The following is a 60948-nucleotide window of genomic DNA, read 5'->3' on the forward strand; positions in this document are numbered from 1 at the left end:
TCTTGAGCTTTTGATTACCTGCAATTTTCAATTTTCTACGATATAGGGTTTTTGGATAATTTCATGATTTAGCAATCCGCGCATTTTCCATAACCCTCTTTACGGAAGGTAAGCAATTTACCCTGCTTTAGATTTAAAAAAATTCTTTACCAAAGAAATTTATAATCTGGTGATTTTCTAGGGATCCAAGGATTGAAAAAATTATGGGTTCTTAGAGGATTGGAGTGAGTGAAAGCGATTAATCAATCAATCAAAGAAAGAAGTGAAATTTTCTTGGAAAGTCAAGATCTTTTGTTTGATTTCTCATTGCGGTGCAAATTCTCCTTTCTCAATTGATTCAAAGCATAGGATTAGAAAAAATATGTAATTATTGGGGGGTTTTTGTTTTTGGTGGATTTAGAGTTTTGTTTAAGTTTTATTATATTATAGTTGAATTTGGTTGCTCCTTGGCTGTGGGGAGAGAGGTCTAGGTGCGTCAATTGGTGAAGCAGGGGTTGGGGAAAGAGACATGGGGTGTAAGGAGTGTAGGTGCAGATAAGCGTTTGAGGTAGAGATTTTGGGTTTTCCATTTGGCCATCTGATTGTTGTAATCAGTTAGTCTCTCGATCCTGATGAGAGATTGAATTGGATTTGGAGTTCTGATTTGTCGAGAGAGTTAGGGACTATACATGGAGAGATGAAGGTCTGTCGTTTGCAGAAATGGATATTAGGGGGAGAGAGAAACGGGAGAGCAGGGGTGGAAGAGAAAAATGGCTGGGGTCTTTTGTACTAATTTTTTATTTTTATTTTTGCCCTTCTCAAAGGGAACGTACCCTTTGACTCCCATAGAAATAATGCGTAAATTGAATCCTTTATGCATAAGCAGAAAGGTGATTTATGTATTTCATATTGTATGAAAAACATTGATATGAGTTGTACCTAGAACGATACAAGACGATATCAGTGCAAGCCCAGGATCAGAACCGTGGCAACTGTCAAGTGAGTCCTTAAGTATTTAAGAAATACTTAAGGATAGATTCCTCAAAGAATGAGGAAGAATTAGAGTAACGTAATGGAAGCGTAAATGTATTAGATTATGAATCTGATCCATCATTGGATGTTTCTTCATTATGAATGAAGAGATAAACAAATATCTCTTTATTATGACTAAAGAGATATTTGGATGGAAACATTAAAGTAATGACTTTAGTGTGTTCCATTATGAATGCAAGATATATTGCCATATAGAAGTTTACAACAATGTTGTTTGGATGGGAAAGTTCATTTATGAACTCTCTATTCGATTCCAACCAGAAAGTGTATGACATGAGGATGCTTCGTTGGATGTGTGGGCACACGAGAAAGGATAAGATTAGGAATGAGGATATCCGGGGTAAAGTAGGAGTAGCCGAAATTGAAGGAAAGATGAGAGAAAATCGGTTACGGTGGTTTGGACATGTGCAAAGAAGGCCTACTGACGCTCCGATTAGAAGATGCGACTATGGGACAGAGGTTCAGGGCCGAAGGGGTAGAGGAAGACCTAGGAAAACTTTGGAAGAGACTCTAAGAAAAGACTTAGAGTACTTGGATCTAACGAAGGACATGACACATGATCGAGCACAATGGCGTTCTAAGATTCATATAGCCGATCCCACTCAGTAACTTGGATTTTCCAAGTCTCCAACCGAGAAGTTTTCCTCACTCGGAAAATTAAGGGAACACTACCCCAACCTACATGCTCCACTCAGAAAGCTTCAACATACAAGCTTCAACAAAAGAAAATTCAAAGAACTTAGCGAAGAAGGCTTTGGTGTATCTAACACAATACGTTGAAATGAAGGAAAGCTCATTTATTGATATCCCCGATAAGCTACAAATATGTACATATACATGAGTCAAAATAAACACACAAGAGGGAGCCTTCACAAAGGTTGCTTAGGAGAAGTCTCAGCAGTCGGTAGAGCCCCAGAAAGAGAAGGCACCGGAGGGGGATCATTTGGAGCCTCAGTACTGGACAGAACCCTAGAAGGAGGAGGCATCAGAGGTTGATCATTTGGAGCTTCATTACGCGGTACAGCCCCAGAAGACGAAGGCAATAAATGCCTTTGGAACAAACCCACAAATCTCTGATGATCAAGTAAAACCTGACCATCAGTTTCCTTCATCTGGTCAAGCTTCCTCTTCATGTTTGTAGCATAGTCATGTGCGAGCCGGTGCAACTGTTTATTCTAATGCTTGAGCCCTCTAATCTCCTGTTTGAGACTCATCACTTCAGCCGCCAATGATTCAACTTGGCGGGTTCGAGCAAATAGGCGTTGGGCCATATTAGACACAGAACCTGCACACTGAACACTGAGAGCCAGCGAATCCTTAACAGCTAACTCATCAGACCGTTTGGAAAGTAGTCTGTTATCTTTGGGAGTGAGAAGGTTCCTGGCCACCACCGCAGCGGTCATATCATTCTTCATCACGGAATCCCCAACGGTAAGAGGACCAGTAGGGGAGACGAATGATGGGCGCCATATGTTGTCTGGAGAAGGCGGGGCTGCCTCTTCAACAAGGTTCAAGTCAAAACGACGGTCGGAGGGGCCAGACATTTTCAAAGGTGTTGAAAAGAGAAGAGGTCGGACAAATCAAGATCTTAGAAGTGCAAGAATGAAGCTTCTACTGGTGGAGATTCAAGTGTGCTTTGGAACTTAATGCCAGCCCCTATAAAAAAATCTGCACTCGACGGAGCTTCAGAAATCGAAGAGGCGCCTGCTCAGAAATCGAAGAGGCGTTTGCTTTCTCAAAAGCTGGGCTGCTTAGAGATCACGAGGGTTGATCTCAGAAATCGAAGAGGCGTTTGCTTTCTCAAAAGTTGGGTTGCTCAAAGACCTCGAAGCCTGATCTCAGAAATCGAAGAGGCGCTCGCTTTCTCAAAAGCTGGGCTCCCCAGAGACCACGAGGGCCGATCTCAGAAATCGAAGAGGCACCTACTTTTCCAGCCTTGTCAGCACCTGTCACACGCACACTCAGCTTTGCGAAAATTATGGGCATTCTGTTGAAGACTTCTGGGGAAGTAGAAAACACATGAATCTTACTGTTCAATCACCCACTTCCCACACGCAACAATAGCTCATGGGTACCACAGATAACTTTGCCAAAGTTCTCTGCCAAAGTTGAGCACGTGAAGCTTGTAGCTCCTACTACATCGCTCTGACCAAGAAGGGTAAAAGAATAGCAAAGAAACAGCACTAACAAAGTTTAGACCCATAAATTTTGAAGGTCTAGCTACCTTATTATTACCCACAAGGGTAAAGGAACAGTACCACTGCTGGATAATTGGAAAGTCCTTGTGTGTCAACCTCTGTGCTTCGTGGCAAGGTAGACTAGCAAACATGCCCAACCTTTACTCACATTCGAGAAAACACTCCCAATAAGATTGCTTGCTCCAAAATCGAAGAGGCACCGTCCTCCGAATCTCGAGAGCCAGACTCTCAACATGACTATTTTCTTAAAAATCGAAGAGAGGGTAAAGGAACAGTACCATTGCTGGATAATTGGAAAGTCCCTGTGTGTCAACCTCTGTGCTTCATGGCAAGGTAGACTAGCAAACATGCCCAACCTTTACTCACATTCGAGAAAACACTCCCAACAAGATTGCTTGCTCCAAAATCGAAGAGGCACCGCCCTCCGAATCTCGAGAGCCAGACTCCCAACATGATTACTTTCTCAAAAATCGAAGAGACACTGCTCCCCGAATCTTCGAGAGCCAGACCCCCAGCATGATTGCTTTCTCAAAAATCGATGAGGCATCGTTCTCCGAATCAATCGAAGAGGCGCTCGCTTTCTCAAAAGCTGGGCTGCTCAGAGACCACGAGGGCCGATCTCAGAAATCGAAGAGGCACCTACTTTTCTAGCCTTGTCAGCACCTGTCACACGCACACTCAGCTTTGCAGAAATTATGGGCATTCTGTCGAAGACTTCTGGTGAAGTAGAAAGCACATGAATCTTACTGTTCAATCACCCACTTCCCACACGCAACAATAGCTCATGGGTACCACAGATAACTTTGCCAAAGTTCTCTGCCAAAGTTGAGCACGTGAAGCTTGCAGCTCCCACTACATCGCTCTGACCAATAAAGGTAAAAGAATAGCAAAGAAACAGCACTAACAAAGTTTAGACCCATAAATTTTGAAGTTCTAGCTACCATATTATTACCCACAAGGGTAAAGGAACAATACCACTGCTGGATAATTGGAAAGTCCCTGTTTGTCAACCTCTGTGCTTCGTGGCAAGGTAGACTAGCAAACATGCCCAACCTTTACTCACATTCGAGAAAACACTCCCAACAAGATTGCTTGCTTCAAAATCGAAGAGACACCGTCCTCCGAACCTCGAGAGCCAGACTCCCAACATGACTACTTTCTCAAAATCGAAGAGAGGGTAAAGGAACAGTACCATTGCTGGATAATTGGAAAGTCCCTGTGTGTCAACCTTTGTGCTTCGTGGCAAGGTAGACTAACAAACATGCCCAACCTTTACTCACATTCGAGACAACACTCCCAACAAGATTGCTTGCTCCAAAATCGAAGAGGCACCGCCCTCCGAATCTCGAGAGCCAGACTCCCAACATGATTACTTTCTCAAAAATCGAAGAGACATTGCTCTCCGAATCTCGAGAGCCAGACCCCCAGCATGATTGCTTTCTCAAAAATCGAAGAGGCATCGTTCTCCGAATCTCGAGAGCCAGATACCACAGACCACTTTTTCAAAGTGCTCTGACAGAGTTAAAACATGTGAAACTGGCAGCTCCCACTACCGTGCTATGACCAAGCAGGGTAAAGGAATAGCATTACTACTTGTTAGGGAGACTCCTATATATGTCGACCTCCATCCCCAACAGACAGGCAGACCTGCAAAAATGCTCAACCCTTCCTCATATCTGAGAGGGCACTCCCAACGAAGCCTTTCGAAATATTCAGCTTTCTTTCCCCCCGATAATACCTCTGCAAACAAGCTATACTAGAGCAAGAATATCTCATATCATCAGGGTTAAAAGCAAGAGTATCCCATATCATGCTTTTTCCCTGTCTTTTCCTTTGGCCTTGTTTTTACCTGCAAGACAAGGAGAAAGAGAGCAATCAGTCAGCACTTGGAATCAAGCTTCCAGCCAGGAACTGACTGCCTGGAACCCCTTACCTGATTACTTACCTGGCATTGCTCTCGAGTACTCATCTTCAACATCTTATGTTTCCAGGGAAGATTCCGCATCTGCTTGAGGAACAGATAAGGCAAGTGCGAAGGATACAAGGAAGCATGTGGAGACAAGCGTAACAGCACACGTGCCGATACATCCATTACTCTGTCAAAAGCAAAAGTATCCCATATCAGCAGGGTGGAACGTACTCTAGATTTGATGGACTTGTTTTGACCCTCAAATTCTTCAGTCGGCCTTATACTCTGGGGGAAACCAGAAAACCCTCCAGCTCAGTTCAAGAATAAGCCTGTGGAAAGTTACTTCTTCAAAAGCAAAAGTATCTCATATCATCTCTTCTCATTTTTCTTCTCTTTATCCTTCATGCTGCTGCAAGATGGGGAGAAGGTGAACAATCAGTCGGAGCTCTGATTGCTTACCTTTTCTGTCACCTCTTTCAGCAGACCCCCTAGCTCGGCGACTTGGGGGACTCTTACTACATGGTTTGTATCGCGCTTGACCAAGCCTGAAACTACAAGTAAGCTTCAAGTGAAATTGATACATTACCTTGTGCATCTCCACCAGTTAAAGATACCACCCCTGGATGGAGGAAGAGTACTTCCAGAGAAGATGCCACATCTACCTATGAGACAGATAAGGCAAGTCAAGACGACACCACACTCCGATACTTAGAAGTTTCGTGATTACGAGATCATTCTCCCACAATATTTCCTAATGTCATTTGTACTAAATCATTCACTTGTACTCACTAAAGGAGAGCTTGAACCTATGTACTTGTGTAAACCCTTCACAATTAATGAGAACTCTTCTATTCCGTGGACGTAGCCAATCTGGGTGAACCACGTACATCTTGTGTTTGCTTTCCTATCTCTATCCATTTATATACTTATCCACACTAATGACCGGAGCAATCTAGCGAAGATCACAAAAAGCGACCGTTTTCGCTACCTAGGATCTATCTTGCAAGAGAACGGAGAATTAGATGGAAATATCAACCATAGAATACGAGCTGGATGGATGAAGTGTAAGAATGCATCCGGCGTGTTGTGTGACCGTCGTAGGCCACTGAAGCTCAAGGGAAAATTTTATAAGACGGCAATAAGGCCAGCGATGTTGTATGACACAGAATGTTGGGCGGTGAAGCATCAACACGTACACAAAATGGGTGTAGCGGAGATGAGGATGCTTCGTGGGATGTGTGGGCACACGAGAAAGGATAAGATTGGGAATGAGGATATCCGAGGTAAAGTAGGAGTAGCCGAAATTGTAGGAAAGATGAGAGAAAATCGGCTCCGGTGATTTGGACATGTGCAAAGAAGGCCGAATGACGCTCCGGTTCGAAGATGTGACTACGGGACAGAGGTTCAGGGCCGAAGGGGTAGAGGAAGACCTAGGAAAACTTTGGAAGAGACTCTAAGAAAAGACTTAGAGTACTTGGATCTAACGGAGGACATGACACAAAACCGAGCGCAATGGCGTTCTAGGATTCATATAGCCGACCCCACTTAGTGGGAAAAGGCTTTGTTGTTGTTGTATTTATTTGAGGTTTTGTGATAAGGGAGGCTGCTCTACTGCAGCAACAGAAAAATTAAAAATTGTTTCAAAGAGGAGTGAAATGACTCCAATTTTAGGAAGTTTGTGCTTTTGGTTTGTATGAGAAAAGAGAGAACACGAAGTGGGAGATGAAGATACTTAATTGTAATTTAATTTTTTTTTATACTGTTAGTGGAGGAACCCATCTATAGGGTGAAGTGGTAGGTCTAAAAATGGATATCATCCAGTGGAAGGACCCAAATGAGGTGGTTTATTTTTAGACAAGATGAGAAGATGTAAACAGTTGGAGGTAGGTCCATACCATTTTCCAAGTTCTTTATTAATGTGAATGTTTATGTTAACCTGATTAGGAACTTAAGTGAATAAATCGTTTTCGAATTTGTAAACAAATAACTGCTTACAAAATAATGAACTCTGTTAAACAAAAATAATTGCTTACATTAGAGAATAAACATTATTGAAGTATATTTTAAAATATTTTTAATTTATATAAATAGATAGGTTGCTATTGCATTCTGTGCCTAAATCAAATCACTAACTTGAATCATGCTCTTTATTTGGGAACTGTTGTGTATTTCTTATTTGAATTAGTAGGGTTTGCATGTTTCTTTTTCAAATTTGATTTTGTGTGATTTCATTTTGATAGATATTTCAGAATTTCAGAAAGCAGGTGCGGTTTGATCAATTAAGGCCAACCTGATTTACAGAGGTCTGATTAGAGAGGTACACTACTAATTACCTCACTTTTCTCCCAAGAGTATGCTGCTTTTTCCAAAAGGAAAAGATTAGCTTGGTTTGATCTCTTATTTGAATTGTGTATATTTGGTTTGATCTCTTAATTTGTGTTGTGCTAATTTTGTATGAATTAATTTGGGTTGGACAGAGGAAGCAAATAATTTTTTTAATTAATAAATTTAGTTTGGTTTGATCTCTTATATGCTGATGAATATTATATACCGAACCATGAACATGTCAAGAAGCTGTTCGTTACAAACTATTCATTACAACTTTGCACCAACTGTTTTTGTTATGCCTAACAATTTTAAAACCTGCAGCATCGCGCGGGCTCCTTTGCTAGTATATCTCTATTTTTAAATGGAAAATTTTAGATTCAAAGCACATAAAATGTGAGACAAAATATTTATTATAGACTATTGCTAGGCTTAACCAAACCCTTCAGCCTTTACTGTAGTCGTACTGAAATAAAAACATAATTATTTGGCAATTTGATATTAAGTATCAAGCAGATCTTGCCAAACGAAACCAAAGCAGATGACCCAAGTCTATAAAAAACAGCAAGTAGTCATCTACCACAGTGGTGAAAATGTGTTGTCATGGATTCGAACTTCGTATGTGGTTAATTTAACATCTAATCTTATAAAATCTTTTGTTGACAAATATAAAAGTCTATAAAAAAAAACACAAGATTCTTGCTGCAAGTTGCATTTGAAATTAAACTAGCTAGACTATTTTAAAAATCTAACAAAAATGAAAGTATCCCAAGAAATAAAGCACTTGGCAAGACCATTAAAAATACAAATTGCATTTGAGCTGGTTGTCACAAAAAGGTTCAAAGAATAAGGTTTACTGTAGACAGCCGGTAAATACAATTTTGTAGAACAAAATGTTAACTTTTAATTGCCACTTAGTACTACGTACGGTCTAGTGATATTTCTTTTCACTTATAAGTGAGAGGTATTAGATTTGATTCTCGTCAAAAATGAATTTTAATCACATTATTGCTAGTCATTGTGAGGCTAAAGTCCACTTCTCTTATTGTAGATAATAACATTTGCTCAAAAAAAAAAAAAAAAATTTCAGTATTAATTAAGAAATTTAATAACAAAAATTACTAAATTCTTTCTAAAAGCATGCAAAGATTAATACCAAATTGGAATTTTTAACTTTTTTCCTCAAATTTGAATTGAGTTAAATTTTTAAATATTGTACGTTTAACATTAAAAATGGGTACACTTCATTATAAAAAATGAGTACATTATAAATAAATAAAAAGTGAATAGATTTAACATTAAGAAAATGTGTACATTTCACATAAAAAAATGGGTACATTTAATATGCATACAACAAAATGGTACATTTTTTTATAATAAAAATAGGTTCATTATAGATAATTTATGGGTACAAATAAAAGATTAAAAAGAATTATGGGTACAAAAAAAGTTTTAAAATACAGGCAAAAAAAATTAGGTTTTTTATATTAGCACCCTACAAAATATTGAATGCACCCACATTAAAGTTTAATATTAAATAACTCATTTACCCCACCATGCAATGACAATTTTGACCTTATTAGGTTTAAAAAAAATTATAAATACATCCCAAATCACTTTTAACTTATTATTTATCATCTTCAACTATCAAAACTCTTCCCACCCCAAATCATTTTTAATGGTGATTTTCAACTAGGCAATGATTGCAGTGACTACAGTGTAGCCATGTCTTTCTGGGAGATTATGAACTAATTGCAAAGTGAGGGCAAAAGCTATAGCCCCCAAAGTCCTGCTCAATCTCATAATTCAAGACTTAGCACTTATGAATCTCATAATTCAAAAGTCATGGCCTACGAACTGATTGCAGAGCGAGTTAATGGCATTCATAAGGTGCTTTCTTGCACTATATATACTAAGATGCTTTCTTGCAAGTGACTTGGTTCGACCAAAATATGCACAAAAAAATGAAAACAACATAGTAGCTTTGAAATCGTTATTATTATTATTATTGAAAAACGTTCAAATGAATATAAATATTTTTCAAATCATTCAATTTGAAATCATTCGACAAGCTAAACGTTCAAATGTTTAGATTCAGTCCTTAAAAATGAAAAATGAGTGTTATAAGATTTGAGAAATGTGTGGTGTACGTAGAAGATATAAGGTGTATATTGAGAATGTGGGGTGAGGGTATTATAGCGAAGTATGTGGGGTGTATTAAGATAATTTTTAATTGAAAAAGCAAATGTGATGTGTATTAAGTGTGTGGGGTTTAGTCAACAATTTGTGGAGTGTTTGTCACGTCCCAGTCCCATTCCGCCGTAGCACGATATTATCTGCTTTGGGCTTATCATTCCTTCACGGTTTTGTTTCTGAGAACTCAGATGAGAATTTCTCAGTGGGTCACCCATCCTAGGAATGTTCTCGCCTGAACTCGCTTAACTTTGGAGTTCCAATAGAATTCGAAGCTAGTGAGTCCCCAAAAAGCCTCATGCCATAGCGAGGGGAGCATATACATATAAGACACATCACCCATTCTTCGTTGGTCGATGTGGGATCTTCCAATCCACTCCACTTAAGGTAAACTCGGCGTCTTCGTCGGCATATCCGTACCGAACGGCAAAGTGGCTCTGATACCATTCTATCATGTCCTAGTCCTAGCTCTGCTATAACACGATATTGTCTGTTTTTACCTTACCATTCCCTCACGGTTTTGTTTCTGGGAACTCACACGAGAACTTCCCAGTGGGTCACCCATCTTATGAATGTTATCGTCCGAACTCGCTTAACTTCAGAGTTCCAATTGAATCCGAAGAAGTGGATCACCCATTCTAGGAATGCTCTCGCCCAAACTCGCTTAACTTCGGAGTTCTAATGAAATCTGAAGTCAATGAATCCCCAAAAGGCCTCGTGCTATAGGGAGGGGAGCATGTACATATAAGGCACATCACCCCCTCTTCGTTGGTCGATGTGGGATCTTACAGTGTTAATATAATAATATATGGGTACAAATTAAAACTAAAAAGAAAATTGCTACATATTAGAAAAATTGTTGCAAACTAAAAATAGAAATATATGATACAAACTTTAGCCATAAATATAAATATACCAAATATAATGTTTTTAACACTAAATGAATCTATATGAAAACGGTTAAATAACTTATAATTATACAACTAAAATATTATTGAAATAAAGACGTGGACTAAAACTAAAGGACCTTATCAAAAATTAAAAAAGAATAAAGTTTTAGCCTTTGAAGTAGAAAAATGAGGAATACAATCCAATTTCTAGAAAACTTTGGTTCTAGTCCCTAATTGTTTAAAATCTTAGATTGAAACTTTATTAATTTGAATACTTTGATTGAAGGACAAAATGTTAAATTTCAGTATTATTTAATTAAAAATTAATAACAAAATTATTAAACCCTTCCTAAAATCATGCAAAGATTAATATCGAGTAGGAGTTTTTTTTTTCCCTCAAATTTGAATCAAATGTAACGTTTCTAACACTAAATAGATCTTTTTGAAAATGGTTAAATATTTTTTAATTATAAAATTTAAATATGCTAACATGTAAATAAATTTATTACTGAGATAATGACGTAGATAAAAACCAAAAGACCTTGATCAAAAATTAAAAAGGGACACTTTGGATGGTCCCTAACTATCAATATTCTTTAATTGAAACCTAAAATGTTTTTAGTTTTTTATCGAAGTCCCTAACATTAATGTAATAATGTAAGTTATTATAGTTTTTAAATTAAAAATTAAAAATTGAAATTTGTATTTGTTAATAATAATGAGATTTTAAATAAAACCCATAATTTGTGAGATTAAAAATAATAAAATATAAATTATACTCTCTATTATATTTTGTGTGTGTGTGTGTAGGTACATTCATCAAAATTAACAAAAAAGTTGTACCAAAACATGGGTACATTCTTCAAAATCACAGGAAAAAGCTTAATAATATTAGTAAATTTCTTCGATTAAACTTGACATAGGCAAGTTTAAAAATAATGTACCCATATAAGTTTAAAAATAGATTAAAAATTTTTGAAATGGATTTTATATTGAAAAATTGGGTACATTTTATATTAAAAATGACACACCCCGACCTGGAATGTCCACTAGAATTCTGAATCAAGCTGTGCTGGCCAACACCGGGAAGGTGACGAAAACATAAAGTGTAGTTGTGTGGAAAATGTGAATAAATTTAAACCTAAAAGTGTCTAAATATAAGAGTGCGCTGGTGAGCGAGATTGAACTCATCTCACACGTGACGTCAGAGTATAAGTAAAGTATAGTATAATAGGGTGAGAATAATACCATCGAAGGTATTCGTCTACACCAAGATTTGCCAATATTCCTCTTCGACACAAAAGCTCTGCTACTAGAACCTAGAGGGGTGAAAAATAGAAGGGTGAGTGGGCAAAAACGAAGCTTTAGAAAACACATTTCTTTTTTCTGAAAGTACTAACCCCTCATAGTAAAATCTGTATAGTTTCCAGAAAATACAACTACGTAGGTATGAAAATCCAATGCCTAAGAGCAGTGAAAACTAAAGTTTGCCATGTCATAATATCTCAGCAATAATAAATGTAAGCCAAGTGTGAAACCAATATAAAATAGTATGCCAGTCGGAGTCACTTAATATGACATGTACGACTGAACCTGTAGCTCATCAATCTAGGTTAGCACACGAGTCGAAGTCACCTAGTGTGACATGTACGATAGGTTGGGTATAAATATGTACGCTCAAGTGCTACGATCATGTGAAGGCTGTGCGATAATTCATGAGTCACTTAACAGTCAGAACGACCTATTGTGGTCTGTATGACAGGCTGTCATCAGACTTGGATCCAAGGTAAGCATGCGGTGCAGGAGGTGAACAATCACGTGAAGGCTGGCCCTAGCCCCGAGCGGGAGCACTAATATCGAGGTGAAGCCATGATGAGCTCTAAATACATGTGTGCATACCAATGCAATACAACCCATTCAATCACATAATACTCACCTGAAGCTTACCTGAGTCTCCGCAGCATCACACAATACAATTCTAAGTGTAACAATGCAATATTTAAAATGTAATAAACATATAGGAAGAAGATGATGAACGGTTTATCGGTATTTACCTTGAATATGAGATACTCAATAAATTGACTATGAGTAAGAATTTTGTGCCATTATTCTTCATAATGAAAATAATGAATTAAAATTAATGATGTGGATATGTTTTGAAAACAAGTTTATTAAACTTTGAAATGAAGACTTACAATTTGCCTACTGGCAATTACAGTTGATGAAAATGGGGATGGAGCTCACAGGCATCCTTGACATGATAATTTATAGTGTTTAAGTGTTTACAAATTTGAACTGAGATGATGAGTGATGAACGTTGTCTTCTGTTTGTTGTATAAGAATACGCAGAAGTTTCAGCCTACTGTGAATGGGTTTTGAATTGTGATGATATAGGCTAAAGATGGTTGGATGAATAATTGAAACTGAAGCGGGAATCCCGACTGTCTCTGCTATGAGCTGTAAAAGCTGGAAGAATAATTTCCTTTTAATGTGGAATCACGCGGTTGCTTCTGAAATGATGGATGAATAGTAAAAGTGGTTTTACTATTCATGAATAAGGACTTGTCTGAATGATTGCTGTTATTGTAGATGCTGTTTTCTGAAAGTGTCACATGGCTGACACTGTAGAATTTACATGTGTAAAAATTTGAGATGATTACAAATTATTGCAATGCCATTTTCTGCTGGATTGGTTGTGCTGGAATGGCTTAAACTTGAGCTTGAATGACGAGAAATTCAGAGATGACCATGTTGATGATCTTTTAGTGATTGAACTTGTCGCACCATTCGACTGCTCTTTGTCGATAGATTTCGCCAGTTTCAACTTCATAATTCCACTTCATTATCCATGGGATTTTGTATTTGGCCATGAACAAAGGGAGAAAGGTGATATAGTGGTTGAATCTGCTTCTGTCAAATTTCTTTTGGAAATTTTACGATAAAACGTTCATGAGATCCTCAGGAAGAAGGCTGACTGTTGGTGTATGAGACGACCACCATTTGGGAAACCATGCTGGGAAATTTAATTTGAAACTTTTATCAAACGTAACAAACCATGAATGAATAAAGTCTTCTGTTTGATGGAGGACAATGTTAGACCAAGTGTCGATATAATCAAAATAATTGTAGTTGTTATTGGGAATAAGAACATGCTGAGAATGAAGAGGTTTGGATTGGTAAATGGGAAGTCCCAATTCTGTTTCTGTTAAGAATTTTCTGATGTAAAGGGAATGGTAAAGAATTTTGTTGGCATGGGTTGTACTAAAAATTGGCTTAATATCAATAGATTCAGTCTCACTAAGAATAGCTTGGTAATATTTGAGGGTTTTATGTGGTGCATTGGGTAAATAATGGAAATTGGCCGGGAATACCATTTTGGCTATTTTGGCTGATGTTTGTTCTTGGGAGATATTGGGGGGTATGCTGAAAAGGTATTCTTTTGGGGTTTTCAGGATGTAAGGAGATGTTTTAGCATAGCTGGCTGATTGGGATGATGATGGATAGGGCATGGATGAATATGGATCATACTGACTGACTAATGTCGTTTGGTAGTTTGGTCGAAAATTTCCTATTGTGGATCCCAAATGAGTAAAACGGTTGGTAATGGCTATGGCTGATGAGGAATCGGGAATATATTTCTATTTTGGTGGTGGTAAAGTGGCTGGAAGTCTTCTTTGATTAGGCTGTCTTGACATTCTTCCCTTGCAAAAATTCTCTTGTTAGGAAATCGGGGATGCTATTGCGGCTGCCTTTAATGTATTCAATATCAAAATAAAAAATGCTTAATATGGCTTGCCACCATGCAAAAATTTGTTTTGATGCAATATTTTGAACATTTTTTTGTAAAACATGTTTTGCAGATTTGCAATCGACACAGACTAAAAAAATTTTTATTTAATAAATCATCTTGAAATTTGCTAATGGATAATACAATAGATAATATTTTTTTCTTAATAGTACTATAATTACTTTGTGCTGGATTCCATACTCCTGAATGGAAACGAACAATTTGTTCAAGAGATCCAGAAGAAGTTGATTGCTTGAGGATACCTCCATAACCGATATCAGATGCATCAGTTTCAACTATTTTAAATGAGTTGGGAGTTGGAATGCCAAGACAGGGCAGTCTTAACATGTGATTTGATCTGTTTAACAATGGAAGTATGAATGGGAGACCATGATGGAGGATTATCTTTGAGACGATCAAATAAAAGTTTACATTGTTGTCTGAGATGAGGATAGAATTCTGAAACATAGTTTAATGATCCAAGGAATCTCTGTAACTGGGTTTTCTCAGTAATCTGATCCGGGAATTTATCGGCAAATTGAATAACTTTATCAATAGGTTGAATGGTAGACCGATAAATATTGTATCCTAAGAATCTAATCTTAGTCTGAAATAACTTAATCATTGATGCAGAAACAACTAATCCATTAGACTTGATTATTTTGAATAAATAAGGACATAATCAATGTAAACAATTGAAAAATGGCTATACTGATTAAAGATCTCATTCATAATATTTTGAAATTCACTCGGGGCATTCTTGAGGCCGAAAGACATTACATTCCATTCATAATGACCAAAAGGTGTTACAAAATCTATTTTGTATTTAATAGATTCATGAATTTGATTTTGCCAAAAACCTGATTTCATGTCAAATTTTGAGAAGATAACTGTTTGAGAAAGTCTTTTTATCAAATCTCTTTTGTTGGGAATTGGATACCAAATCCATTCCAAGACTTCGTTCAAAAGTTTATAGTTAATAACTAATCTGGGAGTGCCTCTTTCTAATTCTGCGTTTTTCTGAACATAAAATGCAGGGCATGACCATGGTGATTTACTTTTTTTTAATTATTCATTTATTAAGAAATTCTTGGACCTCTGTTTTGCAAACTTTCATGACTTTTTAACTCATTTGGATAGGTCTGGCTTTGGTTGAAATTTTTGATTCATTAAACTCTTTTATGTAAGGAAGTTTAACAATGTGTTATTTGCGGTGCCAAAAGAAGTTAGGAATATCAGAACATATATCATTAACAAGTTTCCTTTGAAAATTGTCAATAGTTTCTAACAAAAATTTATTTGTTAGTTGTTCTTCAATTCGTTTGTGATGAATTTCTTCTTTTAAGAAATTCATGTGTTGTCTTAATTTTTTGAGATCTATTTCCAGGCAGAACTCAAATGTGACCTTCTGTCCTAAGACTCTAGTGGTAATTCTATTATGATGAACCTTAAAAGGATATATAAAAGCTATGAAAGGGAGACCTAATATGACTGGATCTGGAATGTTTTTTATTAAAACAAATATTGTTTTGACAAACATGTGCTTTAGGTATTTCATATTTTAATTGTATTGGTGACTGGTTAGCAGCACTAAGTATTTCTGTTGACTTGTGAAAATACTTAATATGAATTAATCCTTCTTGAATATTGTGAACACGAAAAATTCCCGAAATTTCGATGTCTACAAATACAATTCAAGTCAGCGCCGGAATCAAGCAAAGCAATTGTCTCAAGATGAAAATTTTCAATTATTATTTTAATTTTAGAATACCATTTCTTGATTCATATCTTGTCTAAGAGGAACTACTACATTCTTCTTCTTTGATGAGTGTTTGGGTTTGGATCTGACTAAGGTAAGTACGGACTTCTAAATTTTCAGATTTTAAAAATATAATTTAGTCTTTGATTTTATTAATTTCTCTTTGGATTAGGGGTGGGTTCGGTTCCGTTCGGTTCGGTTTTTGGCCGAAACCGGAAACCAAACCGAAATTATTGTTCGGTTCGGTTCGGTTCGGTTTTTCTCCGGTTTTTTTCGGTTCGGTTTCGGGCCGGTTCGGTTTTTTTCATGAGTTTTTTTTTTTCCTTTTAAATCTGGAGCTTGAAGCCTTGAGCATCATCAGTGAGAAATCATCCTGCAAGTTGAACAACAGATAAATCCACATTTTAAAAGAGAAAATATATACATTCCGTGCTTAACTGAGTAGGTTGCTAGATAGGAGAATCCTTGATCCCATTGCAACAAGCTTGTCAAAATTGTAAACACTAACTAACTAACTAACAACAAAAATAATGTAAATACCTACTTGAATCTTTTATAAACAAAACAGCATGCCTATCAACCAATTGGGTTGGAAGTCATAAAGATGGATTTGATGCCTTGGGGTATGAAATCGAAGGTGGAGTCGATCCAGGCTTCGACCTCGTCCATGGAGACAACTTTGACATCGGGAAACAAGTAGAGCCCAGCCAAGCTCGGGCCATGGTCTTCCATTCCTGGGAGGACTGCTCGCTCAAAATCTTACAAGCTGCCGCAGGTTCTGAGGTGGGATTTCTGGGTTTTGGTTGTGTTTTTGGTTGAAGGGAGGGAGGTAGAGAGAGAGAGGGAAACAGAGAAGAGAATGATGAAAGATGGGAATTGGGTATGAAGCGGCTAGGGTTAAAGGTGTTGGTGGCTGCGGCAGGGAACCAGAGAGAGAAAAGGGGAATCTAAAATAGAAAAGGTGTGGCTGCGTAGGGTTTTGTTGATGATTAATAGCACAAAAGACTATAGATTTCAATTTTATAAATAACTTAGTCATACATCAATAGCAAAACAAAACCCACTGCCCACTTGGTTTCAGGGAAACTTTCTCAAGTTGCAGCGCATGGGTTCGAACCCCCATGGCTCCAGAATTTCGAAGTTTTTTTTTAATGATTTTTTATAATTAAAATATTATAAAAAATAATTAAATATATATTTCGGTTCGGTTTTGACAGTTTCGGTTCGGTTTTTTTTCGGTTCGGTTTTTTTCGGCCTCGGTCAGGTTTTCGGTTCGGTTTTTTTCGGTTTTCGGTTTTTTGAACCCACCCCTACTTTGGATGTCTTTAACTGTGATTTCTTAGATTTATTGAACATTTACAAGGTTGTGCTAAGAGAGATTTTTGGAATTTGTTGGGATTGGCTAGTGCCAGGTTCTTCTGGAGAAACTAATTTATTTAGTTTCTGTAGGTAAAAGGATTTTAATTTTGGGTCATCTACCTTGCTAATTAATTCTATAAGAAGATTTTCTTGTTCTTCTTGCTTGTTGAGTACTAAAATATTGTTATTGCAACAAGTATCGGTACAACCTATTTTAATATCGGGTGAAGAAAGACTTCTTGAGGAATTGTTTTCTGAGGAGGACGACTATACATCATCCTCTGATTGACTATGGTATGTGTCTTTTAAGTTCTAAAACTCGGATTAATTGAAGTTTCTCTTCGTCAGAGATCTTCAACTGGTTGATAGTGTTCTTGACACGACATTTATTGGCTTAATGACCAAATTTGCCACATTTGTAGCATTTTCCTTTTTGTTCTTTAGGGAAAATTTCCTTGAAGGTTTTCTCTTTGACTTATCAGTCTTGGGTTTTTCATAAAACTTATTAGTTTCAAAGTTTTTGTTTTTGTTTTTAGATTTAGATTTATTGTATTTAGGGTATTGTCTACTTGAGTATCTATTGGGATACTTGTTATAGACTTGTGACCTCTTCTTTTTATTTGAAGGAGTAATAGGAGGTAGTCCATATTGTTCACAGAACGTTCATAATTCATACTTAGCAATGGATTTATCTTTGTTAACTTGTTTTGAAATTTTCATATCTATACACATTTTAAGTCTTCCTTCTGGATAATATTGATTATATTTCCATAAATAAGGGTATGATATGGTATCACACCTTCTTCATTAACTAATGCATTTCTAATTTTATTAGCAAAGAGGTTTGGTAATCCATTAATAAATTTTTCTTTCCAAAATGGTTTATTACTATCTTCTCTAAGCATGACTCTAGACATGAATACATATTTGTACCATCTAAAATTGCTTAGTGTAGGACATCTTAAATTACTGAGTTCATCATGGATCCTAATGGTGACATTACTAGGTGTTCCTATAAAGTGTTCTATGATTGTGAAGAGTAATGTGTTAACTGCGTCAGGGACGCCTTGTCCTATTTGTTCATCGAAGATGGGTATTCCATCTTCATCTCTTTTGACTGCATGTTTTATTTCATTTCTGGATTGTTCAGTGAAATGTTTCTCCCACAAGGAATGAAGCATTCCAGTAAATCCAGTGACTAAAAGATCGACAACTTGTGTTTAGCTAAGATTATGACTGGTGATATAGTTGTTAGCAACCATAGAAATATGTTGGAGTTTGTTTAAGAGTTCTTGTTCTGATAAGCCATCTATATTCTATTCATAGAGTTTATTAGAAGAAACTGAGAATTGATTTTGGATATTTCTTTCTTCAAACTAAATATCAGGAGGAGTAGGTCTGGGATACCAATTTTTTGTGAGAGATGTAGGATTAACACATTTGTTGGTAATCCTTTTAAGTTTAAGATTTTGAAAAGCTTGTTCTACTTTCTTTATGGAATCCGTGTCAGTTTCGTTTTCCGAATCCCATATTGTAGAAATTGTTTCTACATGAAACTTATCTTGATTTTGTAAAACATTGACTGTTTTTTCTTATTTTAGTTGTTGTAACATCTGGTCTATTTGTGACTTGTAGACATTGTCTTTAAAGAAATTGTGCTGGAAGAAGACTCTGGAAAGTTGATTAATGGTTTTTCTTTGTATGTTGGTTTTGGTTGAGAAAGTTTGTCAATTTTAGTTTCAATTTTATCTAATTGTTTTCCTATGGTATGAAGGCTCTGGTTGATGAAATTGTTCTGTTCAATGATTGGTTTGACTCTTGCTTCTTCCTTGGGAAGCTTAAAATGAGTAGCTGGAATTTGCGTATTGGCAGTTGTAATAAAAATTGTTTCTTGCGGGGGATGGCTAAAGGAGATAATGGTTTTGTCTTCTTTAAGCCAGTTTTCTTTGGTTATTACTTCTAGTCTTTTATCAGGCTCGTGGTACTTCTCAACATAATCGAAGAAAAATGCTTCAAATCTGTGGGTTTTCATAAAATTAGTCAATTCTTTGTCAATTTCCAATTTTTGTTCTTTTGTATATTTATTTATGAAGATATTTCTTCTGGGAATATTTTATGTGGCTTCAATATCAGCATTGAGCCTTTTCTTGTTCCATTTGAAGGGTTTATTTAAAACTAAAAGTAGATGATTAATCTGACCTGCTTCGAAATCAAATTATGTGGAAGAAGTTTGTTCTCCCTGATCTTGGGTTTGAGGCTGGTATCTTGGATGTGTAACCTGAGAGGTTGTTTCTACTGATTTTAATTTGATATTGATTAAATCATTAATTAATTCTTATTGGGTGACAGAGGAACTAGTGTCTACCGCTTTTAATTTCCTATTGGCTAATGAATTGATTAACTCTTGATCTTGACCCATCCTATCGGTTGGTATGGATTCGGAAAAAGAAGTTCTGCTAGGAGCAAATGATTTATGTGAGTGAACAGACTCATAAGATTTTCTTGCCAGACGATCAAAATTAATTTTAACCATTCCATCAAAATATTGTTCTATGTTGTCTAAGTTGACTAGACTATTTTGAATGGCTACTGGCCAACTTTCATTAATCAAACATCAATATGAAGGTAGACTAATATTTGACCACCTGATGGTTCTGGGAACTTTGATGTTTGCATTTTCTTGATTGGTTTGGATTAAGAGTGTATGATCACTAGGACTTTTGGTTAAGGCCTGGAAATTCATATTTGTGCCAGTGACTTTATAGTAAATCCTATATATTAGTGCCAAAGGCTGTGTTCCTTCAAGGACTTGGTATCCTGAAGTCTTAATGTTTAATGTGAGTGCTTTCAGCGTATGAGGATCACTGAAATTAGTGAATCTAGCATTTCATCATTCCAAGTATGCTATCACTGAAATTAGTGAATCTAGCATTTCGGAGACATAACAAAATAGAGGTATTAAGGCTTCTACGTGTTAAAGGTTTTACGGCTATTTGAACTAAGCCTATGTGGATATAGTTATGACCATCTTTTCAATGAGTTTTGATTTGTTCAGGGGAAAATAATTGACAAGTTTCATGTTCTTTACTAAGAGCATAAGCTTTTTCAACTATTTTAGCATGATGTTCACTTCTAAATGAGGCTACTGATCATTTCTTTTTGTAAATATTTTTACTTGAAACCTTGGGGATATTCCAATCTCCAAAGTTAACACTTTCATCCGTTTGAAAATCAAGTTTTTGTTCTTCATTAACATTGTCTGGAATTGTACCTAACTGGATCTAGAGCTAGTGCTAGCCATTGAATTAGATCTAAATAATCTACTCACAAAGTTCACAATACAGGCAAACAAAATACAGAAAACTTAAATGTGTCACCTTCCTCGCGTATTAGCTAAACTCCTTCCCTGCTCATGCGATCCGCTCATGCCTCTCCTAGGACTTATTGTTTGGAACATGCCTTACTATTTGGTTGGGGAGTCGAACAAACATACTTAGAAGATTAACAGATAAGATAGACTGTAGATTGAAAGACTGAAAATGAACCTGACTTGCAGATTAAGAAGATGCTAATGCAATTACCATTCACTTGGCTCTGATACCAAATAGGTGCGAAGCGACTATCTACTGATGATGGTAGAAATTATGAGGGCAACAATCAAGACTACAATCATTATGATCTTTAGGAGTGCAAATATCATACCAAATGTCATAAACAGATAGGAAGAAGATGATGAACGATTGATCGATATTTATCTTGAATTTGAGATACTCAATAAATTGACTGTGAGTATATATATAAAACAAATGCCCACTCACAGAACATGACGTCGGGTCGAACCCGCCTCGCAGGCTTCGAATATCCTTGCAATGCGTTTCACCTAGAAACAAAACTGTTTGTACCATACTTGACCAATCTTGAAACTACTGAGCATCAGTCAACATTATACCGTCAAGGACCCAGAAGAGTTTCCCTCCAACAGGAGGCCGATCACAGCGCGACACGTGTCAACATCAGAAGCTAATCATATCGCGACACGTGTCAACATTAGAAGCCAATCACAACACGACACGTGTCAATGTCAGAATGAAACTAGAAACTCTCTTCTATAAATAGAGATCATTTTCTCACAATATTTCCTAACGTCATTTGTACTAAATCATTCACTAGTACTCACTAAAAGAGAGCTTGAACCTTTGTACTTGTGTAAACCCTTCACAATTAATGAGATCTCCTCTACTCCGTGGACGTAACCAATCTGGGTGAACCACGTACATCTTGTGTTTGCTTCTCTGTATACTTATACATACTAGTGACTGGAGAAATCTAGCGAAGGTCACAAACTTGACACTTTCTGTTGTACCAAAATCCCAACTAATTTTGTGCATAAACATTTGGCGTTGTCTGTGGGAACGACACTTATTCTTACTCTCTTTAGCTTTGTTAAGCTGGTTTCTACCATTCGTACACTCTCTTTTAACTAGGCATCCATTTCCAACATGGGGAACGAAGGAAGCCATATCACACATAATGATACCCTTCTTACACCTGGTGTGAAGCAACGAAATAAGGAATAAAAGAAGTTTGCTCTTCAGGCTAAAGTCGATGAGCTGGAAACTCAGAACAACAAGATAGCGATGAAGAATGAGATCATCCAAGAGTAGTATGAGAAGGTCTTCGAGATGCTCCACGAGGCTAGATATACTAAAACACACGAGCTCATCACCCCTATGGAAGTCAACCATCAACTGGGTGCCCCCCAACACGGAGGGTGATTTACCCTCGACATAGGTATTCCTGTTAAGGAGCAAGCTACTCATCGAAATAGCGACCAACATGAGACTTCTCTCAACCTAGCTACTTCGACCTGAAACAGGAGGAGTGGAGGAAGGTATCTCCGTAGAGAAGGAGTGGAAGGATCAAAAGCCGTCTTTCGCGACTGTCGAGACTTCCTAAAGCAACGTCGAGACAATCCCATCCATGTAAGCTCGAATATCAATGACCCAAGGGTCTCTGAAAGACTCAGTCCCCTCTTATGTATCAGGCTGGCTACCAATTTGGGGAAGGGGCAACAAATCCTAGAGAAACACGAAGGTATAGGGGACTCAGAGATGTTCCGACAGACATACCTTGGAAGTCAGTACGGCGAGTCCAGGGAAAAATCACATGCTCTTGATCAAACCTTCCTATTTCCAAAATGAGATGGAGATTTACGAAAGAAAGCTCCAGTGGTACATGACTCCATTTAGGACCCTCTTGTCCTACAGCTCCTTAAGGAAGTAAACAAGTTAAAGGCTGAACGACAAGTTGAGATACCTGATTGGAACCAACCTAGGCTTGGCCCTCTTACAAGGAGGATCCTTGACACCCCCTCCAAGCAAAGACAAAGTAGAAGCTTGGCTTGCAACTCTATACTCGAAAGAAGGACCCGATTGAACACCTTAACCTCTTTGAGTCCACTATGGCATACCGGATGCACACCGACGAAAAGAGATGTCTTCTTTTCCCTTTCACCCTTTCTGACGGAGCTCTAAACTGGTATTGTCGTTTTCCACCTGAGACAGTAGACTCATTTGAGGAATTGAGGAAACTGTTTGTTTCTAAACACATTTTCCAGACCGATCGCTTACACTCTGCGGATGACTTGTACACTATTCACCAAAAGCCAGACGAGTCATTACATATGTATGCTGGCCACTTCAGCCATGAGTATTCCCATTGTGCCAAGGCAGACGATAAGACAGCCCTCAAAGCCTTCACGGTAGGCCTACGTGACTGTTTCTTTAAGTACATGATCAATGCCAACACTTGGAAGACTTACTCTGAGGTGATGGCCCAGACTTATAACCATGCCTCTGCCAAAATAAGGATATACCAAGGGAAACCCCCCACAGCCACCCCTTATCAGCAAGTGGGGTATGGAAGCCAGACCTACCCAAATGAGAAGACATCAACCTTCCAAACGGTAGCGGTGCCTCCTCTTACCTTACTTAATACTTCACCAAGTCAACAGACATATCAATCTCAGGGCAAAATGAAAGATTTCCATCCTCACTAGTCCCATTTTAGTAAAAGGAGTAAGGGACACTATCGCGATAACCAAGGGTATCACCACGATAATGCCCGCCCCCAGGCAGTCAACACAGTGGGCCAAGCACCTGTTAGGACAGGCCCTACCCCGAGGTATGAGACATACACACCTTTAAACGCCACATGCATGGCCATTTACCTCAGCATAACACACTTAATACCGAAGCCAATGCCGAGACAGTCGAGTTACAAGCCCACGAAGAACACGAGCACGTTTTGCTGCTACCACGAGCATAATAGCCATGACATCGAGAAGTGTATCACCCTTCAGGATCATATTGAAGCTTTGGTGCGTGAAGGAAAAATTGATCGATTCCTCCTTCACCTTTCAAGGGATAACTGTAACCAATGCCAAGTGAATGTGATATATTCCATAAACGGCGGCATACCCATATCTGAATCTTCCAATAGGGCGATGAAAAACAACGAACAAGCTTTAAAGTCTGGCCACCAAGTGTTTCACGTGGAAGACATCAGGGGAGGCAAGTATCAAAAGCCTAACTGGGATCCACTATGTTTCTACCCTGAGGAAGAAAGAGGTATCATCTGCCCTCATAACGACCCACTGATCGTGAAGGCTCACATAGCCAACTTTGAAGTAAGACAAATCCTGGTAAACACGGGGGCTTCGGTCAATATCATGTTTGCTGAAGCTTTCAGGGCACTTAATGTAGCTGAACACTTGCTCGATCGCTCGATTTCTCCTCTGATAAGCTTATCCGATGATATCGTGCAACCTTTTGGGAGCATACACTTACCTTTTACCATTGGTACAGGCCCTTACACAGCTACCATTACCACTAACTTCCTGGTGGTTGATTGCCTAACGGCATACAATGTCATCTTTGGACGCACAGGCATCAATAATCTTAAGGCCATGGTATCCACACATATGTTGTTGATGAAATTTCCAACCCCCTATGGCAATGGTTACATCAGATGAGATCAACTTAGTGCACGATCATGTTACAACACTTCGGTCAAGCAATAACATTTGCATGTACCCAAGGAAATCCTTTCTATACATGACCAAGTCATAAAGACCAGCCCAGACGAAGCCAACTTGGATCTTCACAGTGGCAACAGTCAACTCGACGATCCTCGAGATGACTCTTTCACCCAGCAAGCACAACCCCTGAAGAGTTAGAGAAGGTCTATATCTTAAAAGATTATCCGGATCGCATGGTGAAGATTGGCACCACCTTGTCACCACCTATTCGGTTGGTATTGATCTTTTTTTTTTTCAAGAGAACACTGAGGTCTTCGCCTGGTCATACGAGGACATACCAGGCATCTCTCTCGATATCATTTGTCATCGCTTAAGTATTGACCCCAAGACCAAGCTAGTGAGATAGAAGCAAAGATCTTATGACGTTGAACAGTACGAAGCAATGAAGGCAGAAGTTGAAAAACTCAAAGGCATAGGCTTCGTCCGCGAAGTTAATTATCCAACGTAGGTAGCAAATGTTGTCCTTGTTAAGAAGAATCCGACCAGGGAAAGTCTCCTGCTCCAAAAGGTCTTGTGAAGAATGTGTGTCGATTACACTGACCTAAACAAATGATGCCTGAAGGATAGCTTTCCTCTTCCTCTCATAGACAGACTTATAGACTCTACGGCAAGGTGTGAACTCTTGAGTTTCATGAATGCTTACTCAGTATACAACCAAATCATCATGAACCCTCCAGACCAAGAACACACAGTCTTCACTACTGACAGGGGACTATATTGTTATAAAGTCATGCCCTTCGGCCTAAAGAATGCAGGAGCAACTTATCAGAGACTAGTCAATTCAATGTTCGCCGAACAGATTAGGAAGAGCATGGAAGTTTACGTTTATGATATGTTAGTCAAGAGTAAACATGCTGACCAACACATCACCAACCTATCTGAAACTTTCACCATTCTGAAAAGGTATCGAATGAGGTTGAACCCCAACAAATGTGCCTTCAGCGTGGGCTCTGGTAAATTCTTAGGCTTCATGATAAGCCAACGAGGCATTGAGTCTAATCCCAAGAAGATCAAAGCAATCCTCAACATGAAGGAACCGGTAACTTCAAAAGACATCCAAAGCTTTACTGGCAAGGTGGCAGCCTTAACTAGGTTCATCTGTAAGGCCACAGATAGATGTGATCCTTTCTTCAAAGCACTTAAGGGAAGTAAGAAGTACATTACATGGACTGATGAATATGTTGAGGCATTCAAGAAACTCAAAGACTACATGAGTAAAGTTCATCTGCTCTCCAAACCTGAGGTTGGTGACACTCTCATTATCTATTTGTCGGTATCTGCTTCAGCAGTAAGTTCCGTTCTCATTCGAAATGATGGTAATGTCGAATGGCCTGTCTACTATGCTAGCAAGGCCTTACAAGATGTGGAGACACGATACTCCAACATTGAGAAATTGGCTCTAGCATTGGTCATGTCTGCTCGAAAACTTCACCCTTACTACTAAGCACACTCCATCATCGTGCTTACCAATCATCCTCTTCGACAGATACTCTAAAGTCCTGACACTTCTGGGTGAATGATCAGATGGGCGATAGCATTGGGTGAGTTTGACATCTCCTACAAACCAAAGCCAGCTAAGAAGGGCCAAGCAATGGCAGACTTCATCGTCGACTTCACATATCCTGTTGACATTGTTTCTACGCCTAAAGAAGTGGTCTCATTACCCTTAGAAGCTCAGAAAATAGAACCAACAGCCCCAACATGGAGCCTATATGTTGATGGCTCGTCCAACCAACAAGGTTGTGGAGCAGGACTAGTCCTTACGACCCCTGATAAAGTGGCGATGGAGTATGCTCTTCATTTCAAATTCAAGGCGTCAAACAATGAGGCCGAATATGAAGCCCTCCTAGCAGGCTTACGTTTGGCTAAACACCTTGGGGTTAAACGAATTGATATCTTTAGTGACTCCCAATTGGTGATTAACCAGGTCACCAACAACTTTAACGCTAAGGATAGCTCCATGGCAGCATATCTGGCACAAACACAATTGTTGCTCAAGCACTTCCACTACCAGATCACCCAAATTCCTCAAGTGGCAGACAGTCATGCAGATGCTTTGGCTCGCCTCGCCTCAGCGGTGGAAGACAAGATTGGGAGAAAAATTCAGGTCGAATTGTTGGCAGCACCAAGCACCATGGCTGCGGAAGTGTGCAACTTACAACAGGGGGATAGTTGGATTACCCCGATTTATAGATTCCTTGCTCATGGCACCCTTCCAAATGACAAAGTCCAAGCTAAGCAGATTCGATACAAGGCTACCCGTTACTTGATCATTAATAACCAACTCTACAAGCGGGGTTTTAACCTACCAAACCTAAGATGCCTTACGCCCGCAGAGGCGGAAACTGTCATTCGGGAAATACATGAAGGAGTTTGCGGAGATCATGTTGGATCTCGATCCCTAGCACACAAGGCTTTTCGCCAAGGATATTACTGGCCAAGAGTCATCCAAGATGCCATCAGAATATCCTGCTCATGTGATAAATGTCAACGCTACGCAACTATTCCTCACTCCCTCTCGAGCCGCTCACTCCTATGATTAGCCTTTGGCCCTTGGCCCTTGGCCCAATGGGGACTTGATTTGATCGGCCCAATGCCTGCAGGGAAGGGCAAAGTTTGCTATGCAATCGTTGCAGTTGACTACTTCACAAAGTGGGCCGAAGTAGAACCCTTAGCAACCATTACTAAGGCAAAAATAGAAGACTTCGTATGGAAGCACATCCTTTGCAGATTCGGTATTCCCAATGCGATAGTCACTGACAACGTGCGACAGTTTGACAACAATAAGCTCAAGATGTTTTGCTCTAAGTTCAACATCAACTTATGTTTTGCCTCCCTAGCTCATCCCCAGTCTAATGGACAAGTTGAAGCCATCAACAAAATAATCAAGCGAACTTTGAAAACTAGCTTGGACAAGGTTAAAGGTTGTTGGCCAGAATTTGTACCCCAAGTTCTTTGGTCATACCGCACTTCGTATCAGACATCAACAGGAGAAACCCCATTCTCACTTGCCTTTGGTACAGAGGTAGTTGTCTCAGTTGAGCTTAAGAAAGCAACGTTCCGAGTCCAGAACTATGTGCAAAGCGAAAATGACAAACAACTTATCCTCAACTTAGATCTAATCGAGGAACACAGAAACCAGGCTCACTTGAAGAATGTCGCCTACGAGCAGCGCATCTCTAACTACTATGACTCAAAGGTCAAACCTCGTTCTTTCAAAGTGGAGGACTGGGTATTGAAGAAAATATTACTCTGCGACAGAGTCCCGAGTGAATGAACACTTAGTCCAAACTAGGATGGACCGTTTGAAGTTATTGGCATCAGTCGCCCTGGCTCTTACAAGCTTAGAAGCTCCGATGGTAAGACCCTTGGCCATCCATGGAACGCTAATCACTTAAAGTATTATTACAAGTAAACTCACATTTTACAAGTGTTAAGCTTCAGCCGTTTGGCATCCTATGTAACGAAGACTATTTGGCATGAATTCAATAAAGAGGTGATTTAGACAACTTGGTCCTAATCCTCTTACATTCCTAGCAATGAAACACTCGGGTTCAAAGCTTCAACATGAATGCTTCCAACATGAAACAAAGTCTAAGTATATGTCAATAAGACTATACAAATAAACGAACAGCTTCACAGTATATTCGTTCAATCATACATTCCAACACATTCATACATAAGCCAACTGTGCTTCGAAAGGGTTCACCATACTTTGTGTCATTCGACACTTGCTACAATGTGTCTCGACACCTAGCCCTTATTCTCACTAACCAAGTGATGAAATGTGAAGAAGTAACTCATCTTCATGCCACCAACCAGGTGCTGAAATGTACAACCCGTACTCTCTTTCATGCCACCAACTAGGTGATGAAATGTACGACCCGTACTCTAATATCATTTGGCAACTTGCCATTTATGCCACTAACCAGGTGATGACATGTACAACCCGTACTCTCCTTCATGCCACCAACCAGGTGATGAAATGTACAACCCGTACTCTAATATCATTTGGCAACTTGCCACTCATGCCACCAACCAGGTGAAGAAAGAACTCATCTTCATGCCACCAACCAGGTGATGACATGTACCCGTACTCTCCTTCATGCCACCAACCAAGTGATGAAATGTACAACTCGTACTCTAATATCATTTGGAAACTTGCCATTCATGCCACCAACCAGGTGAAGAAGGAACTCATCCTCGTGCCACCAACCAGGTGATGAAATGTGATGAAAGGTGATGAAGGAACTCACCTTCGTACCACAAACCAAGTGATGAAAGCAACTCACCATTTATTCCATCTACCAGAAGACGAGTGGTACAACTTGTACATGTGAACTCCTAGCATTCACAAATAATCAAAAACCCTTAAGCTTTACAACTCAACTAGGGGAACACTTATGCCTAACAAGAGTTATAGTCACCAACAAAGTCTTATTACAACAACTTCAGTGCATGGCATACGAAGATCAAGCTATTCAACCCTCTTGCATCTGCTTCAGACATTTCTCCTCTATGACAATGAAAACACTACAATTCTCAAAAGCTTCACACACTCTTGATCAAGACAGTGTGAAGCAAAACCAATTTATGGTGCCAACAATAGCATCATCAATGGAGGGCAACCACAATTCTCAAAAGCTTCACACACTCTTGATCAAGACAGTGTGAAGCAAAACCAATTTATGGTGCTAACAAGAGCTTCATTAAATGAGTTCAACCACAATTCTCAAAAACTTCACACACTCTTGATCAAGACAGTGTGAAGCAAAACCAATTTATGGTGCCAACAAGAGCTTCATCAAAGGAGTTCAACCACAATTCTCAAAAGTTTCACACACTCTTAATCAAGACAGTGTGAAGCAAAACCAATTTATGGTGCCAACAAGAGCTTCATCAAATGAGGGCAACCACAATTGTCAAAAATTTCACACACTCTTGATCAAGATAGTGTGAAGCAAAACCAATTTATTGTGCCAACAAAAGCTTTATCAATGAAGGGCAACTACAACTCGTAGAAAGCTTCACACACTCTTGATCAAGACTGTTCGAAGCAAATTAAATTTATATGGTTTATCCAAACCTTCAACTATTACAAGGTGTGACTTGCATCACAATCTCTTGCTCAACAGTGTGGAAGCAAAATTTGTATATGTTGTCTCTCCCACATTTGGGAAATTCAACAAAGCTTCATTAATGGAGGACAACTACAAATTCTCAAAAGCTTCACACTATCTTGATCAAGATAGTGTGAAGCAAAATAAATTCATTGTACCCAACAAAGCTTTACCACAAAAGCTTCATCAATGAAGGACAACTATAAATTCTCAAAAGCTTCACACTATCTTGATCAAGATAGTGTGAAGCAAAATCAATTCATGGTACCCAACAAAAGCTTCAACTCCAAAGCTTCACCTACAAGGCTTCAACTCCAAAGCTTCACCTACAAAAGCTTCAACACAAAAGCTTCACCTACAAAGCTTCAACTCCAAAGCTTCACCTACAAAGCTTCAACCCAAAAGCTTCACCCATAAAAGCTTCACCCACAATAGCTTCACCCATGAAAGCTTCACCCACAAAAGCTTCACCCACAAAACCACAAAAGCTTCACCTACAAAAGCTTCACCCATAAAAGCTTCACCAACAAAAGCTTCACCCACAAAAGCTTCACCCACAAAAGCTTCACCTACAAAAGCTTCACCTACAAAGCTTCACCTACAAAGCTTCAACACAAAAGCTTCACCTACAAAAGCTTCAAACTATCTTGATCAAGATAATGTGAAGCAAAATCAATTCATGGTACCCAACAAAGCTTTAACCCCAAAGCTTCACCTATAAAGCTTAAAATATATATATATATATTCGGAAATTCAAAAATTCGAAAATTCAGAATTTCGAAAAATCGAAAAAAAAAATTGCCTAGGCCTCATCTTCTTTAGGCCTAACAACTTTCATAACAAATATATATGAATGATGAGTTTTAGGCTACCACTTAGAAAGGAAAATGGTGAAGTTTTGTTACTTTAGAAACTTGGCTACTAGCAAGACACCTCATTCGTCAACTCCCTCGACTAGAGACTTGGGGGACTCCTACCATATGCTACTGTACCTTGATACTCGAAAGTTTCACGACCACTCAGTGACTTGGATTTTTTCAAGTCTCCAACCGAGAAGTTTTCCTCACTAGGAAAATTAAGGGAGCACTACCTCAACCTACATGCGTTGAAATGGAGCAAAGCTTGTTTATTGATATCTCCGATAAGTTACAAATATGTACATATACATGAATCAAAATAAACAAACAAGAGGGAGCCTTCACAAAGGTTGCTTAAGAGAAGTCTCAGCAGTCGGCAGAGCCCCAGAAAGATGAGGCACCAAAGGGTGATTATTCAGAGTCTCAGTACTAGGCAGAACCCAAGAAGGATGAGGCACCAAAGGTTGATCATTTGGACCTTCATTACGCGGTACAGCCCTAGAAGACAAAGGCAATAAATGCCTTTGGAACAAACCCACAAACCTCTGATGATCAAGTAAAATCTGACCATCAGATTCATGCAGCTGGTCGAGCTTCCTCTTCATGTTTGTAGCATAGTCATGTGCAAGCATGTACAACTGTTTATTCTCATGTTTGAGCCTTCCGATTTCCTGTTTGAGACTTATCACTTCAGCTGCCAATGATTCGACTTGGCGGGTTCGAGCAAATAGGCGTTGGGCCATATTAGACACAAAACCTGCACACTAAACACTAAGAGCCAGAGAATCCTTAACAGCCAACTCATCAGACCGTTTGGAAAGTAGTTTGTTATCTTTAGGAGTGAGAAGGTTCCTAGCTACCACCGCAACGGTCATATCATTCTTCATCACATAGTCCCCAATTGTAAGAGGACCAGTAGGGGATAAGAAGGATGGGCGCCATATTTTGTCTTGAAAAGGTATGGCTGCCTCTTCACCAAAGTTCAAGTCAAAACGACCGTCGGATGGGCCATACATTCTCAGAAATGATGAAGGAGAAATGAGGTGTAATAAATCTCTGAAGTAAGGGGAAAATTCCTACAAGCAATAACTCTCTGAATGTACTTCTTGCACATAATTGGTGCCCTTATAAAAGAAAGGGCAACAGGGTTATTGGTTCAAAAATCGAATAGGCACCACTCTCCGGATTCCGAAGAGGCACCACTCTCTAGATTCCGAAGACGCAACATCAGCTTCTCGGGTACCACAGATAACTTTGCCAAATATCTCTGACAAAGTTTAGACAAATAAATTTTGAAAGTCCAGCTACCCTACTATTACCCACAAGGGTAAAGGAACAGCACCACTACTTGATAACTGAAAAGTCCCTATATGTGTTAACCTCTGTGCTCCGTGGTAAGGCAGAATGGCAAAAATGCCCAACCTTTACTCACATTCCAGAAAACACTCCCAACAAGATTGCTTGCTCAAAAATCGAAGAGGCATATCTCTCCAAATCTCGAAAGCCAGACTCCCCACATGATTACTTGCTCAAAAATCGAAGAGGCACCGCTATCTGAATCTCGAAAGCCAAACTCCCAACAGGATTACTTGCTCAAAAATCAAAGAGGCACCGCTCTCCGAATCTCAAGAGCTAGACTCCCAATAGGATTGCTTTCTCAAAAATCAAAGAGGCACCGTTCTTCGAATCTCGAGAGCCATATCCTGTTCGAAAACCGAATAGGCACCGTTCTCTGAACTTCGAAAGCTAGATTTCCTTGGATAAAGCTTGTCTGTAATGTTTACACGCGACATCAGCTTTCCAGATACCACAGACCATTTTTTCAAAGTGCTCTGACAAAGTTAAAACACGTGAATCTTGCAGCTCCCACTACATTACTATGACCGAGAATGGTAAAGGAACAGCTTTACCACCCGCTGTTGGGACAATTCCTATATATGTCGACATTTATCCTCCACAGCCAGGCAGACCTGCAAATACAAAAAAAAATGCTCAACTTTTCTTCACATCCGAGAGGGCACTCTCAGCAGAGTCTCCCGAAATACTCAGTTTCTTTTCCCCCCAATAATACCTCTGCAAACAAGCCACACCAAAGCAAGAGTATCTCATATCATCAAGGTTAAAAGCAAGAGTATCCCATATCATACTTTGTCCCTGTCTTTTCCTTTGGCCTTGTTCTTACCTGCAAGACAAGGAGAAAGAGAGCAATCAGTCAGCACTTGGAATCAAGCTTCCAGTCAGAAACTGACTGCCTGGAACCCCTTGCCTGATTACTTACCTGGCATTGCTCTCGAGTACTCATCTTCAACATCTTATGCTTCTAGAGAAGATACCACATCTGCCTGAGGAACAGATAGGGCAAGTGAGAATGATACAAGGAAGCATGTGGAGACAAGCGTAACAGAACACATGCCGATACATCCACTACTTTGTCAACAGCAAAAGTATCCTATATCATCAAGGTCGAACGTACTCTAGATTTGATGGACTTGTTTCAACCTTCAAATTCTTGAGTCGGCCTTATACTCTGGAGGAAACCAAAAATCCCTCCAGCCCAGTTCAAGAATAAGCCTGTGGAAAGTTACTTCTTCAAAAGCAAAAGTATCTCATATCATCTCTTTTCTATTTGCTTCTCCTTATCCTTGTTGCTGTTTATGACACAAAGAGAATGAGAACAATCAACCGGAAGCCGAAGTCGAACCTCCAATCCAAATTGCTTGCTTGGAAGTCTGCTTACTTACCTTATCTGTTACCTCTTTCGACAAATCTCCTAACTTGGCGACTTAGGGACTCCTACTATAAGGTTTGTATCGCATTTGACCAAGCCTGAAACTACAAGTAAGCTTCAAGTGAAATTGATACATTACCTTGTGCATCTTCATCGGTTAAAGATACCACCCTGGATGGAGGAAAAGTACTTCCAAAGAATATGTCACATCTACATATGAGACAGATAAGGCAAGTGAAAATGATACCACACTTCGGTACTTAGAAGTTTCGTGATTACTCAATGGCTTGGATATTGCAAGTCCCCAATCGATGAGCTTCCCTCACTCTGAAACTTAGGGGAGCATTGTTTGTACCATACTTGACCAATCCCGAATCTATTGAGCACTGGTCAACGTTATATCGTCAAGGACCCAGAAAAGTTTCCCTCCAACCAGGAAGCCAATCATAGCGCGACACGTGTCAACATCAGAAGCCAATCATAGTGTGACACGTGTCAACATCAGAAGCCAATCATAACACGACACGTGTCAATGTCATAATGAAACTAGAAACTTTGTTCTATAAATAGAGATCATTTTCTCACAATATTTCCTAATGTCACTTGTACTAAATCATTCACTAGTATTCACTAAAGGGGAGTTTGAACCTATGTACTTATGTAAACCCTTCATAATTAATGAGAACTCCTTTACTCCGTGGACGTAATCAATCTGGGTGAACCACGTACATCTTGTGTTTGCTTCTCTGTCTCTATCCATTTGTATACTTATCCACACTAGTGACCGGAGCAATCTAGCGAAGTTCACAAACTTGACACTTTCTGTTATACCAAAGTCCCCACTGATTTTGTGCATCAACAAAAAACCATTATGTAATTATGTATAATGTATTAACGTATAAATGAGTTTTCCAGATTTTATTTTGTGTTTTTCCCCTAATTTTAGGAGCTCATTTCAAGCTCAATTTTCAACCTAATTCAATGATTCAAAAGCCAACTAGAAGCTAGAAATGTGGGGAACATTTTTGTACCAGTTTGAAGTCGAGTAGTTGCTGGAGTTGATCGGGGAAATGGTCTGAAAGTGGCCAAATGGCCACGGGTCCAAGTTTTCCAGAATCTAAGCAATTTCATCCCAACTTCCAGAGCTAATTTCTAGCTCGATTCTCAATCCAATTCAATGATTCAAGAGCCATATTAAAGCTAGAAATGTAGAGAACAAGTCCATACCAAATTGGAACCGAGTTTATGTCGGTGTTAGTCAAAAAAATGGCCTAAAGATGGTTAAATGGTCACGGCCAAAATTTCCAGAAATCTGAAAATTTCTTCCCAACTTTCATAACTATTTCTAGTTCAATACTTAACCAAACTTGATGATTCAAAAACCAATTTGAACTTAGAAATGTAGAGAAGAGATTAATACCTTAAGAGGCTTAATGGAGATCGGAGTTGGCCAGAAAAATGGTTAGAAAGTGGCCAAACGACCACGGATTAGAAATTTCCAAAATGAACAATGACCTTCCTTAGTGTTTTCCAAGCTCCTACACCACCAAAACCACCGAAAAACTTACCAATCATGAACCTAGACATGATCTACAATGATAGAGACCAATTTCAAGACTTACCTTGGCCGGAAATGGTCAGAATTCGCCATAGAAGAGTGACGCACAATGATGGTATTGTGCACTGCGGGGAGGTTTTCAAGGTAGTTTTCTCCTATTTCTAGGTCCAATGGCTCACAAGGATTACAATGAATGATTATTGTGGTTGCAAGTGTAGAGGTGTGGGTGTGTATGTCTTGGCAAAAGAGGAGGAGAATGAGTAAAGGTGAGTGAAAATGGAAAAAGAAGAAGAAAATAGAGAGTGAAAGAGAGATATCACGGGACAGAAAAGGAAACCCTCAAAAAAAATGGGGAATCTTGCCACGTATTAGAGCAAGTGTGGTCCAAAAATGTAGAAATATCTCCAATTATGAAATTACCCAAAATGCCCTTATCGTTCTGAGTTCCGTAAAATCTTCGTTTTAGCTCCAAATTCAATTCCGCTTGCGTCCCTCTAACCGATGGTCAACAGGAGTCAAAATTCTTGCCTCTATGAGCATTTTCGTCAAATCACTCATTTAAAAATAATAAAATTATAAAATTAGGGACAATTTGTCACAAAAAAGGGTACATTATACATATAACAAATTGGTATACTTAAGAATGGGTGCATTTAAGATTAAAAAAATGGTCATTTTGGTTTCGGTCCCTTATTAACTTAATTGTTAAATTGAAATCTTGTTTGTTTAAATATTTTGATTGATGTCCTTAGCATCATTTAAGATATTTAATTCATGCATTTATGCATTTAATGTCTCTCAAATTATGAAATTTAACCAAATTCAAATAATATTTTAAAAATATAATAAATATTTAAAAATCAATAATAGAGTAATATTCTTCTTCACAAAATTATAGCAAAAAAAAATAATGTACCCACATAATTATTAACATCTTTTATAAAATAACTACTGATATATTTTAAAATGTAAAAATAAATACATATAATTAGCAAATTAAAAATGGGTACAAATAAATTTAAAAAATATGGGTACAAATACAAATAAAAGTTTAAAATATATGGGCACAAAAAGAAATTAAAATATGGGTACGAATTAAAGTTGAAAATAAAATTGGTACAAATTGAAAAAAAAAAGGATTGTAAATTACAAATGGGTACAAACTAAAAATAAAAATATATAATAAAAAATTAGCCATAAATATAAATATATTAAATGTAACGTTTCTAATAGAAATAAAAAAATATTTTATTATTAAAACAATTAATTATGTTTATTAAAACCTAAGAACCTTAATGTAACATCACACATCGTCCAGGAGAGTGGATCATGTAATCCTTACATGTATATTCTCATATGTACCTATCACGAGACCTTTTGAGAGCTTACTGGTTTCGGGTTCCATCGGAACTTCAAAATTAAGCAAGTTCACGTGAGAGCAATCCCATGATGGGTGACCCACTGGGAAGTTCTCGTGTAAGTTCCTAGAAACAAAACCGTGAAGGTGTGGTCGAGGTCCAAAGCGAACAATATCGTGCTACGGTGGAGTTGAACTCGGGATGTGGTGGGGGCCCTGGTCGGGATGTAACAATTTGGTATCAGAGCTAATCCCTGGCCAAAAGTGTGGTGACGAGGACGTCGGACCCCTAAGGGAGGTGGATTGTAACATCCCACATCACCCAAGGGAGTGGATCTTGTAAGCCTTATATGTATATTCTCATCTCTACCTAGTACGAGGCTTTTTGGCTTAGGATTCCATTGGAACTCCGAAATCAAGCGAGTTCGCGCGAAAGCAATCCCATGATGGGTGACCTACTGGGCAGTTCTCGTGTGAGTTCCTAGAAACAAAACTATGAGGGCGTGGTCGTGGCCCAAAACGGACAATATCAAGCTACGGCAGAGTCGAGCCCGAGATGTAATGGGGACCTGGGCCGGGATGTGACACTTAATCAAAATTTGAAAAGAAATAAAGTTTTAATCAATCAAGTAGCAAAAAGAGGGATGAGAACCTACTCCAATTAAAAAAGAATAAGATTTCAATCAATGAAATCGAAAATCAGGAATGAAAACCTAATTTCTCCTCTTAAGGTTTAAGGAAGTTTTAGTAAACATTGATCGGAATATACTAAAGTGGTTCAAGTGCTCATTCTCCTTCTCCATCTCATGGTTTGTTAATCCAATTGTCATCCTCCATCTCAAGATATAAAGATAAAATCTGAATTGTCTTGCCCCACAAAGGGAAAGTTTAAAATATGTGCATGGGCTAGGTTGGGGTTAATATATAGAAAACACAAAACTCACACGGACTGTAGCTCTTACCGTGTTTTCGTCCCAGCACCATTGAAGATAGGAAATTTTAACGAAAAGTTCTTGGTACTGTTTACTTTAACGAAAAACTATATTTTTACACTAAAAAGTCAATTCTAATACTATTCACTTTACCCTTTATTTTGTCTTTATCGTTAAAACTTAAAGTTTTCAAACATTTTTCATTAGTTTTCTTTTGAAGATAACCTTAGCGTACCACTTTAAGACTGGTCGGTGTGTTTTATAGTTCAGTAGCACTTGCTTCCAATTTGTTTTCTTTTCTTTAATAAAGGCTAAAACTCATAGACCTAATACATTTGTCAAGAAGTAATTTTGCTAGTGCAGCCCAACTAGCTAGATGCACACAATGCAAACCAATAGCTTCTGTGCTAAACGAAGCAAATGTGGTGGTGACAGCACATGTCCCCATAACTTTCAACTTTATTATTATTATTATTGGGGTTATATGGGTTAATGTGTAAGTTACATTTACAACACATTGACAAAAAAAAAATCATTAATTTAATGGAGAATCAGTTATTCAAAGAGACGGAATGTGTAGATCAAATACAATTTTAAAATTGCGTGGTGCAATATAAGAAAATTAAAAATTCATGACTCATTTTAAATATCACTTTAAATTTGGAGGTAGAAAATGTAATTAGCTCTTGCTATTATTTTCATTATCTTGTTTCGTTCGTGTGTCATCAACTTATAGCATCATTCATCCAAATAATTTATTTAGATCCAAGGTCAAGATCTAAGATGTGACAATATGCTCAAATAGAATCAAATAATAAAAATATTATCATCCAATCAAACCAGTCCAACTTAAACTGCTCCACAAAGGTCATACTTGTATGATTTAGTCATCTTGTTTTCAGTCTTTTAATAAGCATAAAAGCATAATACTTCGTCATTGCCTTGAACAATAAACAACACAAGATTCCTTTGTGCAAGTTTCATTAACTAATCAACTTGCTAGACCATTAGAAATAATCTGAAAAGCAAAGCAAACATCCCAAGAAACCAGACAATATCTGGCAAAACCTTAAAAAACTGAAACTTTCATATAAGCTAGTTGTCACAAAGAATCTTGTGACGGTCACAACAGAAAAATTTTCTCGTACAATTATATAAGTTCATAAAATTGATTGGACGAAACTATAGAGATCGAGTTGACAGAATTTAGATAAATAATAACCTAATAGTATTATTAGTACATTCATATATCTCAGACCACCTAAATTAATTAGGAGACTTTCTTTTGGTTCTTGGCCTTCCAATCTTTGATATCAGCTTCAATCTTTGCCGTAACACTTTTATGAAACCCTGGATAGGGTTCATACCCAAAAGTTGAGTGAAGTAGCTCCAGCAACACAAAGTACGGCCCCATTAGAAGTCCTTGAAGAAAGTTGTTTGAAGGGGCTCTCTTTTCAAATATCCCGTGGCCTATGACCTGTCCAGCCCAACTGCAGAACTGACCACCCAGAACAACCTTCCACGACTTAGAAAACCCTAGCTCACTGCCAAGAACACTGGCTCCAACCCAGCAGAGAATACAGATCAAAGCTGCCAAGGACCCAGCTTTCTTGTCCAATTTGATGTAATACAAACAATACGCCAACGTGAAAACAAACCCCAAATTTAATTCGAGGCCATGAACTGGGAAACTGTAGAGGGAAGGTGTGAAGTGGAAAAGAAGAACAGAAGTGAAGAACAATGGCCACACCAAGAAAGTATGTATGAAAATGTTAATTGGGTTGTTGTGATATGCTCCATGGAAGGCAAAGTTCCTTTCAAGATCAAACAATCCAGTCCTCCCCATGAGTTTTTTTTTTTTTTTAGCAGAACTGATTTTCTTTTGCTGGAAACAGGGAAGATTTTCCTGGGAAAATGAAGATTCTGTGGAAGACTTGGACTTGAAGGAAAACCAGTTGGGGGTATATATAGAAGGAAGAAGTTGATAGAATAGTAGTGTAGAAAGCAAAAGGCCAAAAGACAGTCAAGCACATTGGAATGTTTAAAGATACTGCTATTACTTACCCATTTTTACTTTTTACACATTTTTATTAGTTTTTTTATTATCAATCTTTTTTAATTCAGACGATCCATAAAATTAAGAACAAATTGTGAAAAATAAAAATAAATTGCGTAGATAGCATTAGGGGTGTGATATCCACACACCTCATTTTACTTCTCACACACCTTATTAATTTTCATTCGTCGGATCGAATGAATTGAAGAAGGTCAACGAACATAAATTATCAAGGAGTGTGTGAGAAGTAAAATGGGATGTGTGGATAGCACACCCCTAGCATTACCCTATTTAAATGCATTGCATGCGTCAATGGTCAATCAATATAATATTGTGAAATTGTTGACTTGTATTGAGTCCATTGACTCGTGTGAAATGGATCTGAACGGATTGAACTCCACGTTATTGAGATGGAATTAGCTATACTTCACAGGAAAGGATTTGATTGGGCTATGTATTAAGACAACTTTCCCTAATACCTACCATTTTGTCTCTATGGCTGGCAACCCTGCTTACACTCTTTTGATTGGGTCAGGCCATCTATTTCTGCAGAGTCATCTCGTGGACTGTGGAACTGAGGAAGCAATCCAACAAATTACTTTTATATATACAACTACACAAGAGGGAATCTTTTCTGTTTGAGCTACGAATTCATGGCACGACACTTTTGTTCAATTTAATTACGATGATTTTGTTATGAGTTATCTATCCTGTTCGACCTTCCATTTTACATCTTTTTTCTTTCACATCTTGCAATCACTTTGATATTTTTTGTGACATATTTAAAGATAATCTCTGCAAAAAATATATCAATCAAAATTGAAATCATCTTGTAATATACCTAGTTTATAGTATATAAAGAGATTATATCTTGCCAACCTTTGCTAATACAAACCAGGGGAACTTGCTAATCTTTTAGCCTCAAACCAAAACCTTCGCAGTAGCAATGCTATGCTTTTAGCATTTTACAAAATTAATTACTTTAGGCTATAAATACTAGTCTAGACTATCACAATGTTAATTGTCAAAGTTTGAAAATATGAAAATATATACAACATTCAAGTGCATGCAGAAGCTTCAGATGCCATTAATCATACGAAAAGGAATATATAATTTTTTTTTTTAAGAAAATATACAGAGGAATATGCCAATATAAGGGTGAGTAACAAATAATCTCATGCCAGTAGACCTAGTGAGCCCGTTTACCAAAACCAGTAGACCTAGTGGGTCCGCTTACCAAAAAACCTAGTGGGCCCGTTTACCAAAAAGACCTAGTTGTCCCTTTTCTGTAATTTCGGGCCTCATCCCTCTACTCCCTTCCTAATCTGATTCTCTCTTATTGCTGGGTTGGTTGGCATTCATATTGAAGTCCATCTTCAGAACATTTTTTTAAAGGAAAACTAATGAAAATGGCTTGAAAATTTTGAGTTTTAATGATAAGGACAAAATAAAAGGTAAAGTGAATAGTACCAGGATTGACTTTTTAGTGTAAAAATGTGGTTTTTCGTTAAAGTGAACAGTACCAGGTGCTTTTCGTTAAAGTTCCCTTTTTTTAAAGGATAAATTGGATTAATGGTCCACGTAGAAATAAGGTAATCAGAAGATAGCTTCTGTGTGAAAAAAATTAGTTTAAATCCTCGTGGTATAGTCCGTTAGGATTCAATCCTAAAATTAACATTTCCGTCAACTCTCCATTAACACAACACAGGTAATCAGAAGATAGCTCCCGTGATAAAGGTAAAGGTCGTACACAGTGCACAAGGCTCCCGCTTTACGCAGGGTCTGGGAGAGGTGAATGTCGGCTAGCCTTACCCCCATTTTATGGAGAGGCTGCTCCCAAGTCTCGAACCCGAGACCTACCGCTCATGGGCGAAGACACTTGCCATCGCACCAAGTGCGACCTCTAGAAGATAGCTCCCGTGATGAAAAAAATTAATTTTAAACCTTCGTAGTGAAGTCCCTTAAAATTCAAGCTCAAACTTAATATTTCCGTTATCTATCCGATAACATAAAATTTGTGTTGTGTTGAACTCAACCTTTAAAAACCTGCTTGCCACTGTCAAAAAGTTAACTCAAGCCAGAAACAGAAAGCAGGGGGAATAATTTCTTCCATCAAGATGAAATTTCATCCTTGGGCTTAGGCAAGTTCTTTCTTTTGCTTCTTCGTAGACTTTGATTTCACTCAAGAACACTAGCATTCCTTCTGTACATCCATACTTGTTGGCATATGCACACATATTTCATTTGAAATCGCTTTACCACCAAACTTTCATGAGGAAATCGGACTACTTTTCGTAACACCGGAAAATAGATTTTATAGATGTCAAATTTGGGTGCTCTTTCATTGATATAGGACTGAAAGTGAGATCTTACTTGCTGCTACTTGTACGCATGAATCGATTGGTTGTTGAGACCGTAAACGGTTTAATATCATACTGAGTTTTGTAACGGGAACAAGAATAAGTGTGACAAGGGTGGAAAGTGTTAATTTTGGGTTAACAGAGAGTTGACGGAAATGTCAATTTTGTTCTTGAATCATAACGGACTTCAGCACGATCGTTTAAAATGAATTTTTCACCAATGGGCTATCTTCTGATTAATCTATCACCACGAAGACTATTAATTTAATTTAACCTCTTTAAAAAAAATTTCTCTTTCTACACATTGCTATTTATTTTTATTTTTAATTAATTTTCGTTTGATTCAATCCAAATACTGAAAATAACAGAGACGTGTCAGGAAAAAAAAAGTGTGAAAATTACTTTCTATAAAAATAAAAATAACCACAAATGTCTGCCAGTTGTTACAAATTCAACTTATATAGTATTTAACAACAATTTGCACGTAACACTTAGTTTTGGCTTTATTTGTTTCAAAGTCCAAACACAGTGCTGAAGTGTTTCTCCCATGGAAAAACAATCACCACTGGACCATGCTAATCATACAAAACAAGCAACAAGCCTACCAATTATGATAAAATAATAAGCCGTAAGAATTAAGAAATACAGAAAATGTTAACCCCATTGCAGAAACAAGACAGAAAGGTGATTCTCGTGGTCAGCAGTTCTATTTTAAGAATTTCGGCAGCTCTCCAATTATACAGAACAAAAAATATGAAGTTTCGTACATCTGCACTCATTTTTATTTGTTTTACCAAATGATGGTAATGTAAACTGTGGGCGGTTGGTGGCTTGGGACCATGGACTTCACAAATTTGGCATCACATTGGGAAATTTTCTTCCAAGGGTCATAGTTTTTGTGATAAAAGTTTGTAGGCCAATTACATTTCGTACTCTATTGGTTGGAGTGATTTTCAAAGTAAATGAAATAGTCCCACTTTTTCATATTGCACTATGAATTTTTGGAATCGTATCAGTTTATGAATTCAAGTAATATGATGTTAGCTATTTCATTAAATTGATGATGAGCCAAATACAAAACATATTTTATGTGCGAATGTGATATGAAATATACTCATAATAGCATGGGGCAAGCTAGAAAACTAACTAAGAGGGAACCTTAAAAAATTTAAGCTCATTTTTGTGATACATAAAGCTAAGTTTTTTTTTTTTTTTTTTTAACAAAAATTAGTTACAAAATAACTAATCTTATATCCCTATTCTCTCATTTTCTTATTAACAATCAATAATCAACAATTGCTCAAGCATGCTAACAAAATATAAGCAACTCAACAAGGTTTAAACATGAGTAGGTGAGAAACAAAGTGAGACGGGGCGTGCCCTTAGGCCTCACCTCCCTCCGTACCTAATAGTAAAGCTTCGGCTTCTCTTAAGTCGAGCTTCAGGCTAAGCCTAAGAGTGTGTCATTCATATTTAGGTATCAAACTCACCATGTAAGGTGAATTAAACTTGAGATTCTACAAATAGAGAAAGATATCATTAGATTGCAATGGTAATGCCTCAAATCATTGCTTTAAATTAGAGGAATGATTTCTATACGGTCCACCTTATCTTTTGCACTTCTTAATTATGTTTGTTGATTCTGTTATGATTTATTCAATTTAATGACTACTGACTAGAAGAAAAAAGTGAGATGAGAAGGAGAATGCAATAAGCTGATTCATTAAATTTAACTCAAAACTAATTCCTCAACCATTTAGAATTAGCTTATGTTCACCCCCTAACTTCACTATATCGTCTACGAAAAGCATACACCAAGGAATATCATCTTGGATGAGTAAATGGGACATATTCAAGATGATATTCCTTGGTGTATTTTTGCAGACGATATAGTATAGATAAATGAAACTCGGGAAGGGGTAAATGCGAAGCTTAACCTTTGGAGAGAAGTGTTGGAATCTAAAGGTCTTTGCCTAAGTCGATCAAAGACAGAATATATGGAGTGCAAGTTTAGTGCAAATGGAGGGCCAAATGAGTTAAGGGTGAGCATCGGAGACCAGGAAGTACCAAAGAGCGACCGCTTTCGCTACCTAGGATCTATGTTGCAAAAGAACGGATAATTAGATGGAGACCTCAACCATGGAATACAAGTTAGATGGATGAAGTGGAAGAGTGCATCTGGTGTGTTGTGTGATCGTCGTATGCTACTGAAACTCAAGGGAAAATTTTATAGGACGACAATAAGACTGGCGATGCTGTATGGCATGGAATGTTGGGCGGTGAAATATTAACATGTACATAAAATGGGTGTAGTAGAGATGAGGATGCTTCGTTGGATGTGTGGGCACACAAGAAATGATAAGATTAGGAATAAGGATATCCAAGGTAAAGTAGGAGTAGCCGAAATTAAAGGAAAGATGAGAGAAAATCGGTTACGATGGTTTGGACATGTGCAACGAAGGCCTACTGACACTCCGGTTAGAAGATGCAACTACGAGACATAGGTCTAGAGCCGAAGGGGTAGGTAGAGGAAGACCTAGGAAGACTTTGGAAGAGACTCTAAAGACTTAGAGTACTTGGATTTAACGGAGGACATGACACAGAACTGAGTACAATGATGTTCTAGGATTCATATAGCCGATCCCACTTAGTGGAAAAAGGCTTTGTTGTTGTTATATGAAATTGGAGATTACGACCGTGCCACTACTAGCTACTGCTAGTAGAGGAATTTGAGTGATGAAGATTGCATGCGCTTAATTGACTTCTAACTAAAAGTTTATGTCATTAAGTGGGAGTGGCTCAACTTTAAGTGGGATTGAATCTAAACTGATTATATTCAATTGAAAGGCTTCATAAGTAAAACAGTTGAACATAAACAAAGAAAACACAACTTGCACCAAATAAAATATGTGTAAACTGAATTGGAAATATACAAATAAGTAAATACATAAGCAAATAAAGTTGTAGTGATCAACCCGTCAACCAATGTGTGACCGGATTACAAACAAGGCCATCGGATTGGCCTCCTGCAAGTTTGTTTCTTTGAGGAAAAGAGAGTGCCTAAAAGCGATTCTTCATGAGGCTAATAAATCGATACCACTGACGAAGTAGCAGAGCTAATCCAAGTTTGAAAGCTTTTTGGGATGAAAGGGTTCTAGTCCAAAGCCTGGAAAAGTTTTGGACAGAGAAAGGGCTTCTGATCTAAAACTGAGAAGGCTTTTCTTCTTTGAACTTGTTTTCTAATTGGTTGTTCGATTTGATTGTTTGAGTGTCCCCTTCTCCCAAATTCACCTGCAATGGGAATGGAATGCAAACAAATATATATACTAATGGATTTGGCATAAAGGTATCGCCCAAAACATGTGCCACCAGATGCAACTCAAAATATTCTAATGCAAGTTTAGCTTAATTTCACAACAATCTCATAAAATGCCATAATTTTAAACTCAAATATTGGATTAAGAAAATAGAAGAACTCTAACATTAAGAAGATATCATTGTCATTCATTGTCATGACATACAATTCAGTCTACAAAAATGAAATTTTGACCATCATGAGGGATTTAAAAAGACCAAACAGTCCATTAATTAATTGATTAGCATGTATTCCATTGGAGTATAATACCCAAAGAAACTCAAACTGACTGGCATAAAATTCCCCCACATGGTCCGTACTCTTTAATTCCAAACTAAACCTTACGATCAAAACACTCCAAACCAACCACATTGCCTAAAGGCAATACGAACCTGTTCTTTGTGGCACAACAACTTTGGAGAAGACATAAAGTAGAAAGTTATACACATTAACAATGAAATTATACTCCCAAACATAACAATACTAAAATGAACTTGATTTTAACAAAACAATATATCTTAAATTATTCTAACTTGAAAAGAAAAGACTTCAAACTCAGTTGCAAAGAAATCGAACACTTTTCTACTCAACCATCCTAAACCAAGCTATAAAAAATACATTTAATTTTTTACTGTTACTGAAACCATCTCCAACCCTTAAGTTAAAATCTAAAATTTTTAACCTAGAAATAATTTTTCTTTTTCAATAATTGTTTTTGAAATAAAATTGCTATGGATTGTCAAATAAATTTTTTATGAACATTTTAACTTATATTTAGATTCCGATAAAATTTGAAAATTTACTAAACCAACCCCACGAAACATGTATTTATAGAGTTTTTAATCGACTTTAGATTTAAATAATTTTTTAATTGTTTTAGTTGTTGGATTTAATTTGGGACCGTTAGATATTTTTTTTATCCTTGAATTTGATTATTTTGGATTACAGCCGCTGAATTTAATGTATTTAAATCTAAATTAAATAGGTTTGAATCTGGATCGTTGGTCAACCAACGGTTCAATAATTAAAATCGTCGGATTGAAAAAGAGCCCTTGGGCACGTTTTGGGTGGTCGACATTCTCGTCAGGGACATGCCCCATTTCCTATCAGCAGTCGCACATTTCATGTGTTAGGTTCGTCGCCTTGCTGCAACCTCCACTTAACCCCGGTCGGGTTAAATTTGCCCAAATTCTAAGTTTTAACTCAAAATTTATTTTAAGCCAAACCATTGAAGAATAATTGAGTTAGTTTAAAACCTAAACTTTAAATTTTAATTCAAATGTTGGAGATGGTCTAACAGTTAGACATTTCAAAAAAACGAGTTATAGTATTATCCAATTCTTTACAACAACAAAAAAAAAAAAAAAATCCTCAAGGGATAGTTGTGAATGACATGTATCTGTTACACTTAGCAGAGAGAAAGGCAGAGGCAGAGTGGAAGAGAGAGAAACAAAAAGCTTATTATTTGCTTAAGTCATCTTTCGTTAGCTTTTGCCTTCCTTGCCATTTTTAACGTCCCCATACATTTTAATACTCACACTCTTCTCTCCCCTCTCTCTCTGTGAAACCCAAAGCCGAAGTACCAAACCCAAAAACCAAAATAAAAAACCCACATAAGGAGAGAGGAAAGGGTTAAAAGCATTAGCAAAAGAAGCCAAACCCAAAAGCTAACTGTTTCCTCCTTCCAACACCTCCATCTCCATCACCACCTCAGCTCCCTGATCATTGTCCACTAAACCCAATATTCATATTCCTCTTCCAACCATTTTATTCTTTCTCAATTCTCATAATTTCCAATAAATTTTCAATCTTTTTTCGTTTTTGTTATTTTTGTTCAATTACGCTCTAAAATCTCAAGGCTCTAATAAACCCTCATTTGCAGAGGGACAACTACATACACAGAGCACAAAAGCAACAAATAAAGTTTCATTTTTTCATTTAATTCTTATAAATTTTCAATCTTTTTTATTGTAGTAGCTGTTTTTTATTTTTTATTTTTTATTTTTATTTTATTTTTTATATAAATCTCTGTGGTGGGTTTTGATTCTATGGCTGCGGTTGCTGAGATTTCCGGGGAGGCAGCCTCTGCCAAAAACTCCAACTTGGATTCAATGCCAAAACCCATGCCTGAATCCAAATCAGAATTCGATGTGCAGAAGCTGGTGGATATGTTCACCAAGCTCAACCCTTTAGCCAAAGAGTTCTTCCCTTCATCTTATTCTCACCAGCACCATTCCACTTTTGAAAACTCTTTGGCTATCAATAACAATAAGCTCTCAGCCAATGGTAATCAGGCCAACAGTCGAAGGGTACTGATCATTCTCTTTGATCTCCTTTTGTTTTGTTTTTGTGTAATTTGAATAATGGGTTGTTTTTATATTTTGTTTTTCGTATGATTGTATATTGGATTTGAACTAAATGGGGTTTTTTCTTTTTTTCTTTCTCTCTAATTGTTATAATTTGAATTGGATTTGAATTCATGATCTCGTGTTCGAGTTTTTACTTTTACGTGTTGGGAGTATACGAATTCTATGTATTTGTTTGCCCTTCTTGATTTTTAGTTTATGTTCTGTTTTTTGTACGGGCTGTGTGTTTGCGTTGGAAAATCAGCTGCACGCTCGGTTAGCAAAGTCTTTTGGGATATGTATAGCAATCACTTTTGTCATTCGACATGGAGTTCTGCTTGGTGCATTTGTTCAAGCATGATGAGAAACTCTCATCGTGATCATTACTGTTATTGTCATCGTGACCGTGATTTTTAGTCTTGTCAGCATACTGATTAATTCTTGGAATTCTTATCGACTGAGACCTTTGAAACGACTTAGTTTCTGCAAAACAAACATTGACAGTTTCTCTAGGAACTAGGAAGTTGCTTGCGATAATGCTACACATGTAATTACTATTTTCCTTCATTATATTTGGTTATAATAATTTGTACTTTTTGTGTTTCCCAGAGAACAAATAACTTTAATCAGGGGAAGAGAAGACTTAGTGGGAGAGCTTACAGAGCTGAGAGAGAAAATAGTATTAGGCGAACAGTATATGTTTCTGATATTGATCAGCAAGTAAGTGAATTATAAGATCTTGATTCCTGGATTGAGTTTTCTGTTCCTTTCTAGTTTCAAACAAATAGCTGTTATAACAACTCTCATTTTCTTGTTTAGGTTACTGAAGAGCGTCTTGCTGCCATATTTAGTAGTTGCGGACAAGTAAGTTGCATCGCTTTCCCGGATTCCAGTTTATGCCTTCTGATTTTACAAAGAGTGGTTATTTCAATAAATTTGTAAATTCAAAGCTGGAGGCTTCTGTTTTTATTTCTTTGCTTTCTCTAGAATTCTGTGGTTCAACTTAAAGAGCATGAATTCCATAACATGCTTTTTTCCTTCATAAGATAACCTATCTTCTACTTTTCCCTGAAATGAAGATATTCATTTTCTCTGCCACTACAAGTTACAACAATCATTTCTTTCTAAACAGTAAGGACTGAGATCACGTGACAAGTATTGTATTAGTGTTGGTAAATGCCATTGCCATTTTACATTTCAGAGTGTCGCCAATGTATTTTAACATTGAAACTTCTATGGGGCATCAACGAGATAATGCACCATAAGGGCTGACTGAAAATTACTTTCTATACTTTTGCCTCTGCTGTCTTGAATGTTCCAGTTTAGTCCCTGTATTTTTCTCTTTTAGACTCGTTGTTAAGTTTTTGAAATTGTCTCAGTGTGGTCTGTCCATCCAGGGTTAAATTAATGTGAATGAATCTTGTTATGCTTAACCCACTAACACATTCCGATTTCCTGCTCATTTCACTTACATTAACGATGTGAAGGGCACTGGAAGAAGATAGGGGCTGTACATAGTGACCATGTTCCCTTTATGCAGTCTATGAGTGGATGAAATTTGCAGGACAAATTGGTGCCATCAGGATTTGAGTCACATAAAGCTTCTAAGTTTTTAAAACAAATGTTATGCAGGAGAAAAGTATATAAAGTTGTTTGCTTTCATTTTCCAGTTCAATATCAGTTTCTCAGAGACAGCTTTCTATATAAACTGGGACAAAAAGGCTTCTTCTGAATGGAGATATTAATCTTGTAGATTCATTTAACATGATACTAAATCATTTATGCTTTTCCACTTTTTCCAAGGTCAAATAAACTTGTAACATTTTGTGAAGCCTTTGTGATCATATAATTTCAAATATGTCCTCTGTTCAATCTCGTCTTTTTTATAATTCTTGTGCTGAAATGAAAGTGGTTTGGGCTGATCGAGGTTGTGCTTATTATGTTTTATTATGAGGTCATGATGGATCTCTGCTGTTAATGATGGGATTTATTGAGATTGTGAATTTTTTTTTTATGTTTTCACACACTTTGGATTGCCAATAGAATTAGTTCATGCTATGTATGGAAGATTTGGGCTATGAAACACCTATAATTAGATGTGCGTATGCTGTGGCTCTGTCTGCAGCAGATACCATGGGAGACTTATACTGTAAAACACTATGTGTTGGAAATAAAAATTAATTTTTGTCATCCAGTGTTTATACAACACTCACTAATCACTTTCGTGCAGTTTTTTCACTTGTGTTCAAAATTAAACTGTAGAGATTTATTTGGTTTGACGTAGCTCAAATATGAAGACTTGACGATTATGTTAAATTTATAGACTTTGAAGGGATTCTTAAGCAAGGGGGGTTACATGAAAACAACGATAAAATGAAACGTTCTCCTGTGATTCTGCATGTGTCTTGTTTCCATCCCCAACTCAAGATTTATGAGTTTTCTAACTTCCCCGTACATTTTCTTTTGTGTTATGTTGTACATTATTCATGTTATATGATCTGGGAGAAACATAAGAAAGTGTATGCCATATGGCTTGCTTCATGAAGGCTTAACGTTTTTCCTAAAGTCTTTGCAATTAGGAACTGTTATATATGCCATAAGCATTGAAAATTGAAAGGCACGTTAAGCATTATTATTATTGTCAAATATGGAATTCACGTCTTTTGCAAGGATATTAGGTTCTAATTATGTGGTTGCTTCTTACTTAATGGTTAATACCTTAGATGGCTGACCTAAATTTTTGTTGTAATCTTTTTATTTGAAGGTTGTTGACTGCCGAATTTGTGGCGATCCGCATTCAGTGCTCCGTTTTGCCTTTGTGGAGTTTGCTGATGAGTGTAAGATTTTCTCTTGTTCTGCCTGTAAAACCTTATGATGCCTGTATTGCATGTTACATTGTAGTTTTGCTAACAGATGGTGCGAGAGCAGCTTTGAGCCTTGGTGGTACAATGCTAGGGTACTATCCTGTTAGGGTCTTACCCTCAAAAACTGCCATCCTTCCTGTGAATCCTACATTCCTCCCCAGGGTATGAACAACTCTTTAAAAAAATTGGCTTTATCCTTTGAGTGATGCGTGCACTAATGTTTTGTTAAGGTTTCACTCTCAAGATTTTTGCTTCATAAGAATTTTATGTTGTCATTTGCAGTCAGAAGATGAACGGGAAATGTGTAGCAGGACTGTATATTGTACAAATATCGATAAGAAGGTATACAATTTTGCTGTTTTACCAGAATGAAATTTTTGGTTTCCTCAGTGCATCCTTGTGTCCCAGACAATGCAAGGTAGAAGTTGAAGTGACTTGAATCCTCGGTAATTTCTGTATGTGTGCAGGTAGCTCAAGCTGAAGTCAAGAATTTCTTTGAAACAGCTTGCGGTGAGGTAGGAAGAGTTCCAAAGCATGTTATTCATAAGTTATTTATTTATTAATTCTCGGTGAATGGTGTTTGTTATTATAGTCTGACTTCAGGTTGATATTTTCTTGAAACTTTTAGGTTACTCGTTTGAGGCTTTTGGGGGATCATGTGCATTCAACTCGTATAGCTTTTGTTGAATTTGCAATGGTAAGCTTGCAACATTAAAATGGATCAAGACTAGAGTCAAAGTTTTGTTAAGATGTGTTTATTTTGGTTAGCCCTTAATTGAACTTTATGCTGAATCTACTATGTTTGATCTTTGGGGATGATTTATAAGAATTCCCATTTGCATTTGTTTTCATTACAAACCGTGTGGAAAATTGATATCTGGTCACACACGCACACACTTTAAAAATCTGTATTAAATGACTCTTTGCTGGTCCGGTCTATTTCTGAGGTTGGCTGAGTGTTTTTGATGTCACTATGTTTTTGTGTGCCCAAATGTATCAAAAATAAATGACATGGGAAATGTTTATTGCATTCCAAAGGTAACTTCATGAGCAGCTTTTGTATTCGTGCATTGGGAAGGTCCCTTTGGGGTGAAAGTATCACTTACTATTATATTTAAGGGTTTTCTTTTTAGTTTTTATATTTGATTTTAGCTTTTACTTTTTGAAAGTTTTCCTAGGCTCTACTGCATACACTTTGGTATATAGCTTTGAATTTAGGAATACTGATCCTACCGTGTTATCTGCATAACTAATGAAGATACATGTAGCAAACGTCTGAATTGTTTCTCTGAGAAAAGCTCCTGTTCCTTCTACGGAGGTTTTTGTCATACCATCAGTTAGGATGAATTCTATAGGAATCTATATGTCATACCTTCAGTCAATAGTCTCATTTCGGGTAAAGATGTACACAGATATTTGTTTTTAAACTCGGAAGTATTGTTCCAAGTAAAGTGGAACTCTGCACATTAGTTTGTTTTGGAATGATATGAGCTATATCCTTTATGTCGTCACAATGTGTTTTTATGGTGCTGGACTTGACACCTCTGTCACAGTTCTTTTAGTTTGGACACTCGTGCGCCGTTCCATTCTTTTTCAATGTGATCATTCGACTTTAGAGTTTCCTCATAATTTTTTACTGTAATTCCCCAACACAAAGGATCTTTGTCATGGAAGCTCTATTGGCTTACTCTCTTGTTTCGATGAACAGGCAGAAAGTGCTATACTTGCGCTGAATTGCAGTGGAATGGTGTTGGGAACACAACCCATCAGGTGTGGTCTCTGATCCCATGAGGTTTATCATAATTATTCAAATGATTCGATGTTCTAATATCTTGCATATATCGTAACCCTGTAGGGTAAGTCCTTCAAAGACACCTGTGAGGCCACGCGTTACCCGTCCATTGCATTAACCAATAGCACAGGAAAAGATCCGTGGATGGAGCTTGGAGGGCTTGACAAGTCTGAGGAACTTTGTTGTTTTAATCATCTATTCCTTTCAGTATTTCCATCTTTTCCGTCGCAGTTTACCCTGCTTCAGTTGAAGTTTTAAAAGATGGTTTGGATCTTGGGAATCGTAGGTTTAACCTCGTTCATTTTAAAGTTCAAGTTCAAGTTCAGTTCAGTTCGGTTATGGTTGAGCGTATGTCCTTTCTCACACCGTGCACGCACTCTGAAAGCTTAAATACCAATTTGTATTTTCTGAATAAATGGTGCAGTGTTGCAGTTTACCAATGCTCTAGTTAAGTTCTGATATGATCTAGTTCTGGGAGGGTTAAAACACCAGGCGACTAAGAAACCCAGCAACAAACTTTGCACCAAGGAACAAGAATATATATTTACTTGTCTGTCTTTATGAGATGTTAGTGTGTAGTAGGAATCATCGATGACGGATTACGGTAGGAATGGCTCCAAGTTCATTTTATGCATAGGTTTGGGTTGTCTAGTAAAATGGCAACAGATGAGTAGTGTCTACCATCACTACCACCATTACCATCGTCCCCGCCTGTCTTCCACCTCCATTGCCACTACCGCCACCTCCAATGGCCCCTCCCCTAAAGTAGAATATTATAGTATTAAAACAAACTTGATGACCAATTGAGGATGGTAAAGCCGCGTCTAATTGGCCATTTATGTCACGTTTGGTTCTAGATTGGATTGAATTAACAACTCATTCGATTTAATCAAAGTATGCTCAAGAAACAAATGAAGTCACACTTCTAAGTTTTGTCTAAGTTGGAAGGAGACGTTTTGACGTATTAGTTATATGGTGTTCACATCCTATTGTTTTATGGGTATCAGAAAGCATAAGTTTCCTTCATGAATAATTTGTCTTATTCCTTCAACTTGTACAAAATTTGAACAAAATGCTACTTTTATCACATTTCCTATACCACATTGGTAACATCTCTCTAATACATATAAGACCCACGTGTTGGTGGGCCCTATATCTACTAGAGAGATGGTATAAATGTGATATGAAAAATGTGGTAAGTGCAGCATTACTCAAATTTAAAAGTTAGCCCCTATTTGTTTCTCCAAGGAAATTTTATGAATTATGTAATCCAATTCAATTCTAGACACCAAACATACCCTTAAGAAGCAAGGGGGTTCTAGTTCAACTAGTAAGAGTCCTTGCATTCTGAATTTTATGTTTGATTCCCCTTCTTTCAATGTACATCTGTGAAAATAACACGCATGTTTGAATCTCGTGAATGAAGAGTTCGATGCCAATTTATTCCCCATCCCTAAGCATAAAGCTGATGGGGTTGTGAGCCATCTAAGACTTGAAATCATAAAGCTAATTCTTAGCTACAACTATAAACAAGATGGAGGGCTTTGTGAGCCATAAGAGGAGCCTTTGGCATAATTGCATAAGGAACGCAAACGTCCTCTGGGATTAGAATAGGACATCTTGATGCTGTCCAGCAGTACATTCTTGCATGGCCAGTTTTTGCTGCATCGGAGACTGACGGCTACTTCCGACGATGAACTTCCCCATATGTTTTTGTACGTAACGTCGCTGATTTGCACATTCGAAGAAGTCTGCACACAAGGAAGGAAAAAAAACCTTGTTTAATTAAGTTCAAATTTCTTTGGTCGAATACTTGCAGTCTAAATCAAGCGAGTAAGATATGAATCATGTATACATTATATTAGGCCATGCAAAGAGAGTCCTATGAAGCTAGCAAATAGGTCACGTATAATATACCTGTTGATTGCAAGGAGGGTTGGGGCAATATTCTTGATCGATGGTGATAGGATTCAGAACGTCATCCAAGAAAATGTCTTGGAATGTAAAATTTGAAGCCTTGCTGGTATAAGGAGAAGCCCAAGTTTTGATCCTCACACCATTATCCGTCCCCATAAAGGTGCAGTTTTTCACAATCACTCCGACCACATCGTCTTCTTTGTCATTCCCTCCTAGGCTTCCGATGCTGATTCCATGCCCGGGACCGCACACAACTTTAGAAATGTGGATTTTCCTACTTCCGTGCAACATCGCGACACAGTCATCGCCCGTGGCGATCGTAGAGCGTGCGATTCTGATTCGGTATGAGCTTCCAATCTTAATGCCATCGGTATTCGGACTGTCAGCCGGAGCTGAGATTTTGATTTTCCTAAAGTCCATATTGTGGCATCCGAAAATTTTGAAATGTGCATTTTTGCTGTCGTATGATCTTATGTATTCGATTCTTGCGTTTGTGATGAAGTCAAAACTCATTGACTGATATGATATTTCACGGGACAGAACAAGATGTTAAATTGCGATCACTAGTGGAATAATTAACAACACAAATACTATGTATTTAGAGCATATTTTAGGGATGTAGCAAAATTTTAGGACATCTGCGTACTACTTTAATGGCTTACGTGACAATTTGCCCTTAATATTTGCCTCGGTAAAATTTAAAAATTAGTGGCTCGAAAGAATAAGACAATTGGTCAGGCAAATGCCTAACATTTCCATTAAAAAAACGAGAGAGAGAGAAGTATCAAGAACTTACAATAGGAAGAGCCTGGCATTGTGGATTGGTTTTGCAGTTGTTAAGATGCCAAGCCGAGGCTCCTTGGCCGTCCAAGGTACCGCCTCCGGTCACTGTCAACTGATCGATGTACCGGAAGTTTATCCAACTGTGAGCACTAAATGTTGCTGGATTAGTCGTAGCCCTCAAAGTACCCTTAATCAGAAAGGCAATCGGACCATTGCATGGACCTGAGAATATCACTGGATACAACTTGAATGTTCCTCTGGGAACCAAAACCCTTGCCGTTCCTTTCCATTGACATGCTTCTTTCCATGCATCCAGAAATGCCTAAATGCATGTATTCACCGAAAGTTCTAATTAGTACTTATAAACATAATTATGCACAAAGTAAAATAGAAGATGAGGCGACATTAGCTCCTCAAGGTAGGACGGACAAAGGCAAAGAGTACACTCTCTGCTACCCAAGAGTCGTACAGTATAAATAAAAATTTGCGAGAGCCATACCTGGCTGTTATCAGTTTTTCCATCATCAACAGCCCCATATTTCCTCACGTCGAAATACTTGGCTTGATCACGACCTTCTGTTTCCCATACCAACAAGAAGAATAACAAGAAGACCCTACCTACAGAATATATGATCGAACCCATATCCATATCTATCTGTTTCTTCTTATTTTTTTGGGTTCTTAGTCTCTATCTTTCTCCAATGTTTTGGCTTCTTGCAACCCTTCTTGTATATAAAAATAAAAGTAAATGGTTCATCGTAGGGATGAAGCGATTAAAAGATTTGTTTCCCCTTAATATGATGATTTCTGTTCATGGTACGGTCCTTATTTTTGGCATTTAATTAGTTTGAATTTTTTTTTCTATTTAGAGTTACGTTTGACTATTTCATTCTTTTTTTTTTAAATATCTAAAGGAGAAGGATGATTAAGTATGTAATCGGATAAAGATATGGGTAATTCTAACATTTTAAAGAATATCATTTCTTTCTATAAAATATAATATCATTTCGTACAACATAATTAAACTAAATCTGACAATATTTTAGATAAAAATAGTAATAGAAAATATATGGTCGTAACAATGTGATTAAAAGATCTTCATAATCATGTAACTAAAAATATATTAGAAAATAAAAACATAAATTTATAGGGGTAAAGATGTAAACAAATCGCAAACCCTTTGACTCCATGGTAGATCAAAGTCAAAATTTGACATCCAGTTAGATAATTTTAAAACTATGTGCATGGTTACGCCTATACACATAGTCTCAGAAAAAAAAAATGAATGGAAACTCTCTTAATTGTTTTTATGAAATTTTGGATTATATACTCTTTTTTTTGTTCGATAATCTACCTTATTGTGTTACCAACAAAGTATATAGTCTCATTAGCGATGTTTTTTGTTTTTGGGAAAACTTTCAAAAATCCCCTCTTCCATCAAATAAAAAAATTTGTGACCCGAAATAATATAAAAATACTCTTGTTGGTGTACATGGCCCTAGCTAACTATAAGTTTCTTCATAATATAAATTAACTTCCGTACCCTTAAACATAAAATGTCGAACTTGAAAATTAACGAGTGTTGTTATAGATAATTACTAGAATACCTAGGAGAAAGATCAGCAGAGAAGATTACATTATGATGTAGAGTAATTACTTGCGGGTCAATTCTTGTGATAAAGATATGTTCGAAGCTTTAGCTAGGATATTATTGTAATTTTCTTTTCTTTTTTTAGTGAAGTAAGTTTTTATATTTGCTATTTTAATTTGTACTAACATCGTCGATGTTAAAAAATGGTTAAAGAATTGTAGAGTGTTCTCATCACTGATTTTAGAATTTACAAAATATATAAGAGATCATTAACTTAAACAAGTAACCATAGAAAACACGTAGTTGGTGAGGCATGATTCTTCTCCGATCGATGTGGGGGCGAGGTCCAGTCATAGACTTCATGATGTGGGAAAATTTCTTCTTGTTTTCATCTTATGTGGGATTCTTCCGATGCAGATATGCTACAAACAACATCATACCTCATATCTCAAATCTCAAATTGTGAAAATTCTATCCTTGAACCTGATGTTTTATGTTTAATTATCTCCTCATTCAACATCACTTTTATCCAAATCCAGCTTTTAAAATTTTCCATTTTTTGAGGATTTGGATCTTTTGCTTGATTTTATGATGTTGATCATGTGCTAACAGTAGTATTTTTGTTCTTGATGAGGATAACCCCAAGCATTGGCTTTAATTGGAGATGCTTGAATTAGTATTATATGTAATTGATGAAATAATATACCTCCGCTCCGATATAGTGTATGCTTGGGAAAATCCTCACGAAAAGATCTAAAGTTTCTTTTTGGAGGCTTCTTCTTGTCTTCTCGAACAATTTGTTGAATTTCATGGTTAGAGGAATAAGGATTGCAGTTGTACGAGTTGAAAACTTAAGTTAATGCATTACCAAATGCAAATGAACGAGTCTATATATAGATTTTCATGGAACTCTTCAAGTAATCGTGGTATCCAACCTACTCTATATCTACTCCTTTATCTCGATAGAGAAGTGACAAAGTCTGGCATTCTTTTCAAGCAATGTTTTCGTTTCCTGACATTCTTTTCAGATGACGCTTTATCGTAGTGGTAAAATACAATTATGTCTATGTGGGGTGAGAAAAACTTGTGTGGAAGAACTTTGCCGAGTAGCATTGTAATCCAATCAAAACTTGTCACGTGGCAAGTCTTAAATATAATATTTCATATTTAAAATTTTCATAATTATTTTTCCTACTAACTAATATACACCTTGAGGTTAATGTAATGATTCTTTCTTTTTTTCCCCTTCTTTTCCCCCTTTTTTATTCTTGCCAAATTTTCCCTCCAGTACGTTTATGTTTTTTCGTAGGAGTCTTCACTTTCTTCTCTCTCTCACATTTCTACCATCATGTTAAAGATGGACAATCAAGTTGTCATATGTAATAGATTGCACTTGTGAAAGTGAGAGGGTGAACCATATTTATGCATTGTAGAAATAGATGTATTTCAACCAAGGTTCTAAAAGATGTTATGCACTAGTCATCAGTCGTCTGGGGCTTAGTACCTAAGTGGCTAAGCTGAGCCTAGGCGGGGGCTTATGCGGAATAGGCGGATTAAAATAAATTTATTACATATCGCATAAATAAGTGTCTATCTATACTTAAATACATAATTATATTAGGATATATAAATTACAAAATAAAATTACATATAGATTCTAAAGTATTAGAACATATTAAAAACATGGGGAACAAACATATAATAAGTGTTCATACAAGTATTCAATAATTCTCTAACAATTTATTAAAAAAAAAATGTGAAATGAAAGTTGTTGATTTTCTGTCTAAGTGAGAGTCACGACCTAGGCGGGCGCCTAAGTGAGCTAGGCGCTCTTTCTTAATTTTCAAACACCTTGGAATTAATCGGACGGTGGCCAGTTGCCTAACGCCTAGGCAAAGCCTAAGTAGCGTTAGGCATGAATTTTTAGAAAAGTGATTTCAACCAAAACAAAGTGACAGATAACAAATAAATCATGAAAAAATGAACTCCATAATCTGGACTGAGTCTGTTCGTTGTTTGCAACAAAAAATTCTAATACTTGTAGGAGAAATAAACACACAAATTACAACCCAAAAATATATAGAACAGGACGAGCTTAGCATGACATACTGGGAAGTGATGTGTTGGGCAATGAAATGTTGCTCATAACTAAAAAAAAAATGTACAAACAAACTTTTGTAAAAATGAAGTATGTGTTGGATTTTTCTTTTATTTTTAATTTTTTAATTTTTTAGGATAGTTGGAGAAGATGGCTTAATTGTTTTTTCCCCATATTCTTATGAAGAAAGGAAACACAGAGTGGGGAAGAGACCACATACTGTGAAGAAAATTTAGCGAAAAAAAAGATAGAGAGAGAGGAAAAGAGGAAAAAAATGATAAAAGGAACATAAGTTATGTAAAAAATGAAGCATGTGTTAGAATACAGGGTACTTCTCGCTTTAATCCCTAGAAGTATCGTGGTTTTCAAACTTTCATACATCAAGTTTTTTTTCATCTTAGTGTCATACCTAAAGTGAGAACTATGAGACACTTTCACACATTCATTAAGTTTTCTGTTAGAACCTTCGTTCATGGCGGCCACATAGACCATGATTAGACACCGCGCGTCAATCTGACCTCACGTGGACATTAAAAAATTAAAAGCTAAAAAAATTAAAAATAAAAAAAACTAAGCCTAATGCCCTTGGTTCTCCCTCCCCAAACCCCTTCTTTGTCTCCCCCAACCTCATTTCGTTTCCCTTTCACAATTACCCATAGGCCATAACTCTCTGCCTCCCATTACTTCTCTATGTTGCTCCTCCATTCTTTCAAGCCAAGAAGCTCAAATTTTGGTGCATTGATTCGACCCAGAAGCCAAAACACTTTATAAATCTTGGATCTTTGGTTGTTCCTAAATCCTGAGCCTTCACTAAGACAAACCTAGAAGCCAAAATGTTATCAATTTGTGCAAATGTGGCGGGTTCGATCCCTGTGGGAAATATGTCTAAAGCTAATCATGAGATGATACTTTATTGAAATTTCACATGTAAAATTAAGCTAATTTAATTTAAAGACAAATATTATGTTTAAAGCTGTCTCATAAAATGATATACGCTAGGACAATAAGTCCAGTGAATATGTAACTAAGAGAATGTAATCTAAAGAAGTTAAATTCATGAGACCTTTCTTTTTCATATGCCCTGAACATTCCTGATTATAGGATTTTCAATTGGGCATTGACAATCCCGATGGATCAGTACATATTATGTCGTTCCTTTGGAGTGTGACTGGTCTCGAGTCATTGATGTGAATGACACCAAGACAAGTATGTATGTGCACAATAGAGAGTGAGTTCACTAAACGCGATCAACTAAGAGTTCTCAAAGCAACTCCACCGTTGTTTATTGATTTGGGGATAGGCGACCCAATTCACTCTCCCCCCTCCCTAATACACTCCAGCCTACTAGGGCAATTGGACCCAAGGCAAGCTCAATGAAGAAGTCAAACAATAATCGCCTAGCCCAATGGGCCTATGTGACGCAAGGCTGACATCATCATGACGTTAGCCATAATTAAAATTATTGAAAAATTATAGAAATTATTAAAAATTGTAAAAAAAATTAATTAAAATTACAAAAATTTATAATTTCTCTCTATAAATATGTAACCATGTTCTTCCACTTTACATTATATTTCAATATTTTAGAATACTTTTAGCTAATCCTTTTATTATTATCCGAAATTAAAATAAAGTATCTTTTATTATTTTATAAAGTAAAAAATACTAATATTTTAATATGGGCTATTCAATGTAGGAGTGAAGATACACTTGGGTAGTCATTGTTCATTGCAGGCAGTTACTGTTCATTTAAGGGGATTGAGTTGCCTATTGCCCAAGGGGCCTTCCTACATTGGAAGTACTCTTATACTCATGTCATATGAGAACTCATAGTTGGGATAATGCAAAATAGTTATTTGGTCTGACACACCATGGTTGTCTGGTGGTTAGGTCCTTAGTCTTTGGCGCTACTAAAGGCTTCCATTTGAGGGGTGTCCACGACATAGTTGGGTTTAAGCTACTTAGTCATGTGGGCGTGTGATTGTACAACAAAGGATCTCTAACCTTCAAACTATTGAGGGAGAATACTCCATAATAAGATTAAGAATATCTGATCGGAGTATGAATGAGATTTAGGAGGTTGTTCCAAATCACATCTAAGGTAATCATATAGACAACAAAATCACATTGGATAGTAGACATGAATAAACTATCAACCAAATAATATGATCAAGAGTATTGATTTAGAGAAGAAATGTGTTGCATTGTTCCAAACTGAATAGGTTTTACAACCTTTTATAATTAGCTTGGATAATCATAACATATTGGCATGTGTCACTCATAGTTTGTGGAAGCCCTGAAGATGACTAATCACAAAAAGGAGAATTGAAAGTAAATTTCAATTCACAATCGATTAGTAAGAGTTTTAATCGCAATCTGCCTCGCTCAAACCTAATGAATCACACACTGTGAAGATATAACGGAGTTGAGTAAAGACAATTGAATTATCTAATTATTTTTTACTAGGAATGATTAATATGTTAATTAATCAACGAATAAGTTTGTGTTAAAACTTGGGTCAGTTTGGGCCTCGAGGCCAAATGGGCATTGAATGGTCAAGCCCATTAGTTTAAGTTATACGACAACTTATAGGGCACAAGGCCCTCTAACAAGCTTAGGCTGCCCATAGAGAGATAATGAGGACTTTTGGTCCAATTCACTCACAAAAGTTGATGAGTATAAAA

At 37.3% G+C, this 60948-nt stretch overlaps 3 protein-coding genes and 1 long non-coding RNA gene across 4 annotated transcripts; 2 read left to right on the forward strand and 2 right to left on the reverse strand.

Moving 5' to 3' along the window:
• Positions 1-1308: 1308 nt before the first annotated feature.
• LOC126586237 (uncharacterized) lies at positions 1309-7668 on the forward strand. The gene is made up of 3 exons (XR_007610767.1): positions 1309-3190; positions 4106-6933; positions 7023-7668. It is a non-coding gene; the product is annotated as an uncharacterized LOC126586237 (long non-coding RNA).
• A 30504-nt stretch (positions 7669-38172) lies between these two features.
• LOC126586234 (2-hydroxy-palmitic acid dioxygenase mpo1-like) lies at positions 38173-39111 on the reverse strand. The gene has a single exon (XM_050251013.1). It carries the CDS (start codon positions 38947-38949, stop codon positions 38374-38376), a length of 576 nt encoding a protein of 191 aa, XP_050106970.1. The 5' UTR covers positions 38950-39111; the 3' UTR covers positions 38173-38373.
• Positions 39112-46399: 7288 nt separating this feature from the next.
• LOC126586233 (polyadenylate-binding protein-interacting protein 9-like) lies at positions 46400-52311 on the forward strand. The gene is made up of 10 exons (XM_050251012.1): positions 46400-47183; positions 47829-47939; positions 48039-48083; positions 49984-50056; positions 50133-50245; positions 50366-50425; positions 50551-50598; positions 50712-50780; positions 51792-51853; positions 51939-52311. The coding sequence occupies exons 1-10, from the start codon at positions 46923-46925 to the stop codon at positions 51991-51993; spliced, it is 897 nt and encodes a 298-aa protein (XP_050106969.1). The 5' UTR covers positions 46400-46922; the 3' UTR covers positions 51994-52311.
• A 1087-nt stretch (positions 52312-53398) lies between these two features.
• Positions 53399-55224, reverse strand: LOC126584461 (exopolygalacturonase-like). Its single transcript, XM_050248833.1, has 4 exons — positions 55075-55224; positions 54589-54897; positions 53793-54308; positions 53399-53626 (listed from the first exon to the last, which is right to left on the reverse strand). Exons 1-4 carry the CDS (start codon positions 55222-55224, stop codon positions 53399-53401), a joined length of 1203 nt encoding a protein of 400 aa, XP_050104790.1.
• Between the last annotated feature and the right edge of the window lie 5724 nt (positions 55225-60948).

Source organism: Malus sylvestris, chromosome 10 (genome assembly GCF_916048215.2).
Source record: "Malus sylvestris chromosome 10, drMalSylv7.2, whole genome shotgun sequence".
Lineage (NCBI taxonomy): Eukaryota > Viridiplantae > Streptophyta > Magnoliopsida > Rosales > Rosaceae > Malus > Malus sylvestris.

What these genes read in the sequence shown, in the direction of transcription:
- LOC126584461 (XM_050248833.1), bottom strand. Translation starts at nt 55,224, where the DNA reads ATGGATATGGGTTCGATCATATATTCTGTAGGTAGGGTCTTCTTGTTA. An exon ending in GAAAAACTGATAACAGCCAG is followed by an intron (nt 54,898 to 55,074) that starts GTATGGCTCTCG and finishes ACATGCATTTAG; the next exon opens with GCATTTCTGGATGCATGGAA. An exon ending in ACCCTCCTTGCAATCAACAG is followed by an intron (nt 53,627 to 53,792) that starts GTATATTATACG and finishes CCTTGTGTGCAG; the next exon opens with ACTTCTTCGAATGTGCAAAT.
- LOC126586234 (XM_050251013.1), bottom strand. Translation starts at nt 38,949, where the DNA reads ATGGGGAGGACTGGATTGTTTGATCTTGAAAGGAACTTTGCCTTCCAT.
- LOC126586233 (XM_050251012.1), top strand. Translation starts at nt 46,923, where the DNA reads ATGGCTGCGGTTGCTGAGATTTCCGGGGAGGCAGCCTCTGCCAAAAAC. An exon ending in ATCCTACATTCCTCCCCAGG is followed by an intron (nt 50,246 to 50,365) that starts GTATGAACAACT and finishes TGTCATTTGCAG; the next exon opens with TCAGAAGATGAACGGGAAAT. An exon ending in TTGGGAACACAACCCATCAG is followed by an intron (nt 51,854 to 51,938) that starts GTGTGGTCTCTG and finishes GTAACCCTGTAG; the next exon opens with GGTAAGTCCTTCAAAGACAC.